This window comes from Ceratotherium simum, chromosome 2 (genome assembly GCF_057802395.1).
Source record: "Ceratotherium simum simum isolate JZ-2026a chromosome 2, ASM5780239v1, whole genome shotgun sequence".
NCBI classification, from domain to species: Eukaryota; Metazoa; Chordata; class Mammalia; order Perissodactyla; family Rhinocerotidae; genus Ceratotherium; species Ceratotherium simum.
Genome location: NC_141901.1, coordinates 74564152 through 74636240, shown reverse-complemented (window position 1 = coordinate 74636240; position 72089 = coordinate 74564152). Strand labels below are relative to the sequence as shown.

At 37.6% G+C, this 72089-nt stretch overlaps 1 protein-coding gene across 1 annotated transcript; it reads right to left on the bottom strand.

The window, feature by feature from the left end:
• Positions 1-15970: 15970 nt before the first annotated feature.
• On the bottom strand, positions 15971-46101 carry LOC101390877 (guanylate-binding protein 6-like). Its single transcript, XM_014779914.2, is given in 11 exon segments — positions 15971-19687; positions 20686-20879; positions 21235-21337; positions 22415-22627; positions 23321-23601; positions 24317-24562; positions 33661-33857; positions 34047-34156; positions 36013-36140; positions 39179-39396; positions 45342-46101. Coding segments are annotated over 10 exon segments (1884 nt in total). The 5' UTR covers positions 39369-39396; positions 45342-46101; the 3' UTR covers positions 15971-19465.
• Between the last annotated feature and the right edge of the window lie 25988 nt (positions 46102-72089).

Here is a 72089-nt window from a genome sequence, read left to right as displayed (position 1 = left end):
ACGAAAAGAGTGGACACTTGGGCGAACAAACTTCATACAGGTGGGCACAACAAAGGAGAATCCTTGTCACCCATGATGATATTGCCACTGCAGTACAACAATGTCAGTTATGCCAACAGTTAAATAAACGGGGAGTTCCACACCCCTACCAAGGTCATATCCAAAAGGGATTATTTCCCACCCATACATGGCAAATAGATTTTATCGGACCATTGCCAAATTCTTGTGGATATACTTATGCCTGCACTGCTGTTGATACATATTCTGGTTATTTATTGGCTATACAGCTAAAGTGGCCACCCAACAGAGTGCCATAAAGTTATTAGATACAATTAAGTTATATTATGGAATACCAAGGCAAATTCAGAGTGACAGCGGTTCCCACTTTACAGGTAAGTTGATTCAAACTTATACCAAGGAAAATTATATAAAATGGATTTATCATATACCTTATTACCCCCAAGCTGCAGGCCTCATAGAACGAATGATGGATTGCTTAAATAACAATTGAGAAAACTCAGTCATGGCTCATTAAAGGGGTGACACAACCATCTAAGTACTGCTCCTCTGTCAAGGTTATTACCAACAAAGATTACAGAAGTGACAACTGCCACCCATGAGTTTATGACCTTAACCTATTGGCCCCTGACTCAGTCTGCTAAACTGCCTTTTTGTGCCACAGCCGAAGTGGCTGGATTGGATTTATCTACCGTTCTTTCTATTCAATTGCCCCCCTAAGAAGCAATCTATAGTCCCTACTGGGATAGGGGTACAATTTCCCAAAAATACCTTTGGTTTGTTAAAAGGACACTCTGGACTGGCAGCAAAAGGTATTGATGTACTAGGAGGAGTCATTGATCCAGATTACCAAGGAGAAATAAAATTTATATTATATAATGGTAGTGACACAGTACTAACTGTAGAGTCTGGGGAACGAGTGGGACAATTATTGGTGCTTCCCCTCCTGACTCCAAATGTGTCACAAGGACAACCTCCAAGTGAATTAACTAAAAGAGGAATGCAAGGATTTGGGTCTACAGATTGATGGAAACCTGGAGCAAAAGTGTGGGTGACACATCCGCCCAATGCGGCTCCCCATGCCACAAAAGTAGTGGTCCAAGGGCCCACTACAACACTCATAGTTATGTATCCAGGAAATGAACAATTATATCATGTTCCTAAAAATTCTGTTTCTTTGCATGAATAGATATTCCTGCTGTGCTCGTTATCCTATGCTACACTTCCATGTCTGCTGCGGACCTCCACACCAACTAATGTCTCCGTAGGACAACATTTGACCCTACACTGCTGGACCAACTGCTCTACACCAGGGGGACCTATAACCTGGACTATGAATGGCCAAGAAATTTGGTCTCAAAAACATCAAGCAACTTCTCAATATAAGATAATTTCTCTATTACCCTGCCTTCTGCTACCCTCGTGATGGGGGCTGGTCTGGACTTCTACAAGCTAGATTGTTAGGCCTAAGTGTTACCTTATCTAATGTTATCTTTGATGCTGTACATGATTTGCAAGATCAAGTTAATAATATTTCATATTCTAAGGGGTTATTTGATTGGTTACCTTGGCGTTTGGGTCCTTTATTGTGAGATAGTTTTATAATTATTGTAGTCATTAGATTTTGGATTCTTAGATGTGCCTTATGTACTTGTGTACGAAGTTCATTGTCTGTACATATGGTGTCTTATGGTTAATGGAGACGGCCACGGCCAAATATGTCTTGACATGAGTACAGCCATGTTTGGCCGCTCCATTGACCTACAGCCACCAGCACAAAAAGAAATATAAAAGCTGCTTTCTACGTGGTGGGAACTGGCCCTTCTCCCGCGGAGCGAGTTACAAGTTGTAACATTTCAAGGCTCTTAGAGCATCGTAGCACGGGATGGACTGGCCATCTGTGCCAAGCTAAGACGATAACCAAAGAGAACAATGCACGTACACAATTACTGGGCTGGGACGTTAGCCAAGGGGCTCAGTGCACTTACGCCACTGATAACCATTTGTACATGGGAACACTAGATGCTTGCTCTGCAAACTCTGTAACTGTTTATATAAACTGCTAGAGACTGAGACCCGGTGAGAGTTCCACCTGTGGAAGGGACGCCTTGCCCAGGATGTGTGATCCTTGCCCAGCCGTGTCAATTGACAGGACTCTCCCGGCAGTGGGGCGTGGGTGTTGTGAGTAATTGATTTACTGTGAAGTAATTGATCTGATGTGTTCTCTTTTCGGTCAACCTGGTGTTTCTCTTTCCAGTTGATTTGTGTCATTTCCCTTCAGTCGATCTGGTGTTTCCCTTTCTGATCGATCTGATGTTTTTCCCTCTTATTATATGACCTATTTGGATCTGCTGCTATCTCAGCCGATGTGGATGTTTTCCCTTTCCAGTCGAGCTGGTGTTTTTTCCCTCTTATTATTTGACTTGTTCGGATCTGTTTGCGGACTATCACCTTTACTATCCTCTATATAATAGAATATACCTTCAGTCCATTTGTTTGGAGTAGAAAGTTTCTTTTACGTCTCCGATCGAATCCCCGAACCTCTCATAACAAGGTGGGAGGGGGAAAAATGCCCAGTTGGCTGAACCCCTGATAAAGAGCATGAAACAGAGGGAACATCAGGGCCTCTCAGGGAGTGGACAAGAGACGCTTTTGTCTTTTATTAAGTTCACAAATATAAAATGCTAGCATCCAGTGTCCAGTTCTTAGAGGAAGATTTTTTCTTTCTTCAAGTATTTAAAAATATTCCTAAAAATATTGAATCCTTCTTTATTCTCATTTCTGTTCTGCTCCCCAAGGCCTAGGCACAGTAACTGCTGAACTGTGGGCAGATTTTCTTTCTAGTCACTGTCAGTAGCAATTCCTTATTCCTTTTTTCTCCAGGCCCAGCAATACTCAAAGTGTTGATTCTATTGTTTTCAGTTTAATGTCACAGTGGCTACTGTCCCTTTCTCCTGTTCATGAATTCTGAGCCTGTAAATCTTGACTCTCAAAAACAATTCTTCCTTTATCCCCAGATTTGCTTCAACTGAGGAATTTCACTAACAATATTCCTGACCTGAAGCTGCTTAAAGCCTGTGGTTCCAGGAACCCCATGCAGATCTGGATACCATCAAGTTTGTGCTCGTTCTCCTTATGTTGCATGATTCCCATCTGGGAATGTCCACCAAGTCCCCAAAGCTGAGAACACTAGGTGCCAAATAACAACTTATTTCCAAGGAAGGTGCTCAATCAGCTTTTCCAGAGTTGGAAATGCATTAAATTCATGGAGCACGAAAGAACATTATTCCAATTCAATCAAGCTTGTTACTTATTATCCTCTCTCAGTTTAGGAAAACCTTCTGATTGCAATTCTTCTCTTACCAATATACCAATGCACTTCTTTGTAATTAGACTTACTGAATATTATATTTAAAAATACGCTTCTTGTAGCAATTACAAATTATGGGAGCAGAAAAATACCTCCTAATTTATTTTTCTCTTTCATTATTTTATTTTAATAATCAAATGTTTACATCCTCATGATCAAATAGGATTTTCTGATCAGAGGAGTGTTCTAATTACTCTGTCTTGATAACGAGTTCATCCCTCCTCCAAAATCAATATCTGTTGCAGTGAAGCCTGGGGACACTGTGATTGTTCTAGCTTGAGATTATCCACCACTTGGATCATCACCACGGCCAATGGAAGCAAGGTCTAGGTAGAAATTGGCAACTCCTATTCTGAACATAGGCTTACTGAGAGAGGAGGTTAGTTTCTGAATTGAATGAAGGGCAGAGTGAGAACACACGTGGCCAATAAAAACCTCGGTGAGCTGATCAGCCATTCCAATTTGCACTCATTTTTACTCTTGCTAATAGCATAAAAAAATTATTAATGACTCTGTGCCTAGTACTTTAAAGATGTTAACTCACTAATTCTCAAGTCAAGACTACAAGATTGGTCCTAGTATCATTACCATTTTATAGATGAGAAAACCAAGATGGAAAGAAGTTAGGTAAACTACTCAAGGTCACAAAAGCACAGAACGTGGAAATGCGATTTGAAAACATGCATCTTGGTTCCAAACCTATGCTATTGTGAACCATACTGCATTATTTCTCTATAGTCAACACATTCTACTGAATATTCTAATGTCCTATGATTCTATTTTAAAAGGTGTAGCAGACTCTGGTTGCCTTCCCTGTTTAAAAAAGTCTGTTCTGCCCTTTTTTTTTTTAGCACAGGGCCACGCACCTAGAGACTATAATTTCTCTTTGTACCCAACTATGTCCAGGTGTTTAAACTTTCACAAATAAAATATGACCTCGTGTGGATTATGCCATATTCCAGTCTGGGCCATAAAACATTGAATAAGTATTCTGACACTCTCTCTTTTCCCATCGCATGTTCTGGAGTCCAGATACATGCCTCAGAAGCCTAGAAAATTTGGACTATAACACGAAATACTCTTTTTTATTTTTAAACATTGTATTTTGGAGTCCTATTTTAAAACAGTATAGATGTTATTTTCATTAGTATAAAAGACAAACAAAATGAATAGGAATCTTTAAATTTCCTTTAGAAAATCTCGAAAGAGTGAAAGATCGAGAGAGAAAAAGAGAAAGGAAATTCTGAACTGACATTTTAAACGCACAAGGAACAATTCCTTTATTTCGGGGAAGGAATAAAAAGTGGCGATTTACTAAAAAGTTATAATAGGATCTAAGATTTCATGACTATCATTTCTAGCAATAATGCTCTTTTTTACTCACTCAAACTGTGTAGACTCGTGAGGAGGAGCTCTATGTATGTCAACAGAAATGGCATTTGATATCTGATGTGGATTCAGCCATATGGGCCTGCCTTTCTCTTCAAGGCTAACTCTGAAGGAAATTTTGGTTTATTTCCACAATTTCTACAATTTAGATGGAGATAGGATTTGTTTACCACTGGACTTACATGTAAGAGGTAAAAAAAAAATTAAGAACAAAACTTTCATCTTCTTTAAGCCATAGTTTGCTAGATCTATTCTGTTCACCAGATTGGGCACAATATCTGATCATATATTATAAAGATAGTAAGTAGGGCCGGATGTCACAAAATGTGAGAACTGACTTCTCTAATGGGGCACTAAAAAATACAGATTTGTCTGGAAACAATTTAGTAGTTGTGGGATGAATGGCAGACACTGCAGAAATAACAGCCCCTGCTCAGTTCATGCTGAGGTACTGTAACGCTGCTATGTGATAATCACTGTAGAACACCCATACTTCATTTATCAAGAGCTTACAGGCTAAAAAAATTTTTGATAAGAAAGCTGATTTCAAGTAAGGTTTTGCATTAGGAAGTCTAGCGAGAGACAAAGAAACCAGTGTTAACTTTTGTATTCCGCACTTCACTGTATAATCTTTGGCAAACCTGTCAACCTTAATCTGCTACATTTGTTTTATCTACAAAGGAGGAATAAAATCTTTAACCTTTGGGGTTCTTGTAAAGGGCTATAAGATCATGTAATTAAAGCATCTGAACCAGGGCTGGACGCGGTTAGGGATTCAATAAATGGTAAACAGCGCTAGAATGTTATTACAGAAGTAAATATTTGGAGACTGTAATACACAATGGGTCATCCCTAGCAATTAGGTGCATGTGAAGAAAGAGCTGTGCCATCTGCCAATGCTAGTCTTCTTATTGAGAAAACACAGGGTATCCCATCCCCACTAGGTCAACCTGCAGGATGACCCTATCTCCGGTGATGACTTATAGTCTAATGGTCTCTTGGGAGACTTTTGTGTTTGCTGGAGTCTGGACCCTTCATATTTGCTCCCACGTGTCTGATGAAAACAAAAATCAGCAGTTGTGAGTGAATTAGGAAAAGAATCTCTACAAGATTCTCAGCCCAGGGTGATGGTAGTCGGTGTACGGATGACACAGGAAAATCCAGCCTGATGAACCACCTAGCATAACAGAACAATCGTGGTGAACCAGCAGTTAACACATGAAAGGGCGAACCAACTCATTCCGACAAAGAAAATTTCTGTTTCCATATTCCTCCTCTCTCTCCCTCTCTCTCCTTCTCCCTCCCTCGAGCTCTTTTGCTACAAGGAAGGATTATTTATGTTTCAATCAAATAAAAATCTACCCCTTTAATCCTCTGTCACCTTCTCAGGAGCTCAGCTCCTGAAATTATTGCATTTATTATTCCTGTATGATCATTTTTACCCTCCTTATATCATTCTCATCAGCATACATTTGATGTCAATGTCTGGTAGACAGCATATTTTGGGTCATATTTTTTTTATTCACTCAGCTCATCTCTGTCTTTAATTGATGTGTTTAGAGAATTTAGATGTAATGCAATTATTGATATATTAGGGCTTAAGTCTGTCATTTTATTTGTTGTTTTCTGTTTATCTGTTTTTTGTTTCTCTGTTTTCTTTTTTCCTATCTTACTGTGGATTACTTGAACTCTTTTTTCTATTTCTGTTATTCTTTTAAATTTACTCTTTTTGTTATTCTTTCCGCCTTCCTGAAGTTCCAAGTTTCCTTCATTTACCATTTTCTTTCTCTTTTGACAAATTCCTTTAGCCGTTCTTTTTATAGGTCTGCTAGCAACAAATTCTCTTACTTTTCCCTTCTATTAGAATGTTTTGATTTCCCTTTCATCCATTAGGATACTTCTCTTGACAGAGAATTCTGGGTTGAAGTTCTTTTCTTTCAGCACTTGAAAAATATTGTACCATTTCTTTCTGACCTTCATGGTTTCTGAGGAGAATTTTTTTGTCCTCTTTCAAAGCAATATTTTGCTAACTTACAACCCCTTCTCCCTGCTTTTTTTTTTTCCAAAACTTGAGATGACACAGAAAAGTGCATAAACTATATAATGTACAATATGCAATATAATCGATAATTATAAAATGAACACCTAAATCACTGTCCAGGTACAGAACAAAACTTGTCAGTAACCTGAAGGTGCTTATTACAGTCCTGATAAAACTTTTAGAACCAATCATTATTACACCTTTGACAATTCTTTCCCAGGATTTTATCAATTATATGTGCCTCCTTAAATAATATAATTTTGTTTGGCCTGTTTTCAAACTTTATATAAATGAAATTATATTGTATGTATTTTCTTGTGTTTTGCTTCTTTTGTTCAATAACATGTTGATAAGATTCATCCATTTTGATTGCAGTTTCAAGCTTATCTGTTCTACTTTATGAAGATATAATACTATTTATTCTACTCTTGATACATGTCTGGGTTTTCAGTTTTTATCTATTATGAAAAATGTTATCAAGAATTTTTTGAACATATAAACTTGGGCACATGTACATAAGATCCCCTTGTGCAGTGGACCAAGAAGCCGAATTCCTGAGTCAAAGCGTCTTCAGTCTTTCTAGAAAAGGTTAAGCGGCATTTCCAAGGTGCTGTAGCAGTTTACACATAAATCTGCCTGGAACATATTCATCTGCCTGGAACTCACTTCTCTCATTTCTTTCCTAATTGAGCTCTTATTGTAAATTCATCTTACTCTTGTTTCCTCAGGGGAGGGTGACTGACTGATTAATCTACATTGGGTCTCCTTTCCACACTTACTCTTGGCACCCCATACTATTCTTTTTCAATGCTTATCAAAAATTCAACTACTACATTTTTTGTATGACAATTTGCTTAATGTCTTATTTTTGAATGAAAAATGCATCAGCATGAAATCCTCGATGCCTTCTGTACTGTCTAGGAAATGTTCAGTGGTCAATACATATTTATCGAATGGCTAAATGCAGTCATGTTTAAAAGTGCTTGCTTTGGTATTACTCAGGACTACAGGAGTTTGGTTCACAGCATCCTGGCTTTTAACCTGATAAGTCAAACCAGGGAAATTCCATCCCACCACACTCATAAATCACTTCATGAATGTGAGTTTGTTACTAATCTCTTTGTGCTGACATCATTGTCATCCATATCGTTGTCATCATCATCATCTTATCATGTGATCTTTGGCTTTCATGAATTATCAATCCAAAGAAACTCCCATCTTTATGAAATAAATATGTTGTACAAGAGGTAGTAATTTTAGAGGTTTTACTTAGATTTGTATTTCTAGTGAAAGTTTTGGATTTCATTCTGAGTTCAGTTACTTAATATTATCCTGAATAAAAAAATAAAAATGAGAATTACAGGAAACTTCTAGATTTGGAAATATTTTGAACCTTAAAATAGTCAAAATATCTCATCTTGAAATAAATAAAAAATTTAATAAAATTGGGTAAACACTATTACCCATTAATAAAGCAACAAAAAGCAGAGACCAGGGGGATTTACAGCCTGAGCTAGTGGATTGGATCACATTACTTTTACCTTCTCCACAGAGAGTCAGGCAATTTAAACATATTTTGAGGCAAAGAAGACACCTTCCTTAGACATTAAGTGACCCCTCCTTCCATGCTTTCCTTCAGCCCTTGTGGCTACTTAGACCCTGGAACACCCATTTTGAGACTGGGATGTGATTAAATAGAGATGGTTTTAATTATTCCACCTCAGTAGTTCTCAACAGTGATTATTTTGCCCCCAAATGACATTTGATTGGCTTTATTAAAATGGTTTTCTATAATATCACTATATTTTTATAAGAATATGTAAACAGAGCATTATATTCCACAGTCAAATTTAAATTTTATAATTTATGTTAAATATTTATGGTTCAAAATTTTCCAGCTCTATAATTGACTACTTACGTGACCTGAGCAAGGGAATAATCTCGCTAAATCACAATTTTCTCATGATAAGTATGTAGTACTATGGGTAAATTAATAGATCCTCTTTGGTAGGTTGTTCTGAGAAGTAAATGAGATATTACCAGTGTTTATTTTAGCTGAATGTGCAGCACAAAAGAGGCTTTCAGTAAATGTCTGTTGAATTGGATGAAGATTAATCTATAATAAACACAATGAGCAAATTGTGTAATGTAAATTAGGTAATGTATTTAAATGCGCGTTTTAAACTTTAAATTACAAAGATAGAAGGTACACAAATAAATGTTTTCTTAGAACAAAACAGTAATATGCTGAAAACACTGCTGTATTTAACCTCTTTTTGTTAGATTCTGCAGACTTTGGAAAATAATGTATATAGAAGTAAAATATGAGCCCCAAATAGCCAAATTATAATCACTGGATTTGTGGAGTCTCCACTTCAGAGCTGGAATTAAAGAAAGCTGGGGGAAGTGTGAATTTTAATGCATTTTTAAAATTAAAAACCATCCCTGTGGTGTCTCAACTCTGAATGAACTATGGGACTTTTAATTTCAAATAAACAACGTAGTGCAGTTCAAGCCTGATCAGAAATAGTTCTCGAAATTTTATGTTTCACACTCACCTGGGTGATTGATAAAAACCCAGATTCTTACCGTCCAGAATCTATATGTATAACAAGTACCACTGGTGACTCTGATGTTTCTGTGAGAAACATGGCTACAAACAAAACTTAGTTTTGACTGAGATGTAATCTTTAACTGTTAAAGTTCAATTATGTAAGGATTCACTTTATTTCTACATAGAGACATACAGAGAGCTCACTTCAAGGCTCATTAAGTATAACTAATAGAAAGATAAACGAGAAACAGTCTCTTCTGATGATAATTTTCTGTAAACTCCTAGATGAAGACTATCCACAAACCACCATCTGTTGAGGGGAATAGTACTTGGTCAAGGAGGCCCTTGCAGAGAACTGAACTCCCTTTTTGAAAATCAGTTTGAAAATGGGCATGGAAGCACTTTTTAAAATTTTGCTTGAGAACTGTGAGTGTAAACTTACCCCACACATCATCATTCCAGCATATGTGTCTAAACGATGTGTTTAGAAGTCAGTGCATCTTAACAACCTGAGTTGAGTCATATAGGCCTTTGCATTGGAGAGAACATTGGGAGTTAGCCCTTCTAGACTTGTCTAGTGTTTCCTATAACTGGCTGAACATTATGTTCACCTGGTGGGAGAGTGGATTGTTTAAAAATACTGATGCCTGGGAATCCTTTCAGATCAATTAAATCAGAGGGCAGAACAAGGGGGAATTATCAGTACTTCTTAGGCCACCAGATTGAAAATGAGTGGTCTATCATAACACACATTATTGTCAGATAACTTGAGGTCACAGATGAAAACCGTCTCTCTCTCTTGTTTAAAGAGCCAGGAGAAGACCTCCTATCTCTCCATGCAGTGTTCATTCCACTCCACTTGCTGCTGCCCTGGGTTATGTGATGTGACATGAGGCTATCAACTCACAGTGGCCTCTGGGCCATGTGGAGAAGTTGAACTTCTTTCTCCTGAACTAAAGCCAGGGACTGACCTCTGAAGGCTAGACTATCATGCAACCTTCTCCCTTATCTCTCCATTCTTCAATTGCTGTTTTGAATTAGAAATTGGGAACTTTAAGCTCAAGAGTAAGTTGCACGTAAAAGAAAGTTGATGAATGAGCATTTCTGCTCCACAGGACTGCAGGGCAGTGAGTTCAAGAACAAGCTCTCAGTTTTCTTGCTCACCCTTGCCCCACTCCTCTCCACTCACTTTCTGTTTCCCTTGTGGAAGCTGAAAAAAACTGAGGATGTCATCGTTACCACGAAGAAAATGGAGCAGAAGATGAAATCTGAAAACAAAAGCAATCTATGGTATTTTTTAATATTTAGGAGAAGCATGTCAGAATCAGCTGACTAGAATATGGGTATGGCTGTGTAGTGCAGAGGGGAAGTTAAGAGAATCCAGAGAGTAAATACACTTCTACCAGCTTTCTTTTTTCCTCCCCAGGAGCTGCTTTTCAAAGCAATTAGTTCTCTGCTGCAGAAGGCACAGCTTTACTCTAAAATCCTAAGGAATATGCCAATACTCCTGTTAGAGTTTGACAGATACTTCTGGAAACATCAGCTATGTTGGAGATATGACACAGGCAGAAAGGCAGCTGTCACTGCAGTTATGTTGTCTTAGAGTGCTCATTTGTTCTGGGTTCCACTCACATAGGAAGCTTTCCAAATCAACTAATAAATGAATTGGAGCAGAACTTCCCAAATACATTATAAGCTGCTTCCAGAAGAAGAGGCCCAGCAAACACTGGTAGGGGTATTGGAAGCAACAACTTGTCCATTACCTTAGAGAATATGTCCTGGACCGCCCTAGAACATTAGCCTCTGAATCTTCATGAGGTTTGTCTTCTACCCTCTGACATGTGTGTGTCTTACTTGGGCATTTAGAGTACTTGACACTTCACCAGGTACAATTAGTATGCTAACATCAACACAGTGGGCTAACAGGATGTTCTGTAGAATATCCAAATGATCAAAGTCCCGGTGCACTACATTGTGTCAGAGAGCAAGAGAGTTAACAAAGTCCTGAACAAGAGGTTGAATGTCATTTTGATACCAGCTCAAGACAAAGTTGACATAAAGGAAGCCATGTTGTAGAAAAGAAACCCTGTTGTAACCTTGAATGACCTCTGACAAACTAACCCAGCTGGATATACACCCTCTCGGAGATCTAATTTTCTGCAGATTTTAAGACTCCTGCTTGTGCATGTACCTCCCCACTGCGGTAAGATGATAACTTTGCTCTTTTGAGTTCCTCAGGAACGTGATGACCCCTGAACAGAGAGTCTATGCTAATAGCCATCATCAACGAACACAGAAAGATCTGGTGTGGCACTGCCAGTCTGTAACACCTAACCCCTGCCCCTATACCCTGCCAGCCTGTATAATTGCTGTAAGATTTTGTGCCCCTTAACATGGTTCTTTGAGACATTAGTCAGCCATCTTCCCCTTTGCTAGCCAGCTGTAATAAACTGCCCTTTCTTTTCCATCATCTTGCCTCCTGACAATTGGCTTTTGTCTCACAGCGAGGAGATCCTACACTTTGTGTGGTAACAATTTCACTTGACACAAACTGCTTTAATCAACTTTGCTGATGGGAATTGTGAAGAATACATCCACCATATCAATCATAGTGTAAAAGTTCCAAAGATAGTGTTTCAGTAAAGATATCACAACTGGCATCTGGTGAATTGTACTACCATTTGCTTAAGATTTGTATAGACCACCATTATCCACCACAACCCATCTGGGTTTTGCAGGGATCAAATAGGTGAATTAAATGGGGATATGATGGGGCCAAACACTCCTTCATCCTTTATAACTTTATGGATAAAGAAAATGTGTTATATGTATACAATGGAAATCTTTTTAGCCATAAAAAAGAAAGAATTCTTGTCATTTGTGACAACATGGATAAACCTTGAGGGCATTATGCCAAGCGAAATAAGTCACACAGTGAAAGACAAATACTGTATGATCTTACTTATATGTGGAATCTGAAAACACCAAACCCATAGAAACAGAGAACAGATTGGTGGTTGCCAGAGACAGTGAGTAGGGAGTGGAAAATGAATGAAGTTTGTCAAAGGGTACACACTTCCAGTTATAAAATGAAGAAGTTCTGGGTGTGTAACATCCAGCATGCTGACTGTACTTAACAATCATGTATTGTATTTTTGAAAGTTGCTAAGAAAGTGGATCTTAAAAGTTCACCACATACACACAAAATTATAAGTGTTTGAGGTGCTGGATGTGTTTACTAACCTTACTGTGGTAATCATTTGCAATATTTCTATTGAAATATTAATATTAAAATAAAGGTGAGAGAAGATTTCTAATCAGAAACAATGTAAACTAGAAGACCGTGGAGCTTTATCTTTAAAGTAATGAGAGAAAAAACTATCAACTCTATTTCCCTACCCAGTGAAAATAATTTTCAAATATAAAGGTAAAATAAGGACTTTTTCAAATATACAAAACCTGAAGTGCATCAGCTGTAAACCGACACCACAGAAATGTTGAAGGAAGACCTTCAAGCAGAAGGAAAATAACATTAGATGGAAATCTGGATCTTCACAAAGAATATAGAGCACCTGAAACGGTAACTACAAGGATAATTGCAAAGACACGTCTTCCTTTTATTAACATCATTTGAAAGTATAAGTGACTTTTTAAAGCAAAGTAATAAGCACAGATTAAATGGTTTATAACATATGTAGTACTAATATGTATGACAACAATAGTACAAATCCAGGAGGGGAAAAAGAAAGTAATTGTAAGGTATTTGTACTACACATGAAATGTTATAATATCACTTAAGAAGGGACAGTGGTAACTTAATGATGTATACTACAAATCCTACCTCAAACACTAAAATAAAAAAAAAAAAAAGACGATAGCTAATAAGCCAAAGAGAAAAAATAGAATCATATAAAATACTCAATGAATGCAACAGAAGCCAGAAAGAGAGGGAAAGGAGAACAAAAATCCTGTGGGACAGGGGGCCAGCCCGGTCACATCTTCCTGTAATGTTCCTCAAAAAAAGAAAAAAAAATCATGTGGCGCAAGTAGAAAACACATAGCAAGATGGTAAATTAGAAATCAACTAATTGAAAAAAAAAACAAAAAAACAACAAGACCTAACTCTGTTGGCCTCCTGTTGTGACTGTAACAAATTACCACAAAGTTAGTGGCTTAAAGCAACCACAATAGGGGCCTGCCCGGTGGTGTAGTGGTTAAGTTCTCATGCTCCGCTTCAGAGGCCCGGGGTTTGCAAGTTCAGATCCCAGGCGTGGATGTATGCACTGCTCATCAAACCATGCTGTGGCGTCATCCCACATACAAAATAGAGGAAGATGGGCACAGATGTTAACTCAGAGCCAGTCTTCCTCAGCAAAAAGAGGAGGATTGGCAATGACATTAGCTCAGTCTTCCTCACCAAAAAAAACCAAAAAACTAACCACAATATAGTCTCTTTTAGTTCTGGAGGTCAGAGTCTAAAACAGATTCACAGGGTTGCCTTCCTTTTTGAAGCTCTAGGGGAGAATCCATTTCTTTGCCTTTTCTCACTCCTTGAGACTTTCTTCATTTTTTGGCTCATGTTTCTATCCTCCATCTCCAAAGCCGGCAGTGTAGCATTTATGAATCTTATTTTCTGTGCTTCCATTGTCACATTGCCTTTTCCGACCCTGACCCTTCTGTCTCCCTCTTATTAACCCCCCATGTGATTACATTGGGCCCACCCAGAGAATCTACAATAATCTCCCCATCTTAAGATGCTTAACTTAATCACATTTGCAAAGTCCCTTTTGTCATATGAGGTCACATATTCACAGATTCTGGGGATTAGGATGCTGCTTACAGGAAACCCTTTTTAACTGCAAAGACAGATAGAGGTTAAAAGTAAACGAATGGAAAAAGCATGTACCATGCTAGCACCAAGGAAAAGAAAGTCAGAGAGCTCAAAGTAAATTTCAGAGCACTGAATATCACTAGGAAAGGGAAGTTCACTTCACAAGGAAAAGGCATCAGTTCTTCAGGAGGACATAAAAATGAACATAGAGGCAAAAATTCTTAATGGAACATTTGCAAATTGAATACAACAATATATACCGAGGATATTATATCATGACCTACTGGGGCTTATACCAGGTAAACAAGATGGATTTTTCATTCAAAAATCAATAAATACAATTCACAAAATTAAGAGATTAAAGGAGAAAAATCATATGATCTTCATTGATGCAGAAAAAAAAATTGACAAAGGTCAACATACATTCTTCACTAAGAAAGAAAGAAAACCTGTCAGCAAAATTAGAAAAGAAAATACTGTGGATAATTGATCCAATTTAGATAAATGATATCAACGAAAACCTAAAATGAACACTCTACACCACAGTGAACTATTGAACATTTTCCATTTTAGATCAGGAGAAAAAAATGGATTCTTCTCTCACCAATGTGATTAAACCTGACACTAGAGAGCCTCAGGCAGTATTAGAGGTCCTACTTAGTGTAATAAAGCAAATGGGGGAAAAGGCATAAAGATTATGAGAAAGAAGCAAAACTGTCTTTCTTTACAAAAGAAATGATTGTTTTGCCTCAAAATAGCCTTCTCAACTTTGTCAAAAACATAGCCATTGACAGTCTCTGTATTTTATATATTCACGCAGACAACAGGAACAGAGAGAGGTTGGGGCCTTTCCTAGTCCAAATATATCAGGAAAGGGATTCATTAATTCATGTTTGATCAGGGACTTTTACCTGGACCAGTCAACTGGGTCAAGAGTGGACACCATATTCAGTCCAGCATGGAACAAGAGGGCACAAAATCATGTGCTGGAGATAGGATGGCATCGTCTTAAGTAAGAAGAATTCCATTGAAAGAAGAATTTTGAAGTCTGACTTTCAAGAAAGAGATACTGGAAAGAACATTCCAGAGTTGATAAATCAGTCACGTACAGTCATGAAAACAGAAATCACTTTTATTTGTTGAAATAGAATCCATTTGTATAGTTAATAGAAGAGCCGAGACCAAAAGTGGGGGCTTGTGAAACAACTTGCATGAAGAAGCAATAATCTAAAGCTGGAGAGACAAGTGTCGAGGTGTTGATACTGAAGCTCAGAGACCTGGGCTTCACAGCAGAAAGTGACAACACACAGGGCCTATCTTGTGGGAGTTGGAGTAATGGAGGAGATAAGCCTGCTCCCAGACACCGTCTGAAGCATACAAGAAGTGAGGGAAACCCCAAATTGTCCTTTCCTCCCCACTCACAATTTTCATCCAGTGCCTCATACATTGGCTGAACCCAGCAGGAAGCCAACAGAAAGGAGAAATGGGATATCATGCTGTAGATGCAATTTCCACTGCAATAGAGAGCAGGAAGAAAGGAGCAGGAGAGATCTCAGAGCAAACAGGCAAAGACCAGCAATGGTGTCAACTCCAGATACTGGTATTAGAGAAACAGAAAAAAGTTCCTATAAGAAAAAGGGCTGAGAAAAACTCATGAGCTCATTGTTAACAAGTTTATTTACTTCTAATAATCGCTCAGACCTTAAATGGAAAACCACTTTGACTATTTACTTAAGGTCAGAAAACTTTTGCACTGGCCTCACTCTGGGACTCGGCTTCAGAGCTATAAAACCCAAACTCTGCTCTGTGACAGAGCCTGCACATTGGACTTGCCTCCTCCAATCCAGCTATGGAGAGCCTTACTGCAGGCCATTCATGTAATCTTTCTACTTGGAATCGTCTGTGTTTTGGTTCTTTCAGATCCAAGAACACAACATTCTCAGCACAAGTCTTTAGTGTTTTGATTATGAGTTACAACAAAGATATTTATTACCACTTGAAATGATAAACAAATAATACACTTGTTCATTCATCCAGTCATTCATCTATTTATTCATTCTTTCAATCACCACCCACCCTGGGCTTTCTTATGCTTTAATGTTAATATGTTGGATCCTTAGGACTCAAAAATGAACATCTCCTGAAGAAGCATGGAATTTTATTTCCAAGAAATACAAATTAGATTGAAGCTAAACTTAAGGAAAGACTGCTCACTTATTATTGCCTACATAATATTATTTATTTAAGGTCCCTATATAGTGGAAGCTCCATGAAGAAAAGAGTTTTATCTGTCTTGTTCCATTCTTTCTTCTTAGAGCCCAGCAACTGATAGGTACAGAATGAGAATTGAGCAGAAATTCCAAATAAATTAATCTGATAGTTAGTGCATATGAAAAATAGATGCATAAAAATTATTAATTAAATGAAAAGCATGTTTTTTTTTTTGTTCTTTAATTCATGGTGTATTAATTTCCTGTTGGTGCTATCACAAATTACCATAAACTTAGTTGTTTAAAATAACACAAATTTATTCTTTTACCATTCTGGAAATCAGAAGTCAAAACTGGGTTGACAGGGTTGCTTTCCTTCCAGAGGCTCTTAGGGAGAATCTTTCCTCACCTTTCTAGCTTCTGAAGATATTTTTATTCTTTGGCTCATCTTGCATTTTCAAAGACAACAGTGTAGTATCTTCCAGTCTCTCTTTCTTTCTGTAGTCACCTCACTTTTTTTCTGACTTTTAGCCCTCTACCTCCCTCTTATAATGACCCTTGAGATTACAAGGGCCCACCTGAATGATGTACCCATGTCAAGATCCCTAACTTAATCACATCTGCAAAGACCTTTTACCATGTAAGGGAACATATTCGCAGGTTCTGGCAATTATATATGGACATCTTTGGGGAGCCATTATTGAGCCTACCACATAGTGTCTCTAGTTTAAGAGATTGGAAAGTCTGTTTAATTCAAGTCTCAATGGGAAGAGATATTTCTATAGAGTAGCTTGCTTTTCCGTTAAACTCTCCAATTTACTGGCCACATATTAATTACAGTGAGGTTTCTCTTTTAAAAAGGTAAAGCCACTCTTCCTTCTGAACACTTGAAGTCACAGCTGGACAGAGCAGTTTAAAATCTCTAGTGCAGATGTGTTAACATCTTCACAGAGGCACAGATGCTGTGACATCCAATTTCATGGAGGAGACTGCCAGGAAAGTTTCTTTTGTTCCACTGGCCTTTAAATCACCCTAGAGACCTTAATCTGGTGTCTAAAATGCAAACTACTTATTACCTCAACTGAGGTAATAATTTGAAGAGTTCGTGTAATTCTTGCAATTGAAAAACCATCATGTTTGCATCATCCTTTTGTCTTTACAGCAAAAGTATATGCAGCACATTCTATGTCTAAAAATACTCTGAGGGGATGCACAGAAACATGGTCCCTGTCCTCAGATGAACTTTACTATCTAATTGCAAACAAATACTAGACCCCAGTTAGTTGTACCTGGGCAAGGGCTCTAGTTATTACCTGGACCTGTGTGCTTCTACTTTAATAGGGGTCTGTGAGTCCATCCAGTATCTGAGTATCAATGCCAAGTTGGATCCTGAATCAGGAGTCCTTGAATGTTTGGGTATTCCCATTTCCCCAGGGCCTATGTACTCAAGAAATGGTCAGTGGTCTACTAGAGGGAGGGCAGGAGAAATCATTTTCATTATTCTTTCCTGGAGTTCCAGGGTCATTCTTCTTGAGGACCTGGCGTCTCCTCCAGGTGAGGGGTTCGAGGTCTGAAATTGGCTCAGATCAAGGCTAAGAATTGTAATCCTTTTTATTGGGGCTAAAAATCAATAGCCTCCTCATAAACCATCCTTAACTTCATTGATTCTTTTCTCCCTATCCCTCTTGACCATGTTCTGTTGATCATCTTCTGAATTCTCTATGGTCAGGTTAGGCTGTCACTCTAACCTTGCTGTTCAACTATCACTGCATCCACTTGGATTCTGATGTTTAAATGCCAACACCTGGCCTCCATGTGTCAGAGTTGCTCATCCCCACCACTGTCAGGAGTCCAGTTCTGCAATGGCACGTTGTCCCACCCACCCTGACATACAGCAGGGAGGCTGCCACCGAATGTTAAGGATGACAGGATCCCTCTTACCAGTGCATGTTCTTGTTTTTCAGTAATTCTAACACCTTAAAGCTATAATTCAAAGATAGACCAATGTTACTGCAATAAACAAAAAATTAAAAAAAAAAAAAAAGAAAATAGAGGCCTCTCTAGCTAAGATTTTAAAGGATTGCCCGAAACTTTACGGCTTAGTTTTGATGTGAATATAAGGATTAAAAAAACAAGTCCAAAATGAAAACAAGATTAGAATGCAAATTTTGTGTTTTCCAGCACTCTGATTCTTAGCCTTAAATCCCTCATTAAACTAGCTGATGTAATAACATCAGCAATGAGTAATTTACCATCTAGTGGTCAGTTTCACATCTCTATTAGTATTTATTAGTAGTACTATGCTTCACATTTTCCTTTTTATTTATAAATAGATAATACCAGCTTTCTTTACAAATTTCAAAAGATAGAATATATGATGAAAACTATGTGTCCCTCCCACTCATGATCCCACCCAGGTCTCCTCAGAAGGAACCAACGTTACTAGTTTTCATGAATTCTTTTTTTCCACAGATACCACACTATACACACTGTTTTGCACCTCATATTTTTCACCTTAAAATATATCTTGAAGAATATTATATATAAGTTTATGTAACTTCTATTGTCGAATTATTTAATAGCTATCTAGAATTCTACAACAGGTATGTACAAAACTTTATATTATCAATCTTTACATTAAAAGAAGTACCTCAATGAATCTCATTTATGTGTGTGTGTGTTTTTTTCCTAAAAGTGAACATGTATTTTTCCATGTATTTTCCTAAAAGTGAATATGTTAAATCAAGGCATAAATACATTAAAATGTAAGAAATATTAGGACAACTTCTAAATAGAAATTGTACACTTTACATTCCCATATAAGACTATTTTTCCATACCTTTCTAACACAATTTGGTATCAAATTTATTAATCCTTGTCAATCTGAAAAGTGAAAGATTATATCTGGTGGGTTTAGTTTTATTTCTCTAATTATGAGTGAGGTTGAATATCTTTTATTCAATTTAATCCTATTTAAGCTAAAACACATCAAAAATAGCGTGGAGCATATATGCACATTGTATAATTTCCTTAAAAGAAAGAGAAGCTAATCCTATTTAATCAGTGAGCTCAGGCCCTTCAGCCCCCAGCCAACTACTTTAGCAGGAATAGACAGGATTGCAGATGCTTCAGTGGCAAGGGTGTTCAGGGCCCGTGCAATCCAGGGAGTTTTATCCTTTTCTGTAGTCTCAATCAGATTTCTCAGACGATTTATCTCTGCATTCATCTCCTCAGATTTCTTCCTAAATCCTTCATTAAGCAGCTCCTCTTGGTTCTAAGACAAAAGGTGTGGGAGGAAGAAAAGGTAAACCTTTGAAAATCTCCATTTTCTCAAGAGTCAGATATTATATTTAAGAACTTTGTTAAACTCTCTTTTACACAGAAAAGTACTGTTTCTTATTAGATCTTCAGAGGATAACATTTGAAGCAGATAATATCTGCCGAATTGGACCAGGACAATGAGAGGAAGGACAGTTTACAACTTTACTAATATTCATGCTCAACTAGGAGTTTGCTAGGGTGCTAAGCCAAGCATGAGGACAAATGCAATAACATGTTTCCACCAAAAATGTGGGTTAGGAGGGAGCCGTTAGTTCACTTTCACAAATTTTCAGTCCCACTTGGGATGGCATGGTCACCCATATGGTAGAAATAATGGAAACTTATAAGCTGATCAAGAAATCTGATATAAACACTTCTAGATGGGAAAAGAAAGAATTCCCACAATGCTATGTGGTGATTTAGGCAAGCTATCCACACCTAGAGACAACCGCAGCAAATTTAGAAGGCGTAGGCTCGCTATACTTCTAAGTCTGGACATATCTGATAGTTTTAGGTCAGCATAGATCCAAATTAGAACCTTTGGTGCTAGTCGAGTTCCTGATAATTGACAGTGATCTTGGTGATGCACCTGGTTGCTGCTTATATTAAAAACACCTGGTTGAAATATCTACTTGATAATCCATGAAACCCTGTTTAATTTGGGCTCCAGGAGATCTTCCTAGAATCCTACCAGTATAGCAACTCAAATCTTGGAGAGTTTATTTATATTCTCCAACAACTTGGAGGGGCCACGGTCATCCTGGACTCTCCAGTGTCTCAGTGTGGAGCAAAATTCAAAGGCCTCTCAAAAAGCCAGGATGCAGTATGGTGAATCTGATGCAGTAAATGGCAGTAGTGCTTCTCTCTGATTTTGCTTTAACTTTCGCCCATTCCTTCCTGATGTACCAGGGCCATGACTGTCAGGAACTACTGAGGCCATGTCATACTTACCATCAGCATGTGCTCCAGTATCCTCCTCTGCTCTCTCAGATCATTCTCTCTTTCCCACTCCAGCTTCCTTCTCAGTTGGGCTAGATTTTCCTTCAGGCTTCTCTCTTGAGCCTCCATCTGCTGCTGCTGTTCCCACAGTTGCTGCCTTAGCCATGCCTGTTCCTCCTCTGCTGCCTCCTTCCTGGCTCGCTCCACTGCCCCATGAAGGTTTTAGAAAGAGAAGAAAGTAACAGATCAGGCCTGAGCTCTACCACCTTGAGAACAGAGACCAAATTAAATTTGAAAGAGAGGGTGAGATATCTCAGAATTCCCTCCCATGGCCACACCATCAAGAGCAGATTTGAGAATGTGATGGAAAAGGCCTTGACTGTCTGGCTGATGTTCAGCCACAACTCTGCTTGTTATTTTCAGATTCAGTAGAATGTGCATTTCACAGAAGGACAGGAAGCTCAGGGTTTTGGAAAGATCTTCATTTGATCTTTGCTGGGCACTGCAGAGGGCACTGCAGGAATCTACCTTCCCCACTGAGAGTTGAGCCCTGCCCCGTACCTGCTGTGGCCTTCTCTCTTTCAGTGAGGGCTCTGTCTGCCTACAGGATGGAGTTCTCTATTGCCGCCTGCGACTGCAGGAAGCTCTGCAGGACCTCATTCGCCTGAGGAATCAAGGAGGAGCAAAGAAGTTAGATTTCCAGAGGAAATTTGTTCTGTACAAACAAGTCCATCCACATCATTTTTACTTTCTTCTTAAAATGCTCCAGAATCCCAACAAAGTGTCCAAGCTCCTTAGTGTGAACAGAGACCCTCCTGATCTCCCTCAAGTCCCTCTCCCAGTGCAACTTCCCCCTCCTCGCTCTAGATTTCAGCAAATCAGAATTATGTGCAGCTGCACAAACCCACAATCTCCGATGCTTTCATATATTTGCATGTTTACCTGCGGCTCTTCCCTTTGGACAACATCTCAGCCCGGACAACATGTACAAATACTTCAAAACTTACATCCCCCTTCTCTTCTGGCAAGTTTTCCTAGACTACATGCCTATTGTGAAATGCAGAGTCTACTATATGCTGATGTTCTTCCCTGCCACTTGCTAGATGTGTTACTTTAGGCAAGTTATTTAACCTTCCTATGCCTCCTCATTCACATCTATAAAATGTGGACAATCAGAGTAGATGCTTCATAACATTTTTGGAGGATTAAACTAAAATGTCTAGAGAAAGAGCTGAACAATATGCATATAAGCAATAGCAGCTCAGTAGATGTTAATTGTATTATTATTGTTACATTTATTACCACCACCAATGCAGCCCAGGATCATAGATTCATGAGTGTTAACGCTCTGTATGCAATTGTCTATGTATTTGACTTCGTTCTCATTTTTGATCTGCCTTGAATGCAAAGACTCTGCCTTTAACCTGTAAATCATCAGCACTCGGCAATTAAATGTAATGTTGTTGGATGAAGAAATGAATAATTTCTGTTCTGTCTCTCGTGGATTTCAGAAATCCATACTCATTTTTGGAAAATGGACATTTTTACTCTCCTCAGGAATAAATAGCAAACATTTCTACTCTCCTCAGATCTGAATAGCAAATAGTGGACCTTAAAAGCTAAAGCTGTCACAATATCCCCATGCTCTCTTATTACCCACAACTGGTGCTGTGCTCTCAGATTGTCAGGAGACACCCTTGGCTCTATTCTGTAGGCTTCCCATGCTCTGCTTCTTCCTCACCTTCACTCCTTTCCTGGGCACTTGCTGATAGTCCCATTCAATCCTTTCTTTTGCTTTCCTGTAGAGCTTGTATCCTCCAGGAACAGAGAAAGTTCCTGCTAAAATACATTCCATTAAGGCCTTTGAAAGTTGATCAAGTTTAGCCTGGCAGTATTTAACAGATGCCTCTTCATTTTGCAGCAAGAAACCCTCCTTCTTATTCTTTATGATTTCCTGCAAGAGAAATGTAGAGGGATGTCACCAGAAGAAAGGAACAGAGGAGATAAAATTCCAAAGAATCTTAGATATGTGGTCTAACTGTGGCCCTTGTAAGAAAAGCATTCTAGAGGAGCAGCACAAGCAATGTAGCAAGAATTAAGAGATTTACTCCCAACTCTGAAAACTCTCTCCAAGACCCTGCTAAAGCTTCATAACCTTCCTGGGCCTCAGGTTCTTCATCTGTGAAATGTTGAGGTTGCATTGCATATACTCTATAGTTCCTAGTAGCTGTAACATCCTGTGATTCTATCTTCAAGAATACAATGACACAATTAAAAAGAAAATAAATATAAATCATGAACTTTTAAGAGAGTCTTTCCAGGGAAATCAAGTCTCCAGGAATAGGAGTGAGTACACCTAGAGAGCAACCAGCTCAGAAACGACTTAGAAGAGCTTTGGAACCACGCCACAACTCACTAGGAGAGGAGAAATCAATGCTGATTTTGCTTGAAAGATCAGACAGATCCTGGATAAATTTTCCAAGCTTTGAGGAAAAAGAAGGAAATAGAGTCCTTTAGAATTCTTTCTCATGAGAATCCAGACTATTTTACCCTGTATAGGAGATGAGCTATGGGATGAATATGTAGAACTCCAGGCATCATTCCACAAGGGCAAGTATCAAGAAGGGCAAATGCTAAGACAAAGTACCATGAGCTTCTTCTGGAACTCCTGCTGGTCATCCTTGAAGGAGTGCTCCATAAAGACTGCAATAGCTTCCTTCTCACAGGCTGTGTGCACACCTAGCAGCTCCTGGAGCGTGTCTGTGGGGAATCTTATTCTCTGGGCCATCTGCTCACTGTAGTGGTCAGCTGCCTTCTGCATGGCCACTGAGTTTTCACACTGGGCCAGAGTTGTCACTGCATTCTCCAAACAAGGAACCCCTCCACTGTTGATAGTATCCACATAGGTCACAACCAGAGTCCCCAGTCCTGAGTAAAGCAGGAAACAGAGATAAATGTCAATTTCTCACTCAATGAGATTACGATTCTAAAACCATACACACACTCTGCCACACGCCTACTTACTTCTACTATTATCACCTTCATTTGCACATTTACTCCTCTTCTATTTCCTCCAGGCCATCACTTTTGAAAAATGTTAAGTACCTACCTTCACCTAACATAATCAGAGGTGTCTGGAAAAAAGCATTTCACATTAACAAAAAATAAGAGAAAAATAGACCACACAGGAAGGTAAATTAGGCAAGATAATTCAGATAATATTTATTCTGAATTCTTAAGTTTCCAGTGGACTTTCAGGGACTCAGAAAATACTATTTATTTGGATTGGTTTAAACTCCCAAGAAGTCTCCTTGAGAAAAGCGCTTATTATATAGGACTTCCTTGAGAAGATAATGTACTCTATTTTTATACCCAGTTAGTGATTTTATCATCAATGGTGGGGTTCTTCTTAAATGTGGGAACCCCAGTTATCAGTGACAATGTTTGGGGTTCTGAAAAGGGATTTGTTAATCCCATGACGAGAGATAATTACTGAAACACATACACATTTCTCTCTAGGGTGTAAATAGTTATTTATACACTTTTATACAAAATGAAACAAAACTACTGAAAACATATTATAATTAAATAGTCAACATATATTATGCCACTCAGGAATATGATTTTGAAAAAGGAAACTCACGATTCCCAGTGACTTTGACTCCTTCCCTGAGGGTCTTTGTCCTTGCCTTGGTGAAGATATAAGAACAGAAATTATTTGATTGTTCCTTGAATTTAGGATCTAATTGGTTTTCCAAAATATCCTCAATACAGGCTAGGAGCTCCTTTTCATGTGTTGGCCGGTCAAAGACAAAACACTTCCGTTTTGGAAAAAAATGCTTGATATACTCTCTGGTTGTGTTGGAATTTTTAGCTTTGGAATTTGCATCTGAGGAAGAGAGAAAACGGAGTTATAGTAAGCACAGTCTTGGAACAAGACAGCTAAATATTTTTATAACTGAGGATTTTCGATTGTTGGAGACTTCTGTGCTTATAGAACTCCTTTAACATATTCATACAATTGCAAATCAAACTCATATGAATGACATATCACTGGAGAGAAATTTTAGGACATCTGCCCCAGGTAAAAAAACTTATGGCTGGTATCCACAGAGCCAAACACGGTGCCTGATTTGTTAGATGTTTATCAAATGAATGATATAATGAATGATGGTCAAATATTATTCTGGCCTACTCCAACCCATGTTGGAAGTAAACTGTAGGAACAAAATGAAGAGGAGTAACAAACAAAGATAATGGAGTAATGATTAACATAGGACATATGATACCTTATTCAGCGAAGGAAAACTTCATTGATTGATGCTAATAAGAATTCACATACTACAAATAAGACTATTTTTTAGTAGAAACTCTGAAGACTAAACACGGCCTACATGTAATTTAAAGAACTCACCACTACTCCATAAACATGTTGGTTTTGTCAAGTATTCACTCACATAAATGCAATTCATTAAAAGATTTTATTAACTTAAAATGAGATAAGTGAATAAATATATTAGAATTAAAAGGATGACATGATGAGGAAAGTAAAAGGAAGGATCTGGCTATTATCAGAAATAATAAAAAAGTTGTTCTGGTTCAAGATGCGATGCAGGAAGATCCTGAACTCACCACCTCCCACAAACACACCAAATCTACAAATATATATGGAAGAATTTCCTCTGAAAAAAACCTAAAAAAGTGTTGGAGCAACCCCTTCACATTGGGCTGAGAGGGAAACCACATTGAAGTGGGTGAAAAAGGCTGAGACAAAATCTCGCCATAAACCCCACACCTGGTGCTGTGACCCACAATCAGGAAGGAACTCAAAACCCTGAGCTTTTCCCTGAGGTCATCTCAGACTTTAAGACCAGCTCCTGAGAGACAAGCCTCCAAAATATCTGGCTTTGAAGACCAGTGGGGCTCATGCCCACAAGACCAATGGGGCTGTGGTGAACTGAGAAATGGCTCTTAAAGGGCTCACATGCAGACTCACCTGCCCCAGAGCCCAGTGCAGAAACAGCCCTTTGAAAAGTGCCCAGACTTTATGTGAAAGGCTCATTTGCTAATTTTAAAGCATTGGTCTGAGGGGCCTGCTGGGATATTCTCTGGAAACAGAGGCTAGTGGGTGCCATCTTCCTGCTCCCAGTCTGCCTTGCTAAAGCGAACAGGTGCCATCTTGTTAAAAAAACATTTATTTCTTTTCTTTTCTGTTTGCTTTTTCTTTTTTTTCCTTTTCATTTTCTTTTCCTTTTTTTTTTTTCTCCTTTTGGTGAATGCCATCTTGGCACTACCTTTCTGCCTCACTTCAGCCAGTGTCTACCGTATTTCCACTCTTTCTCTGCCATGCTCCAGAGTGCCGGTATCTCCAGGGAGGGAGCTTCTACACACATCCAGTGCCCCAGTTTTTACATCTGGTTACTTTGTTTTTGTGGCTGCCACCCAGGGAATGTCCCTTGATTGTCTGGCTCTGGAGGCTACAGGGGCTTGCATTACTGGGTCCCAGGGGACTGAAATAATTTAAAAGATAGTTTTTGGTAGACTACCATCCCTAGGCATTGCACAGACAGCAGACTAAAACACCTCCAGCTTTTTTGTGAAAGAGGCTTTTTTGTTTGTCCTTGAGCTTCAGCCTTAGGGACAGGCTTCAGGTTTGGCACACAGGCAGGGGCTGCAAAGATGTGCTCAGAGAACATAGGATGGGGACGTCATCCTTGCCCTCTCTCTCTCTCTGCCTCACTATAGCTCACCAGTATCTCTTAGAAAGGAGCATATACACTCATTTGGTGCCCTGTTGTTTGTGACTGCTGTCCAGGAGACACTTCCAGATCACTTGGCTCTGGTAACCAGTGGGGCTTATGCTTGTGGTCCCACAGAACTGTATGTATTTGCATTTTTAAAGCTGCTGTCTGAGAGTCTGGCTTCCAATCAGCCTGAATCTAGGTACTAACTCAGATCCTCCCCTTTGGGACACTGACTGGTCTTGGCACACCCTCAACTACTAGGAGATATTAAAAACAAAATAGGCTACTTGGACAATCACAAAGGTTTGAGACACAACCAGGAGCCAGCGCAGGGTTAAACTATGAGGTTCATCTCCTACATAAGGCCAACCCTTCAAGACTGAGAGAGGTGGCTGTTTCATCTAATGCATAGAAACCTATACAGAGAGTCGAACAAAATGAAGAAACAAACAAATATGTTCCAAACAAAAGAACAAGATAAGACCTCAGAAAGAAAAAAACCCTAATGAAATGGAGAAATGTAATTTACCTGATAAAGAGTTCAAAGTAATAATCATAAAGATCCTCACCGAACTCAGGAGAAGAATGCAGGAACACAGTGAGAACTTCAACAAAGAGATAGAAAATATAAGAAAGTACCAAACAGAAGTCACAGAGTTGAAAAAAACAATAACTGAACTGCAAAATACACTGGGGAGTTCAACAGCAGACCAGATAAAGCAGAAGAAAGGGTCAGTGAACTTGAAGACAGAGTAGAGGAACTCATCCAGTCATAGCAACAAAAAGAAAAAAGAATAAAAAAAAGAGAATATAGCTTAAAGTAATTATGGAACAGCATCAAGCAGACTAATATTCATATTACAGAAGCCCCAGAAGGAGAAAAGAGGGAAAGAAAAGGGCATAAAAATTATTTGAAGAAATACGGGCTGAAAATTTCCCTAACCAGAGGAAGGAAACAGACTTCCAGATCCAGGAATCCCAGAGGGTTCCAAATAAAAGGAACCCAAGGAGACCCACAGGAAGACATATTATAATTAAAATGTCAAAAGTTAAAGACAAGCAGAGAATTTTAAAAGCAGCAAGAGAAAGGCAACTTTTTGTGTACAATAAATCCCCAAAAGACTATCAGCAGATTTTTCTGCAGAAATTTTGCAGGCCAGAAGGAAGTGGTATGATATATTTAAAGTGCTGAAAGAGAAAAACTTCCTACCAAGAATATTCTACCCAGCGAAGTTATCATTCATAATTGAAGGAGAAATAAAGAGTTTTCAAGACAGGCAAAACCTAAAGGAGTTCTTCAGCACGAAACTGGCCTTATAAGAAATGTTGAAGAGAATTCTTTCATCTGAAAAGAAAGAGTGCAAATTAGTAACAAGAAAACATATGAAAGTATAAATCTCACGGGTAAAGGTACATATATAGTAAAGGTAGTGGATTAATCACTTACAAAGTTAGTATGAAGTTTAAAAGACAAAAGTATCAAAAGTAAATGTAACTACAATAATTAGTTAAAGGATACACAAAATAAAAAGATGTAAAATGTGACATAAAAAACATGAGACATGGTGGGATGTAGTAATAATGTAGAGCTTTAGAATGCATTGAAACTTAAGTTGTTATCAACTTAAAATAGATTGTTGTAAATATAGGTTGTTATATGTAAGCCTTGTGGTAATCACAAAGGGAAAACATATAGTAGATATACAAAGAAAGTCATCAAACCACAAAGGAAGAAAGCAAGAGAAGAAGAAAGAAACAGAGGAACTATAAAACAAACATGAAACAATTAACAAAACGGCAATAAGTACATACCTGTCAATAATTACTTTAGATGTAAATGGACTAAATTCTCCAACGAAAAGACATCGAGTGGCTGATTGGATAAAAAATAAGACCTACCTATATGCTGCCTACAAGAGACTCACTTCAGAAATAAGGACACACACAGAATGAAAGTGAAGGGATGGAAAATATATTCCTTGTAAATGGAAACCAAAAGAAAGCCGGAGTAGTTTTACTTATAGCAGACAAAACAGACTTTAAAACAAAAACTGTACTAAGACAAAGAAGGTCATTACATAATGATAAAGTGGTGAATCCAACAGAAGGAAATAAAATTTGAAAATATTTAGGAGTACAAATACCGTAAATATTTAGGAATGCAAATATTGTAAGTATTTGTAAATATAACATTTGTAAATATTATAAAAATATAATATTAGGATATAGTATTTATAAATATTTATATATTTAGGGGCTCTCGATATAGCAGCCCCTAAATATACTAAGTATATATTAACAGATCTAAAGGGAGAAATAGCAATACAATAATAGAAGGGGACTTTAGCAGCCCACTTACATCAATGGATAAATGATTGAGACAGGAAATCAATAGGGAAGTGTTGGCCTTAAACGACATGTTAGACCAGATGGACTTAGATATATACAAAACATGCCATCCAGAAGCAACGGAATACACATTCTTCTCAAGTGCACATGGAATTTTCTCCAGGAGAGATCACATCTTGGGTCACAAATCAAATCTTAACAAATTTAAGAAGATTGAAATCATATCAAGCATCTTTTCTGACCACAGTGGTATGAAACTAGAAATCACTTATAAGAAGAAAACTGGAAAAAACACAAACACATGGAGTCTAAACAACATGCTACTAAACAACCAATGGGTCTTTGAAAAAAATCAAAGAAGGAATCAAAAAATACCTTGAGACAAATGAAAATGAAAATACAACGTTCCAAAATCTACAGGATGCAACAAAAGAAGTTCTAAGAGGGAAATTTATAGTGGTACTGGCCTACCTCGGGAAGCAACAAAAATCTCAAACAATCTAACCTTATGCCTGAAGGAACTAGAAAAAGAAGAATAAACAAAACCCAAAGTTAGTAGAAGGAAGGAAATAATAAAGATCAGAGTGGAAATAAAGGAAATAGAGACTAAAAAGACAATAGAAAAGATTAATGAAACTGAGGTGATTCTTTGAAAAGATAAATAAAATTGACAAACTTTTAGCTATATTCACCAAGAAAAAAGAGAGAGGACTCAAATAAAATCAGAATGAAAGAGGAGACATTACAACTGATACCACAGAAATACAAAGAATCATGAGAGGTTACTATGAAACATTATACACCAACAAATGGAACAACCTAGAAGAAATGGATAAATTCCTAGACATATACAACCTTCCAAGACTGAATCATGAAGAAAAAAAATTTGAACAGACCAATTACTAGTAAGGACATTGAATCAGTAATCAAAAACCTCCCAACAAACAAAAATCCAGGACCAGGCTGCCACATTGGTGAATTCTACCCAGCACTCAAAGAAGAATTAACACATATCCTTATCAAACTCTTCTAAAAATTAGAAGAGGAGAGAACACTTCTAAACTCTTTTTATGAGGCCAGCTTACTCTAATACCAAAACTAGATAAGGACACCACAAGAAAAGAAAATTACAGGCCAATGTCCCTGATGAATACAGATGCACAAATCCTCAACAAATTTAGCAAACCCAAAATGACAATATATTAAAAGAGTCATTTGCCATGATCAAGTGGGATTTACTCCAGGGATGCCATCCAGGCATCCCACTTGATCATGGCAAATAGGCACAAATCAATCACTGTGATACACCACATTAACAAAATGAGGAATAAAAAACCAAATGATCATCTCAATTGATGCAGAAAAATCATTTGACAAAATTCAACGCCTACTTATGATAAAATCTCTCAACAAAGTGGGTATGGAGGGAATGTACCTCAACATAATAAAGGCCATATATGACAAGCCCACAGCAAACATCATACTAAATGGTGAAAAACTGAAAGCTTTTCCTCTAAAATCGGGAACAAGACAAGAATGCCCACCGTTTCCACTTTTATTCAACATGTATTGGAAGTCTTAGCCAGAGCAATTAGGCAAGGAAAAGGAAAAAAAGTCATCCAAATTGGAAAGGAAGTCAAATTGTCATTATTTGCAGATGACATAATATTATATGTAGAAAACCCTAAAAACTCCACCAAAAAACTGTTAGAGCTAATCAATGAATTCAGTAAAATTGCAGGATACAAATCAATATATAGAACTCTGTTGCATTTCTATACTAATAATGACCTACCAGAAAGACAAATTAGGAAAACAGCCCCATTTATGACTGTGTCAAAACAATAAAATACCTAGGAATAAATTTAACCAACTAAGTGAAAGACCTGTACACTGAAAACTGTAGGACATTGATGAAAAAAAAATTGAAGACAAAAATGAATGAAAAAATATCCAGTGTGCACAGACTGGAAGAATTAATATTGGTAAAATGTGGATACTATTCAAAGCAATCTATGGATGCAAAGCAATCCCTATCAAAATTCCAATGCCATTTTTCACATAACTAGAATAAACAATTCTAAAATTTGCATGGAACCACAAAAGACCCCAAATAGTCAAAATAATCTTGAGAAAAAAGAACAAAGCAAGAGATATCACACTCCATGACTTCAACCTACACCACAGAGCTATGGTAAGCAAAATAGTTTGCTATTGGCATAACAACAGACACATAGATCAATAGAACAGAATAGGGAGCCCAGATATAAACCCATGCATATATGGTCAATTAATTTGCAACAAAGGAGCCAAGATTATACAATGGGGAAAGGACAATCTCTTCAATAAACGGTGCTGAGAAAACTGGACAGTCACATTCAAAAGAATGAAACTGGACCACCATCTTATACCATATACAAAAATTAACTCAAAATGTATTAGACTTGAATGTAAGACCTGAAACCGTAAAACTCCTAGAAGTTTTACATAGGTAATAAGCTCCTTGACATCAGTCTTAGTGATAATTTTTTGGATTTAACACCAAAAGCAAAGGCAACAAAAGCAAAAATAAACTACATCAAACTAAAAAGCCTCTGCACAGCAAAGGAAACCATCAACAAAATGAAAAGGCAACCTATAGAATGGGAGAAAATATTTGCAAAACATGTATCTGATAAAGGGCTCATATCCAAAATATATAAAGAACTCATACAGCTCAATAGAAAAAAAGCAAACAACCCAATTAAAAGATGGGCAGCGGATCTGAATAGAAATTTTTCTAAAGAAGACACACAGCTATCCAACAGGTATCTGAAAACACGCTCCATGTCACTAATCATCAGGGAAATGCAAACCAAAGTCACAATGATATATCACCTCACACCTGTTAGAATGGCTATTCTCAAAAAAACAAGAAATAACAAGTGTTGGCAAGGATGTGGTGAAAAGGGAACGCTTGTGCACTATTGGTGGCAATGTAAATTGGTATAGCCACTCTGTAGAAGAGTATGGAGATTCTTCAAAACATTAAAAATAGATCCATATGATCCAGCATATGATCTACTATATTGTCCAGCAATTCCACTTCTGGGTATTTATCTAAAGAAAATGAAAACATGAACTTGATAAGATATCAAGTTCATTGCAGCATTTTTTCCAAGGGCCAAGATACGGAAGCAAATCCAGTGTCCATCAATGGATGAATGGATAAAGAAAATGTTACAGGGGCCGGCCCCGTGGCTTAGCAGTTAAGTGCGCGCACTCTGCTACTGGCGGCCCGGGGTTCGGATCCCGGGCACGCACCGATGCACCGCTTCTCCGGCCCTGCTGAGGCCGCGTCCCACATACAGCAACTAGAAGGATCTGCAGCTATGACATACAACTATCTACTAGGGCTTTGGGGAAAAAAAGGAGGAGGATTGACAATAGATGTTAGCTCAGAGCCGGTCTTCCTCAGCAAAAAGAGGAGGATTAGCATGGATGTTAGCTCAGGGCTGATCTTCCTCACAAAAAAAAAAAGAAAAGAAAAAGAAAATGTTGCATATATTATGTTATACATATTATATATATATATATATATCATACATAATATATATATCTTACATATTATATATATAAATGTTATAAAATATTTTCAATCATAAAAAGGAATAAAACTTTGCCATTTGAGACAATATGGATGGACCTTGAGAGCATTATGCTTAGTGAAATAAGTCAGACAGAGAAAGACAAATACTGTATGATCTCACTTACACGTGGAATCTAAACAAAAGAAAAATCCAGCTCCTAGATACAGAGAACAGATTGGTGGTTGCCAGAGGTGAAGGGGTGGGCGAAATGAGTAAAGGTGATCAAAAGGTACAAACTTTCAGTTACAAAATAAATGTCATGGAAATGTAACATACAGCATGGTGATTATAGTTAATAATACTGTATTGCATTTTTGAAAGTTGCTAAGACAGTAGATCTTAAAAGTTTTTATCATAAGAAAAAATTCTGTAATGATGTATGGTTATGGATATTAACTAGATTGTGGTGATCATTTGGCAATAGATAAAATATTGAATCATTATGTTGTACGCCAGAAACTTATGTAATGTTGTATGTCAATTATACCTCAATTTATTTATTTTTTTTTATTTATTTTTTTTTTTCAATATACCTCAATTTAAAAAAAAGAAATAATGGGGCCAGCCCACTGGCACAGTGGTTAATTTCACGCACTCCGTTTCGGCAGCCTGGGGTTCGCAGGTTCGGGTCCTGGGTGTGGACACATGCACTGCTTATCAAGCCATGCTGCGGCAGCGTCCCATATAAAGTAGAGGAAGATGGGCATGATGTTAGCCCACAGCCAATCTTCCTCACCAAAAAAAAAAGAAAGAAAGAAAAGAAAAAGAAATAATTAAAAAATATAGACCAAAAGTAGATTGTCAGATCTATTCAGGGTGTAAAGTCACTTTTTGTAGAAGATACAACTATCCAAGCACTAGACATTTATAACCCTGCTTGAGAGGAGCAAGAACTGAGGGAAATATATTCTTCATTGTGATTTTACGCCTAACAAGTCATTGTTTTCAAGACAAAAAGGGGAAAAGCGCAATAAGGAACACAAGTGTCTGGTCTTTGAAAAGTTTTAGCGTCCATTGTCTTTGGGTGTTAGGGTACAAATTATCTTAGTTTTCAATATGTGCTCTGCATGAAGCCCTGCTCTTCGTGGGTGAGCTTAACTGTAGTCACTAGAACTCCTCAAGAAATAACAACCTAGGTCCCAGACACCATTGCTATGGGCCTGGACCCACTCTCAAATACAAATGCAATCCCAGAGATGATGGACAGTGTTTAGTAGCTCCCACCCTCTACTGGACCATCCACTGCCCAGGCCATGCTCTGATACCTGGAATCAGCTTCAAGGCATTCTCCAGGTACTCATCTTCTGTGATAGGGTGACCGTGTAACTTTAGCTCCAGGGTAAAATCCCGCACAGTCCAGATAAAGTCTGGAAAGAAGCTCACGAATTCTGTGGCACCTTTTACTCCATCTGGTTTGGGGGAAGACTTTGCCCTGATGAGTTCTGTGAGCTCTGTCACATAACTAGGACTTGGCTAAGGAAAAGGAACTTTCTAGCCACAATTCCCACATTTCCCTCATAAAATATTACTATAAACACTCTCTTTTGCCTTGGGTCTCCTCTGCTCCACCAAAGGTAACTCAGCCAAGGGGAAGAAGAATCCCATTTGTTCTCTATTCTCATCAATTTTTCAATAAAACTGGGAAGGATACTGCAGTTTCTCCAAGGCATCGTTGTTGATGGTGCTTATGCTGTTGTAGACCAAAGTGCTGCTCAGAAGCACAGCCAGGGCAAAGATCCACGAGTCATTCTTAGAGTCGCCCTAGAAAATGTATTAGAGAAAGCACTTACTAATCTTCCCTTCAGAAACCCACTCAGTTATTTGTTCAATCATTTTTCATTTGTTATTTTCAGATAGGACAGTGTTGCTACAAAGAAAACATCTTGAAAACAGAATTAAAGGCAAATCTCAGCTTTGGCAATTATATTGACATCGCTTGTGACCTCAGTTTCCCCATCTATAAAAGAATTCTAATACTTTCTTCAAAATGTCCTTTTTTTCTGAATGGGATGAAATAAGATAATATGTATTAAAAAAAAAAGTAGAGTGTCTTTTGAGCAATTAGCTGCTTAGTAATAAGTGACACCACATGTTCATTTAACAAAAAGTGAGCTACAAAATACGTACTGTGCTAGTCACAATGGGTCACTCAAAATAAAGCCAATTAAATTAAATATTTATGGACTACTACTAAATGTTACACATGTTTCTTAGTTGTAGGGAAGCAAAGATAAATACAATAATTGTTGCATTCAAGATGACTATCTCATAGTATTTACAAACATTTGAAAAATGAATGCAACAAGGATAATATATTCAAAAGGTTACACACTAGTTGTGAATCTAAGCAGTGAAACCGGTAGCCATTATATTGGATAAAAATAATGAATCTGTCAAAGGGGAACAGAAGATGTTAGAATTAGAGAAAGAGTGTGTGTGTGATATTAAACCTCCCTAGAAATTTCTTGCTGGATGTTAAAGGATTTGTAAAATGTAGACTTGAAGAAATGAAAGAAGCATGCAAGTAGAAAGATCTACAGAAGCAAAATGAGAGTCAGAATGCAATAAGCATAGAATTATGTGGTCTGACTGGCACAGAGCAGAGGATGGGTGCCGAAGATAAGGCTCAAAAGCAAGCTCCTGTGCAGGACGATGCAGAGACTTGAAGATGGGCAGAACTGTTTTCGTGTTGCCTAAATTGTTGTGGAAGCCAGCGTTTGGTTGTAGTATAAACAGTGTGTAAGATCTGGCCTGTTCTTGGAAACCCTTGAGGAAATGCAAGTGCTGAAATCTAAATCTAGGAATGGGGAATTGTAAAAGAAATATTATTGATATACCCCATTTCTCAAATTCTAATTATTTTGAGTAAATGACTAAGAACAGAAGAAGCTGGACTTAGGGAAGACAATAACAGTTTAGACACCAAGATTCTATCTTTGTTTGATATGTCACCTTATAAGGAAGGACAGAATTTCTGCCTCCTTTTAGGCAGAAATGAAGACCTAGAGAAATATGGCCATTGCTTCCAATTTAAAGAAGAAAGGAGGCAGATAAGGAAGGGCAAAGAGAGAGAGACAGAAATAGCAGAGAGAGAGAGAGAGGAGATCATTCATTTTACCCATAATATGAAGACAAACAAACTAAAATCCATATAAATAAACTTCCTGCCTGTCAGTGTCTATCTTTGAGTCTGCTTTCCAGGAAACCTACCTTGCCTACCCACAACAAAGCACTGATTACTTGGTATTATATTGGACTGCATACACATTGTCTCCTCAACTGGGCAGAAGGCTCTTTGAGGGCAGGGCCTACACTTTGTTCAGTAATATCTATAATACTCAGCCCAAGACCCTTTAACTCAGCTTCTCAATAAAGGTTTATTAAAATGGATGAAATTATGCACTTCAGTGCTCAGAAATAAAAGATCTTACCAAATATACCACATTATCTGTTCTTAACTAGAATTGACTTTCAAAGAGACCAAAGTATGCCTCCTTCGATATAGTTGGATTTCAATATTTCAGGAATAGTTCACAACAGTTAAATTACAAAGGATCATGAAGAGATAAGGAGAAAATCCAGTATGAAAAGGATCCATCTGTGACTCTCTATCTTACTTTTTCCACATCACCCAGGCCCTCGGTGTCCAAAAGGACCAGGGTATGGTTCTGCTTAGAGGGGTGAGGCACACACCACATCCAGATGCCCTTGGTTTCAGACTGCACTGTAGAGCCTAGAGGGAAACCTGAAGGGAACAAGAGAAAGCAAGATACGGTGACATGACAGCAGATAGGCCAAGAAGCCCATGGGCTACAAAATTAGAGTTACAGGACTGTAAGCGCGCTCGGATAGCGCATGGTGCTTTTCCCCATTTCAAGGATGTCCAATGTTGTGTGTCATCTAACTACTCATACCTTTAGCGGTCAGACTCTTTCACATAAGTTTGATTTATACAAAATGCTAAATTCTATTTCCCAGTGTAAGAAAATTTCTATTCATGTCTATGTGGCCTACCAATGAACTAGATGAGAGAAAGGGCATGCTACACACAAGAAAGCTTTGATTTTTAAGTGTTCAACAATCATGACTCCCTAAAGAAGTTGTTACTTGAATGTATTATAATTAGATCAAGACATTTCAATAGTCTGAGGAATAAACAAGATAATTTATTGAATACTTATTAAGTACCTATTATGTTCTAGGCATTGGGGACATGTTCAAGACTCAGGAGATACAGCAGTGACGGAAATAAACAGAAATACCTGCCCTTTGGAGTTTTATAGCCAATGAGTGCTAAGAGTCTGCTAATTTATAGCCAGCATATGGGCCAGCCAAATGAAATCTGGTCTTAATGGACCAGGGAGAAAGGAATGGGTGGAAAAAAAAAAAAAAGCACACTTTTATAAGCCCTCATAAAAAGTCATGGCTGTATCTCACTTCTTACTTGTTTTGAAGATGCTGTTAATCACAACTAATTCAAGGGATCATAGCAACAGTTAAAACATTCTCTAAGAGGAATATTAACATCGCATCATGTTCATGCTGATTTTTTCCATATTGAGGGAAAACAGATCTTCTGAGAGCCCTGCATAAAACCAGGATAGAAGTGTTGATGGGTAGTTGATGCGGATTCTATATTCTCATTTGCTGCCCATGAAACTCAGAAAGTTGTCCTCTACTTTTCTTATGACTTCTTTTATACGCGAAATGCTCTTTACGTTAAACCATACTCACGGACTGTAGGATTTGGATATGCTAGTCTATAAGATATTCAGCAACACCTAGGTATTGTGCTCTGATCAGAAATTTTATAAAGGCTAGTTAAAGCCATATAAAGATAACAGTGAGCTAAAAGATAAACATTCTGATTTATTTTTCTTTTATTCAAGTAAAAAAGCATTTACTGTGTACCCACTACATTCTACACACTGTTATGGTTGCCGGAAATTTATCAGCAAAGAGTCCAGGTAAAGTTTCTTGCTCTACAGATTTTAATTTTAATATAAGAGAAAAAACACTCAACAAGTAAAGATGTAAATAAACTATGTTCATATTGTGTTAAATTTAAGTAGAAGAGCAACACGAGACAGGATGGTCGGGGAAGACCTCTTTGAGAACTGACGTTTGTGCAGAGCCGTGAATAAAAGGAGCTAGCTGGGGAAGAAGCAGCGAGCATTGCAGGCAGAGTGAACTACACGTGCGTAGGCCTGGAGCTAGAAAACGGCTTGCGATTTGCAAGAATAAAAAGGAGGCTAGTGCGTCTGTAGCATAACCAGTGGTGAAGAAAACACATCAAATGTGTTTGGAGGAATAGGAAAGACTTCATCATAGTGGGTCTCCGAGGAGTATTTATTTTATATACGTATAACGCCAGCTTAAGCAGAGTATTAAAAGCAACTAGATTAAAGATCACTCTGATTTCTTTGAAGAGAATTTATTAGAGAGGGCCAAAGTGGAAGCAAGGAGGACACTTTGGAAAAAAAGACAAATATTGCAGGCAAAAGTTGAGGGTGACTTAGTCTAGGATGGTAACATAAAAATGGAGAAAAAGAGACAGATTTGATATACCCTTAGTAAGAATAACAAGAAGTCTGATGCATGGATTGGATGTGGGAGACAAACCAAGCGAGGGATGTGATTTGGGACTTAAGACTGAAAGGCTACAGGTACACTAGAGAAGAAGATGAATGAGAAAGCAGAAAGTGTGTTTTATTTTGCTTTGTTTTGATTCGTTTCATCTGGGTTTAGAAGCGGGAATTGATCAAGATTTTTATTGTGAACATGATAACTTTAAGTGGACAACTTTCAAAAAGAAAAAAATCAGGTGGTTATTTGATTAATGAGTCTGAAAGTCAGAAGAGATATTAAGGCAAGAAATATCAATTAGAGAGGTATCAGAATAAACATGACATTTAAAGTCCGTAGATTGGATGAGATCACTTGGACAGGGTATAAATAGAGGAGAGAAAAGATCCCAGGGCCAAGTCCTGGAGGGACCTATGATTCACACAGCTGGAAGAAAAGTTGGAGGCTGATAAAGTTGGAGACTGAAAAGAGAAAAGTTGGAGACTGAAGAACACTAAACACAGAGATAGGAAGAAACCCAGAAGAGTGTGGTGCCTCAGAAGCCAAGGAAAGAAAGTATTTCAAAGAGCAGGGAGAAGTCAACTGTGAGATATGATGTCGAGCAAGGGACTAAGATGGATACAAAGAAACATCCATTGAATCAGACCAAACAGGGGTCATTGGTGAATATAACAAGAGCATTCAGCGGACTTTTGGGCTTAAAACCAGAAAGAAGTCAACTGAAGAAGAGGTGGGAAGAGGAGAAGTGAGAAAAGGAAATTGAGATGATATATTTTTGCTCAAAGAGAAGTAAAAAGAAAAAGTGGAGTGGTAGTCATAATGAGATGTGGGGTCCAGGGAGAATTTCTAAGATGATAGATATCCAAGCATGTTGGTTAGTCAATAAGAATACTCTAGTAAAGAAAGGAAAATGTGATGTGGGAGACATCACTGCAAGAGCTCAGTGCCTGGCATGTTAGAAGAGATGGCTTTGAGAGCACTAGCACAAGAGATTTTCGTTATATAGGAAGCAGAAACAGCAGGAGTAAGAATTGGAAAGACAAAAACGTCAGGTTGCCATTTTTCTGGTGAAAATTAGAATTAGATGTGTTTAATAAGAAATTTGGAATCTCCCTTCATGTTACCCTGGAGGAGTGGTGAGAAGCTGAGATTCAGCTGGGGTCAAGCAAATAGCCTCTGTCACAGGACTTCACTCACCAGTCTTTTCTCTTGCAAGACAGTTCATCAAGTAGGATTTTCCTGTACGATACAGCCCAACGATGGCCACGACCACCACGGGTTGAGAAATCTTGTTAAGAATCCTTACAGCTTTCTGGTTCACGGACAGATGTTCATTCTTGTTTTCCACCAAACATATGGGAACCAACATGATAGGTCCAGATGCCATGGCAACCTGCAAACCCAAAAGAGTCTTTCTGTAGAAATAAGATCACAAAAATCCATTCTCCATTAAAATCCATTCTCTGCCTCAGCATTAATCAAAGCATCTGTATATCAGCAAAGGGCTGGTGGAACCTCTGTTCTTGACTATGGCTCAAAATGTAGGATAGCATTAGGAGACCACAAGAGGGCTTCCTCCATCATCATCTCTGATGGTGGTAGTGATGAAATAGCAGGTAGTACCAGCCTCCAAAGTTTACTTTCATAGAAAACCAAAATTCAAGCAATGCTTATCATGCATTGAGAGTCTACATTGTGCTGAGCTCTGTGACACGTGCATTACATACCTGACCTCGCTGGTATTTATAAGAACCTTGCAAGTTTGGGCTTATTATACCTATTTTGCATACGTAGTAAAGTTCAGAAAGACTGAGGGATTTGCTCAAATTTACATATGAATAAGTGGTAGATCCAGGATTTGAAACCAGGGAAATCTGTGTCACTATGACATGCTTTGCAACCACTTACCTGGCAGAATAATCTTTCTCGACAACATTGATTACCCCATATACTCCTCAATCAGTAATGTACAGGGGCTTTCTATTGACTCTCCTATAACAACAACGTGTTCTCTAATGTATTAGTGTGATGACATGGGTTCCTCTTATTTCTGTAGAGTCAGGCCCTCATTCCAGAAAACACTCAGCAGTTTCTCGACCAGGCTCTTTCCTTGCATGATCAGTGTTTCATTGAGGGCTCCAGGTGACCTAATATTTTCTGAATGGTATGCTTTCATGTTTTCATTCTTTGATACCCAGTGTTATCAATACCATCTTTAATTTATTTAAATGCTTTGGATGAGCATCTATTATATACCTGAAACTGTGGTTGTTTCCTGGGATAAAACTATTTATAAGCTATAGCCCCTGCCCTCAAAGTAATACTAGAATAACTGTATCCGTTAGGATTAGGTTTAGCTGTGAGAAACAGAAAAAAAAAAGCTCATGAACAATTTAAATATACTACTGTCTTACATAAATTCCAGGATTAGTAGTCCCACATGGGTAGGAGAAATTTGTTTCATACAAGATTGGGGCCCAGGACCCTTCTGTCATATGCTCAGCCAACTATAAGGGGCAGCCCAAGGTCCAAGAGGGTGTGCTATCATATTTATAGTAAGAGCAGATTGGAGAAGGAAAATGACAAGTCCCTCTTTTAAGAACTCATCACTTCTACTAAAAAACAATAGACCTTAAGTTAACCCACTACCGTGTCCAGCTGCAGAGGAAGCTGGAATTACTATGAGTATTTTGGGAAAACATGTACACAGCAAACAAGCAGGTATTCTATTAGTATAGGAGGAGGGACGAAACGATATAAGGGGACAGCTACCGTTAACCATCTCAAACTAGGAAGGTTGTAGACAATACAACATGGATTACAGTTCATGGTTCATCGCACTTATAATTAGGGGGACAGGTGCCATGTCTGTCTTGTTCCCAGCTTAGACCCCAGGCTAGACACATAGAATGCACTCAGTCAACATTTGTTAAATTGTAATCATCATGAGGAAAGAGGTCTATGTGAGTGATATGCACAATTGAATCATGTGTTGAGATGACTTAATTCAGCTTAAGAATACAAAAGAATAAAAGCCTTGGGGAAATCTAAGGGGTGATGGTCCTGAGAGAGCATGGAGTTTCAGAGGCAAGGTAGACAGAGTGAGCATCCAGAAGAGAGGACAGGTCAGCGATGTTAAATGCCCAGAGAGTTCACTGCAATTGTCGGCAGGGAGGCCAAGGATGACCTAACGGAGCACAGATTTACTAGAGTGATGGAACAGGAGCCAGAGCTGGAGGAAGGAGTGGCCGTGTGGAAACGAGGGAGGTCCAAGGAAGGCAGCTACCTTTCAAGAGGGAAGAATAGGGTCTTAAGAGATATGTGCTCAAGTATTTAGTGGTAAAGGGTCATGGTCTCTGCTTCTTACTCCCCAAAATAATAATCAGAATAAGAATGTAAATAGAAGAAAGTACACATCTATTTAAAAAGAATGCAAATGTCACAAAATGTCACCAGGAGTAAATCCAAGTAAAATGTATGTGATATTTCATTGTAATCTTAAAATTTCACTATAATTCAGAATTATTTTTCCAAAATAAAAGTTTAGTTTGAAACAAGTATTAAAAGTACTACTATCGCAAATTTTTGATTATTTTTATGTTAAAATTGTTCTCTGTGATATCTTTAATTTTTTTGTCTTTCTTTTTTTGTTTTGGTTAGGAAGATTAGCCCTGAGCTAACATCTGTTGCCAATATTCCTCTATTTTGATAATTATATTTATTTATTTATTTTTCCCCCAAAGCCCCAGTAGATAGTTGTATGTCATAGCTGCACATCCTTCTAGTTGCTGTATGTGGGACGCGGCCTCAGCATGGCCGGAGAGGCGGTGTGTTGGTGCGCGCCCGGGATCCGAACCCGGGCCGCCAGCAGCGGAGCACGTGCACTTAACCGCTAAGCCACGGGGCTGGCCCAATCTTCCTCTATTTTGTATGTGGGATGCTACCACAGCATGGTTTGAGGAGCGGTGTGTAGGTCCATGCCCAGGATCCAAACCTGCCAATCCTGGGCTGCCGAAGCAGAGTGCATGTACTTAACCACTACAACACCAGGCTGGCTCTTAAATTTCTTACTATAAGAATATGTAAAAGCATTTAGTTGAAATGCCTCAAATATTTTTATATTTTATTTGTTAAATATTCAAAACATCTATTATTTTCAAAATTTTCCAGCTCCACGGTTGACTACTTATGTGACCTTAGCAAGAAGCTTAACCTGGCTAAGTCACATTTTAAATAATTATATGAGAGTTATAGGTGAAATAACTAGTCGCACCCCAAGGCTTGGTTTGAAGTTTAAATGAGATGCTATAAACATTCATCTTAGCAGAGTGTCCAGCACAAAATAAACTTTCAGTAACTGCTTGTTGAATTAGATGAAAATTAATCTACAAAAACCACAATGACAAATTGGTCCATTAATGTGTTTCAGTGCATTCTATAAACTGTAAGTTACAGAGACATAAGGTGTGAAAATAAATTTTTCATCAGGACAAAACAATAATCAGCTGAAAACACGCCATTCCTGTTCACCCTTCCTTTCTTGGATCCTTCAGGCTCTGAGGAATAAGTGACATGGACGTAAAACATGAGCCCCTAATAGCCACATTATAATCACTAGATGTGCATACCCTCTCAGGGACAAGATTGAGGGAAACCGCAAAAAGATGTGAATTTTACCTCAAAATCTATTTTAAAAATAGAAGAACTTGTGAAAGAACTACAGCTGGGAAAGTACTACAAATTTTAGCTTCACATTAAGAAAGTAGTGTTGTTCACTCCTGTTCAGAATTGGTTTTCAATTTTGATGTATATAAGAGTCATCTGGAATGATTGTAAAACCCAGATTCCCAAGCCCAAGAGTTTATATGTATAACAAAAGCCACCAATGATTCTGATGTTTCTAAGGGACACATGTCTATGACAAAACTCAGTTTTGATTAGAATTATTTTTATCTGATAAGGGTCTGTGATGTAGGGACAAAATTCATTCCCACATGAAGATTTTTAAAGCCCTTATTCCAGTGCTCTATAACTAAGACACTATCTCTTCCACTAATAATGATAACGATGATGATCTCCTAGACGAAAACTATCTTTACTCTCTGTATCTATAATCCATCATTTCTGTGAGAGGATGGTATTTGATTGGGGAGGTCTGTAAAGAAAAATGAACCTCCTCTTTTGAAAATCGGTTAGAAAATGCGTACAGAAGCCCTTTTTCAATTTTTTAATTGTGGTAAAATACATATAGCATAGTATTCACCATCTTAACCATTTAAGTATTATCGTTCAGCAGTATTAAGTACATTCATGTTGTGTGCAATCATCACTGGAATCGATGTCCAGAACAGTTTTCATCTTATAAAACTGAAACTCTATACTCATTAAACGATAACTCCGCCTGCCCCATTTCCCCAGCCCCTGGTCACCATCATTGTTTTTTCTTCTCTATGATTTTTACTACTCCAAGTAACTCATATAAATGGAATCATACAGTATCTGTGTTTTTGTGACTGGCTTACTTTTCCTAGCATAATATCCTCAAGTTTCATTCATGTTGTAGTACATGTCAGAGTTTCCTTCATTTTTAAGACTAAATAATATTCTATCATATGTATCTATCACATTTTGATTTTCCATTCCTCTATCCAGGGACACTTGGGTGGCTTCCACATTTTACCTATTGTGAATAATGCTGCTATGAACATGCGTGTACAAATACCTCTTTGAGAACTTGCTTTCAATTCTTTTGGGTACATACTCAAAAGTGGAATTGATAGATCATATAGTAATTCTATTTTTCATTTTGGGAGAACCACCATACTGTTTTCCACAGTGCTGGTACCTTTTACATTGCCATCAACAGCACACAAGGGTTCCAATCTCTCCACATCCTCACTAACATTTTTATTTTCTGTTGTTTGATAGTAAGCCATCCTAATGGGTATGAGGTAGTTTCTCGTTTTAGTTTTGATTTGTATTTCCCTGATGATTAGTGATGTCAAACATCTTTTCATATGTGTATTAGCTATTAGTATATCTTATTTTGGGAAAGGTCTATTTAAGCCTAGGAGGTGAATCTAATGTGGAGCCAGGGTCAAGAACCAGTGATGAGTCTATCCTCATGCATATTATAATGAGAAAAATTAAGGTCATGGATGAAGAAAATGTCTTCTCCCCCCAGAAAAGAGCCAGGAAGAGACCCTAATCTCCCATCTCTCCAAGCAGGGTTCTTTCTACTCCACTTGCTGCTGTCCTGGTTATGTGACACGGCACAAGACTGTCATCTTGCCACTACCACTGGCCCAAATCAGGAAACGAGCTTTCTCTGAACCAAGCCAGCAACTGAACCCTGCAGTCTAAACTATCAGGCTACATTCTCCCTGACCCCTCCACTCCTCGGATACCATTTTGAATCAGAAACTGAGAGTTTTAATCTCAAAATTAAGGTGCATGCAAAAGAAAGTTGATGAATTAGCATTTCCGCTCCACAGTTCAGGTTAGTGTGCTCAAGATAAAGCTCCCAGTTGTTTCTCCCTCTTCCTTGCTCCCTTGTGTCCTCCGACTCTTCTGTTGCTATTTTATAGAAGTTGAAAACAAACTGAGGAATTTTTTGCATTCTCACAAAGGAAACAGAGCAAAAAACTGAACCTGAAAATAAAAGTAATTTATGTAATTTTTTTTTTGTAGGGACCACAGATTTGGAAACAGTGCAGCCAAAATACAGGCTTAGACTTCAGAGTTATTTTTAACAGTTGATTAGCCAGAGTGAGAATGAATTATTTCATATTAATACAGTTGTGTAGAATCTTTGGAATATTAAATACGGTTAATACAAGAAAGAATTTTCTAATATTTCAATTGTATGTTGAGGATCATCTTTTCTCTCTGTTTCTCCAGTGTCCAGCAAGGACCAGTCAAGAAACATCCCAGGAAGGGAGAAGGGAAAAGGGAGCGAGCGACTCCACCCAGTGCCTCTGCCAGGGGCATGGGGTTTGGACCCTCAGTCCAAGAAAGGACTTCAGCCCCCTTTCCGCAAATGAGGTAGGACGCACTCCTCCTCCTCCCATCCAGGACTCTGCTGCAGCCCTGAGTAGATGCCCAAGGAGGAACAGCGCATCCCGGGACACAGTGCGCGCGCTGTTGCCTCGCAGCCGCCTGGGCTTCAAACGGAGACGCTGAGCTGCCCGGACAAGGAGCCTTCCGGGCCACACACTGTCGGACCCCTGCGCCGCCCGCTGCCTTCCCGCCTGCCGGAGTGGGGTCTGCGCCTGCCAGTGCGGAACGTGCGCTTGGGAGTTTATTGTTGTTTGTTAACGGGGAATTATGCATGGAAGACCAAGTTCAGGAGCGAACTCACCTTGCTTGGGCGCTGCAGCCAGGGGACAAGTTCTCAGCCGCCCTCGAAAGCCCCTTGCGCTCCTCCTGCGTCTGGCTCCTCCGGATAGCGACTGTTCTCTTTAGAAGCTGAAAATCAGCCACTTATTACAGCCAAGCGGTTATGGGTCAGGTTGAGGAGAAGTGAAATCAAAAGGATGCGCGTTTCCTGTGGTTTTAACTGTTAGAGGTGTTCATCTTTTTTAACCGAGGCTAGAGGCTCGAGTGTGTGGACACTCCTCCACACCCCGCTTCAAACACCCAGACCTGTCCCTCTTTCACGGTTGGCTTAGGATTCCTTGACCCCATAATGAATATAGGGCACCAGCCTTGCCGATGAGCAAAGGAACACTAGGCTGAGACAGTTCAACAGCCTGGCTCTCAGGGCAACTTGTTCGGGAGGCAAAAGGAGGCTTTTTTGTTTTAATTTTCTTCTTAGAATCTCTTTTCATTTCTCTCTCGCTGTTTTTAAGTACTCTTGTTATTAATATAAGTACTTGTTCATTAACAATAAATGTGTGTGTGGAAAACTCCTAATTTTGCAGTCCAGAAATAGTCACTATTATTTGTAGCACATTCGTCCACATTTTTTAGTGTGTGGTGAATCTATGGGGGATTATGGGGGTCTGGAGTTTATACATTTTGAGTGTTTCCTTTAAATAAAATAATACATAAATACAAATTCAAAAGTGAATATTTATTGAAAATGAGCAAAGAAATCATAACCATCAACAAATTTTTAAAAGCTGACAAATGTCACAAATATTTTCTCTCAGTTTTCTGCTTGTATCTTCTATTAAGGTTCTTCCCTTCATATTTGAGTTTTAGTATGAGCAATAATTCAGAAAAAATAAAGATATAAATTTAAGGGATTCCACTGTATTAGACTATAGAACAAAAATTGTGTAATCAAATTAATCTTTTGCTATATCTGTTGCCTTTTGGATGGATACAGGTAGGAGCTGTGTTAACGGGACAATTTTGGATTAATTTCAATTAATTTTTCTCTGCCTAGAATATTCTGAGTTGGTTTAAAAGACATTGAAAGTGTTAATTTTGCTTTCGCCAATGTGTTTGTGTGAAACTGGCTCTTTGACAACATGGTAAAAACTAAGAACCCACTGCTAGATGTTAGAGATTCATTTTTAAGCACTATCAAAAATAGATTACTGAAATGACAAACTTTTTCCAAGAAAGCTGTTACATTGAGTACAATATCAGAAAATAAATTGAAAATTGGAAAATTCAAATCTCTTCATCTCCTTTAGCATGTGATGTAACACCATCAGTCATATTTTTATTGGAATGTTTGTCTTTTAATATGAGTTTATATCCTAGATTTCCTAATTTTCAGAATTAACATGTACTCTTATTTTGTGGTGTTAGTTTGTTAATTTTTATAAATTGTCTTTACTTGGTATTTTTTAAATTAAGCAATGCTATTTTTTTCCTGCAACACTTTGTGGTACAGTTTACCAGTACATGTAATACTCTTGTGAGGTCCATTCCTATTGCATATTTAGAGATGAACAAAGCAAGTCTCTCACCTTCAGCCAATCTGTATCTTGAAGGAGGCAAATATTATTAAAAAAAAAAAAAGCAAGAAGTGATGGGTGTTTTTTTTTTAATTTTTATTGAGGTAACATTGGTTTACATTACATAAATTTCAGGTGTACATCATCATATTTCGAATCCTGTGTAGACTACCTTATGTTCACCACCCAAAAACTAATTATCACCCATCACTGTACACACGTACCCTATCATCCCTTTCACCCTCCCTCCTTCCCATCTGGTAACCACCAATCTAATCTCTGTATCTATGTGTTTGTTGTTGTTGTTTTTATCTTCTACTTATGAGTGAAATCATATGGTGTTTGACTTTCTCCATCAGACTTATTTCACTTAGCATAATACCCTCAAGGTCTAACCATGTTGTCCCAAATGGCAAGACTTTCTCTTCTTTATAGCTGAGTAGTATTCCATTGCATATGTATACCACATCTTCTTTATCCATTCATTCATTGACGGCAACTTAGCTTGTTTCCAAGTCTTGGCTATTGTGAATAATGCTGCAGTGAACATAGGAATGTGTGTATCTTTACACATTCATGTTTTCAAGTTCTTCAGATAAATACCCAGAAGTGGAATAGCTGGATCATATGGTAGTTCTATGCTTAATTTTTTGAGGAATCTCCATACTGTTTTCCATAGTGGCTGCACCACTGTACATTCCCACAGTGTATGAGAGTTCCCTTTTCTGCACATCCTCTCCAACACTTGTTATTTCTTGTCTTGTTAATTATAGCCATTCTGACGTGAGATTATATCTCATTGTAGTTTTGATTTGCATTTCCCTAATAATTAGTGATGTTGAACATCTTTTCATGTGCCTGTTGGCCGTCTGTGTATCTTCTTTGGAAAAGTCTGTTCAGATCTTTTGCCCATTTTTAAGTGGGTTGTTAGTTTTTTTGTTGTTGAGATGAATGAGTTCTTTATATATTTTGGAAATTAACCCCAATCAGATATACGGTTTGCCAATATCTTCTCCCAATTGTTAGGTTGTCTTTTCATTTTATAGGTACTTCCTTTGCCATGCAGAAGGTTTTTAGTTTGATATAGTCCAGTTTACTTACTTTTTCTTTTGTTTCCCTTGCCTGGTAAGACATGGTATTTGAAAAGATTCTGCTAAGACCAATGTTGAAGATCATACCGCCTATGTTTTCTTCTAGAAGTTTTATGGTTTCAGGTCTTACATTTAAGTCTTTAATCTATTTTGAGTTAATTTTTGTGTATGGGGTAAGATAATGGTCTACTTTTATTCTTTGCATGTGGTTGTCTGGTTTTCCCAACACCGTTTATTGAAGAGACTTTCCTTTCACAGCTGTATGTTCTTGGCTCCCTTGTCAAAAATTAGCTGTCCATAGATGTGTGGGTTTATTTCTGGGTTCTCAATTTTGTTTCATTGATCTGCATGTCTATTTTTCTGCCAGTACCATACTCTTTTGATCACTATAGCTTCGTAGTATATTTTGAAATCAGGGAGTCTGATACCTCCAGCTTTGTTGTTTTTTCTGTAGATCGTTTTGGCTACTGAGGGTCTTGTGTTGTTCCATATAAATTTAATGATTCTTTGTTTTATTTCTGTAAAAATTAGCATTGGGACTTTGATAGGGATTGCACTGAATCTGTTGTTTGCTTTAGGAAATGTGGACATTTTAACTATGTTAATTCTTACAATCCACGAGCGTGGAATACTTTTCCATTTCTTTGTGTCTTCTTCAGTTTCTTTCAACAATGTTTTATAGTTTTCAGTGTACAGTTGTTTCACCTCTTTGGTTAAATTTATTCCTAGGTATTTTATTCTTTTTTCATGATTGTAAATGGGATTGTATTCTTGAGCTCTCTTTCTTTTATTTTGTTGTTAGTGTATAGAAACACAACTGATTTTTGTATGTTGATTTTGTATCCTGCAACTTAGCTGTAGTTGTTTATCATTTCTAATAGTTTTTTGGTAGCTTCTTTAGGGTTTTCTATATATAAAATCATGTCATCTGATGCCTACCCAGACTAGGGAAACTAAAGAAAAAATAAACAAGTGGGACTTTATCAGATTAAAGAGCTTCTATAAGACAAACGAAACCAGAATCAAGATGAACAGACAACCCACCAGCTGAGAGAGAATATTTGCAAAACATACATCTGACAAGGGGTTGATCTCCATAATATATAAAGAACTCACACAACTGAACAACAAAAAAAACAAACAACCCAATCAAAAAATGGGCAGAGGAAATGAACAGACACTTCTCCAAAGAAGATATACAGATGGCCAATAGGCACATGAAAAGATGTTCAACATCACTAATCATCAGGGAAATGCAAATCAAAACAACACTAAGATACCACCTCACGCCCGTTAGAATGGCTATAATCACCAAGACAAAAAACAAGTGTTGGAGAGGATGTGGAGAAACAGGAACCCTCATACACAGCTGGTGGGAATGCAAACTGGTGCAGTCTTTATGGAAAACGGTATGGAGATTCCTCAAAGACTTAAAAATAGAGGTGCCCTATGACCCAGCCATCCCATTACTGGGAATCTATCCAACGAACCTGAAATCAACAATCCAAAGAGGCTTATGCACCCCTATGTTCATTGCAGCATTATTACCATAGCCAAGAAGTGGAAGCAACCTAAGTGTCCCTCGACTGACGATTGGATTAAGAAAATGTGGTTATATATTACAATGGAATACTACTCAGCCATAAAAAAAGACAAAATCGTCCCATTTGCAACAACATGGATGGGCCTGGAGCGTATTATGTTAAGTGAAATAAGCCAGAAAGAAAAAGACAAACACTGTATGATCTCACTCATATGTGGAATATAAACCAACACATGGACAGAGAAAACTGGACTGTGGTTACCAGGGGCAGTGGGGGTGGGGAGTGGAGGGTGGGCACAAGGGGTGAAGGGAGTCGTATATATGGTGATGGACAAACAAAAATGCACAACCCAAAATTTCACAATGTTAAAAATCATTAAAACATCAATTAAAAAAAAATCATGTCATCTGCAAATAGTGAGTTTTACTTCTTCCTTTCTAATTTGGATCTGTTTTATTTCTTTTTCTTGCCTGATTGCTCTGGCTAAGCCTTCCAATGCTATGTTAAATAGGAGTGGTGAAAGTGGCCATCCTTGTCTGGTTCTTGTTCTTAAAGGGATAGCTTTCAGTTCTTCGCCATTGACTATGATATTAGCTGTGGGTTTGTCATATACAGCCTTTATTATGTTGAGGTACTTTCCTTCTATACACCTTTTTTTCTGAGTTTTTACTATAAATGGATGTTATATCTTCTCAAATACTTTCTCTACATCTATTAGATGATCATGTGATTGTTATTCTTCATTTTGTTAATGTGGTATATCATGTTGATTGATTTGCAGATGTTGAACCATTCCTGTATCCCCTCAAATAAATCCCACTTGATCATAGTGTACGATCCCTTTAATGTACTATTGTATTCAGTTTGCAACTATTTTGTGAAGATTTTTGCATCGATGTTCATCAGTGATATTGGCCTGTAATTTTCTTTTTTGTGTTGTTCTTGTCTGGTTTTGGTGTCAGGGTAATTTTGGCCTCATAGAATGAATTAGGAAGGTTCCCCGCCTCTTCAATTTTTTAGAAGAGGTTGAGAAGGATAGGTATTAAATCTTCTCTGAAAGTTTGATAAAATTCACTGGGGAAGCCATCTGGTGCTGGACATTTGTGTTTTGGGAGATTTTTGATTGCTGTTTCAATCTCCTTACTGGTGATTGGTCTATTCAACTTCTCTGTTTCTTCTTGATTCATTTTTATAGGTTTGTATGATTCTAAGAATTTATCCATTTCTTCTAGATTATCCAATTTGCTGGGATATAGCTTTTTCTAGTATTCTTTTATAATCTTTTGTGTTTCTGAGGTGTCCATTGTAATTTCTCCTCTTTTATTTCTGATTTTATTTATTCGAGCCTTCTCTCTTTTTTTCTTGGTGAGTTTAGCTAAAGATTTGTCAATTTTGTTTATCTTTTGAAAGAACCAGCTCTTAGTTTCATTAACGTTTTCTATTAATTTTTAGACTCTATTTCATTTATTTCCACTCTGATTTTTATTATTTCCTTTCTTCTATTGACTTTAGACTTTGTTTATTCTTTCTCTATTTCGTTTAGGTGCACTATTAGATTGTTTATTTGAGATTTTTCTTGTTTCTTCAGGAAGGCCTGTTTTGCTATAAACTTCCCTCTTAGTACCACTGTTGTTGTATCCCATAAGTTTTGGAATGTTGTAGTTTCATTTTAATTTGTCTCCAGGTATTTTTTGTTTTCTCCTTTGATTCCTTCATTGACCCAACAGTTGTTCCATAGCATTTTCTTTAATCTCCACACATTTGTGGCTTTTCCAGTTTTTTTCCCGTAGTTGATTTCTAGTTTCATAGCATTATGGTCAGAAAAGATGCTTGGTATTATTTCAGTCTTCATAAATTTATTGATAGTTGTTTTGTGGCCTAATATATGATTCATCCTTGAAAATATTCCATGTGCATCTGAAAAGAATGTGTATTCTGTTGTTTTTGAATGGAATATTCTGTATATACATATATATTAAGGCCATCTGGTCTAGTATTTCATTCAAGTCCACTGTTTCCTTGTTGACATTCTGTTTGGATGACCTATCCATTGATGTAAGTGGAATGTTGAAGTCCTCTACTATTATTGTGTTACTGTCTGTTTCTCTTTTTATGTCTGTTAATAATTGCTTTATATATTTAGGTGCTTCTATGTTGGGTGTATAGATATTTAAAATTGTTATGTCCTCTCGGTGGGTTGTTCCCTTTATCATTATGTACTGCCCTTCTTTGTCTCTTGTTACAGTTTTTGTTTTAAAGTCTATTTTTTCTGATATAAGTATTGCTACCCCAGCTTCCTTTTCATTGCCATTTGCATGGAGTATCTTTGTCCATCCCCTCACTTTCAGTTTGTGAGTGTCTTTAGGTCTGAAGTGTGTCTCTTGTATGCAGCATATATACGGGTCTTGGTTTTTTATCCATTCAGCCACCCTATGTTGTTTGATTGGAGCATTTAGTCTAATGACATTTAAAATATCTATTTATAAGTATGTACTTGTTGCCATTTTGTTACTTTTTTTCTGAGTGTTTTAGTAGTTCTTCTCTGTTCCTTTCTTCTTCTCTTGCTCTCGTCCCTTGAGATTTGATGGCTTCCTTTAGTATAATGTTTGGGTTCTTATCTCTTAATTTTTTATGTATTTATTACTGGTTTCTGGTTTGTGATTACCATGAGGTTCATATATAATAACCCATGTAAAGAGCAATCTATATTAATTTGATCGTCTCTTAAGTTTGACCTCTTACAAAAAGCCATACTCTTTTACTCCCCTCCACCCACATTTTATGTTTTTGATATCATATTTAACCTCTTTTTTGTGAGTCTATATTCCTTAAACTCTTATCATTAAAATAGATAATTTTAGTCATTTTGTCTTTTGACCTTCGTATTAGCTTTAAAGGTGGTTGATCTGATATCTTTACTGCATATTTGCCTTTACCAGTGATTTTTTTTTCTTTGATAATTTTCTTATGCCTTTTTGTGGTCTTTCCTTCTCCACTTAAAAAAGTCCCTTCAACATTTCTTATAAGGCTGGTTTCTTCATGATAAACTCCTTTAGTTTTTGCTTATCTGGAAAACTCTTTATCTCTCCTTCCATTCTGAACGATAACTTTGCCGGGTAGAGTATTCTTGGCTGCAGGTTTTTTCCTGTTATCCCTTTGAATTTATCATGCCACTCCCTTGTAACCAGCAAGGTTTCTGCTGAGAAGTCACCTGATAGCTTTATGGGATTTCCTTTGTTTGTAACTTGTTGCCTTTCTTTTTCAGCTTTTTGGATTCTCACTTTATCTTTAATTCTTGACATTTTAATTATTATGTGTCTTGGTGTGGGCCTTTTTGGGTTCATGTTGCTTGGTTCTCTCTGTGCTTTGTGTACCCAGATTTCTGTTTCCTTCCTTAAGTTAGCAAAGTTTTCAGCTATTACTTCTTCAAATAGATTCTCTGCCCCTTTGTCTCTCTCTTCTCCTTTTGGGACACCTATATTATGGATGTTAGAATGCTTGATGTTGTTCCATAGGTCCCTTAGACTGCCCTCTTTCTTCTTAATTCTTTTTTCTGTTCAGCTTGGATGATTTCCTCTACTCTTTCATCTAGCTCGCCATCTGTTCTTTTTCATCTACTCTGCTGTTGATTCCCTCTAGTGAATTTTTTATTTCCATTATTGTATTCTTCATTTCTGATTTGTTCTTTTTTATATTTTCCAGTTCTTTGTTGAAGTTCTCACTGTGTTCATCTATTCTTCTCTCAAGATCAGTGAGCATCCTTATGGCTAGTAGTTTGTACTTTTTATCAGGTAGCTTGTTTATCTCTGTTTCATTCAGTTCTTTTTCTGAGGATTTGTCCTGCTCCCTTATTTGGAGTATATTCCTTTGTCACCTCATTTTTCCTACTTCTCTGGTTTATATCTATGTATTGGGTAGACCAGCTATGTTTCCCTATCTTGGAGATGTGGCCTTATGTAAGAGATGCCTTATGAGGTGAAACAATTTGCTTCCCTCTTGTCACCAGTTCTAAGTGTTCTAGGAGTGTCCCCTGTGTCGCCTACTTGTGCCCTTCTGTTGTGGTGGGGTTGCTCTTGCTGTGTGTGTACAAGTAGGCTAGGCTGGCTCCCAGCTAGCTTGTTGTAAGACTCAGCTGTATGCAGCTGCTACAGTCACTTTAGTCTCTTTATTGTGTGGGTTGAGCCCCAGCACTGCTGGCTGCAAGGTCTGATAGCACACACCTGCTGCTGTTTTGCTGTTAACTGAGTCAGGCCCCTTGCACGGCTGGTTCCTAGGCTCAGAGTTCACAATTGCTGCAGGCCTCTGGCCTGTGAGGATGTTGTCGGCTCTCTCAGGAGTGCAGCTGGGTGAGGCTGGCCCCAGTTGGGTGTGGCAGCACACAGTCATTTCAGGCATTGGAAGGTGGGACAGATCCCTTGTTTGGCTATTTGAGAAGGCCAGTGGCACAAGTTAACTGAAGCTGACAAACCTCACCACCTGAGGGCCCACACCCCCACCAACACACTCCTGCGCAGTGTGCACACCCCACCCCACCAAGGCAGACTCGCTCACCTGCTGCAGAGGTCCCACACACCCCACCTATGAAGGCCCACACGTTCCTCAAGGGCTTGCTGGTGGGCAGGGCCAGTCACTAGGGTGGGCTGCCTGCCCTGGCTGAACTGGATTAAATCAGTGCTCTAGTGGGCAGGGCAAACCCCTGCGCTAACAGGCTAGGGGAAGAAATCCAATGACGTCTGCCAGCATCTGTGTCAGCATGACTGTACTAGGTCACGGTAATGACTGCCACCAATGTCTCAGTGCCTGGGGAGGTGGTCCCAGATGCCTCCTGCCTCTTTGAATTGCACTCAGAGCCTCTCAAGTGAGTCTCTTTCACCAAAGGACTGTGCACCTCTCTTTCTGATGATTTTGTGTTGGTTTCTGGAATGGGTGAATCAGTGCTTCGTCCCTTTAAGTGCAGGCTCTTCTTTTTGGTTGTTATTTTTTTGTGAAGAAGATTGGCCCTGCCCTAACATCTCTTGCCAATCTTCCTCTGTTTGCTTGAGGAAGAGTGGCCCTGAGATAACACCTGCGACAATCTTCCCCTATTTTGTTCCAAAGTAAAGCACACCAAACTTAACCACTATGACACCAGGCCCGCCACAGGGCAGGCTTTTCTTTCTTTTATGTTCAACAGCTTTTCTGGGGGTATTCCTGGTTGGTTTTATAGCCTGCAAGACCAGGTCCTATGACACTCATCTCATTCGTGCTGAATTCAAAAGTTGTTTATTGTGGCATAGCTCTCCCACTCAGATCCCCTCCTCCTCCAGGAAAAGCTTCGTACCTTAAGATTGTTCCTGGGCATGAAGCGCTGTGGCTAGAATGTGTTTTTTCTCTCAGCAGAGGGGTGTTTCTGCCTCTCTCATCTCTGTCAGTGTTGTCCCTTGTTGTAGGAGTTCTTTTTATCCAGTTTCCAGTTCTCTCTCAGAGGTAATTGTTCCACAGGTAGTTGTAAATTTGTGGTGTCCCTGAGAGGAGGTGAGTTCAGAGTCCTCCTACACCGCCATTTTCCCAGCAATATCTGTGATGGGTGGTGTTAAAATGATTTTACAAATAAAATGATTAGTCTCTACAAAAGCAACAGTTACTTTCATTTGGAAGAGTTATAGGTGGCTCCACAAAGGAGGTGCCGTTTCTGTTGGATCTTAAAGAATGACTCAGATTTGAACAGAGTGATTGGAGAAAATATATTTTAAAGCAAAGGAAGGGAATGAACACATATACACAAGTAGGGGCTAAGTGCTAAGAATCAGCAAGGTTCAATATAGCCAGTGTAACAGGCTCATTGAAGATAAAGTTGAAAAATCAATTGGGACCTGGATCATGGAGACTGAAGGTTACTAGACATGCTCAGAGCTGTGTTTTGAGTTCCATCTCTCTGATGGCAGGAGAGAGAGAAAGAAGTGAGGACACTGGACATAGAGATTATGTATGTGCTACAGCTTAGAATATATATTATATCCCCACCACTCTAGGCTCCACAGGGTCTTTCAAGGATTCAGTTTCCTTCCATTCTGTTGTTCTGTACCTACTAAGGCATTGTACACATCTGCAAGGTTAAAGGTTGACTGCTGCCACATCTAATATCCAGACAGTAATATGGAAAAAGAGTGGCTGGTGGAGAAGAAGCTCAAGGGTCTCTGGCCCAGACTCACGGGTAACATACACACACTTCCGCTTATATTCCATGTACACACGGCCACACCTAGATGCAAGAGCAGCTAGAAAAATATGATCTCTACCTGGATTGCCATGAGCTCATCTTGTAAAATAAAATTATACAATATTTAAAGCTGAAAATTCTGACATAGCTCTAAAAGTATATGCAACAATATCTGAGACAACTTTTTTAAAAGACCTGAAATTAAACTCAACAATTTCTAGAGTTGAAGCAAAGCTGGGTTAAATATAGTGACCCTTCACTCACTGAGACACACAGATTGATACAGGATGAGAGTCGGGCACTGACACAAGCCCAGAGAAAGAAAGTCCTTCCTCACCAACCGGATCAAAAAGGCTGCCCTCTCCTTCTCTCTCTCTTTCTCCCATTTTTGTTTTATGTTTTGTTCCATGAGGCTATAATATAAAAATGTGACTCTAGAGATAAAGAATATAAAGCTAGTTAGTTCTTTTAGCTTTTGTCATTACTATTGTTTTTAAAAATAATTATTGTTATTTTTATTTATAATATCATGTTTACTACAAACTTATTTTTAATAATATTTTATCATTTTTAATTTATTGTTATTTTTGAAGAAAAATACATTTGGAGTCTTTCTCTCAGCTTCCAGGTTGGGAAATTTTTGCAGGAAAAGATATCTTTTAAAAATATACTCTGTCAGTTTTCAGTCACAAAAGCATAATGTTGGTGAAGATTTATTAAAATGATTTCCTAAACTGATGGAAGTTAATGAGATTTGATTGAACTGAAATGAAGTTTTATTCATGTTCTGTTAATTTAACTCCAGAAAAGGTGATCTAACATCTTGTTTTAGAAAGTGTGTTTATTTCTCACCAAGGGTGCTCAATTTCGGGGCCTAGTGAAAATTCTCAGACAAGAAGAGTTGTATTTTAACATCCTGTACACAAAGTTTGGTGGAGGAACACAAAGCTGCAGATTTTGTGCACTTCTAGAGAAGCACAAACTTGAAGCTGTTTCAGTTCAGCATTCTGTTGAGTGCAATTCTTCAACTGAGAAAAATATAAGTACAAAGGAATTATGGCCCTTGAGGGACAAGACTCACAGGCTTGGAGAATTCTAGAGACAGAGAGAGTAGCTCACTGTGACAAAACAGTAAAATCAAAGCAAAACTAAAAACACCTTAGATATTGCTGGGCATAGAAATAGACAATAAAAGACTAGGCTTTTGGAATCACACAAAATATAGGACAATGGAACCTGCTTGGTAAGGTTGGCTGTGTAAATATATCACTTTGTTCACAAGATGGAGAAGATTACATCACTAGAAGGAGAGTACACCTCCAGTTTGTTCTTCCTGTACGTGGAATGCAGAACTTAAAAGGCAAACTGAAATGACAGAGATTTTTAATTTGTAGATGAATATTTAGGGGAAGACAGAATCTCTGGTTATACTTCCTGGACACTTGAATGCTAGGATTACATATGAATTTGTAGAAATGTAGTTTTTCTCATGCCACTTTCTGAGAGGCTGTGACAGATCGTCTCTGCTCCTTCTCCACTCACATTCAACCCATAGTGCCTCTCTCCACTCGTCCACCTTACATGAGGTAAGACTTAGCCTTGTGCCACATCACTGATGGTGACCACAAGCACTCCCGGGGGTACAGCCCCAGACTCTTGATCATTCTTTCTTCAGAGGACCCTTCATAAACACTGCTCTGATTCCCCTAGAGAACAGCTCAGTGACTTGTACATGGGCCTGATGTGAAAAAGCATCTCATCCTTGTCCCAGAGACCCAATCTGGAAAGCACCTTCACAAAAATTAGCTGGTGGGGCCCCATCCATGGTCCACTGAATCTGTTTTAGTGTCAAAACATGTAAAGGCACAGCTGTTGGGCCACACCTCAAGAAGTACTTCCTTTACATATTTGCAACGCTTGCCAGGGGTGGTCCATTTAAGTTATACATAGATTTTTTAGAAGAAATTTTAAATTTTTGACTTAGGCTTCAAGTCTCACTGTTAAACAGACAATACTCACTCTAAAGCCTCTTCAAGTCCCATTTATAAAGGGAAAAACATTATTCCTGGCTTAATATATCCTTTTTACCATTTCTTGGGTATCAAAGAGTTCACATAATCAAAGTTGAGAGACTTTAAAATTTGGAAAGGTGTGTGTGGGAGGGGTGGGTTGTCTTTTAGAGCTACTCCGAAAGATATCCCACAGAACAATATCAAAATATTTAATATGCATGTAATCTGAATAGTAAAAACAGGAGAAGGAAATAAAAGGGACATATAATTCTTCCCAAATTAATGAAAGACAAGAAACCACATATCCTGTAGTTTAGAGATCCCTATGCAAGATAAATAACAAAGAAACACATACCTATGTGCACCATAGCCAAATTCATGAAATCCACATATTAAGAGAAAATCTTAAAGAAAGCTAGAGAAAAAAGAAGCATTATCTACAGAAGACCAAAAATAGGAATGTCAGAAGACTTCTTCCTAGAAACTATGCAAATTAGAAGAAAGTGAAATAACATATCTAAAGTACTGGATGAAAAATAACGTCAAACCAGAATTCTGTCAAATCAGAATTACTGATTAAAAATATTTCCAAGAAGAATACAAAACAAAGACTTCATCAAAGTAAAGCTGACTGAATATATTGTAAACAGAATTTCATGAAAGATTGTTAAAGGAGGTTGCTCAAGCAGAAGGGAAATATCAAAGGGTAATTTATATCTACAAAAAGGAATAAGAAATACCTGAAGAGGTAAAAGTGTCAGTAAATATAAATAAAATAGAATGCATAAATAAATCTATATCAGGAAGAAAAAAGGAGGCAATTTATTATTATAAACCATGAAAATAGTAAAAATAGAAGAAGGTATGAACAATTTTAGGTAAATAATTTAAAAGTTGAGTAAAATAAATTCTGAGAAATGTAAATTACCACAACTGACTCAAGGAAGAAATAAACACCTGGAAATTTTAATAATTATTATCAAAATGGAATTAGTGAGAACTCTTTCTACAAAGAAATCTCAAGACCTGGATGTTTCTATTGAGATTTCTACAAATATTCAAGCAAAAATATTATCAATTTTAAACAAATTCTTACAGAGCACAAAAAAATAAGATACAATATCCAACTCATTACTTGAGAATCAGAGATCCTTAATACCAAAATATGACTAAATGGTATACAAAAATTAAAAATATTATGTCACTTATGAATATAGAAGTAAAAAGTCTAAGCCAGGTAATAATAAACAAAATTCAGCAGTATATAGCAAGGATAAAACATCATGATCTAGTTTGGTTTATTCTCAGAAGGCTGCTTTGGTTAAACTTTTAAGTAATCACTAACATTAAATGATACGATTAAAGGGAAGTAAATTAGATGGTCATCTTAATAGATGCAAAATAAAAGTGTAATAAATCTTAACATCCAATTGTACTATGAAATTCCATCAAACTGGGGATAAAAGGAAGCTTCAAAAATTACAAAAATACCTACAAAAATTACAGCAAATGTATTCAGAGGTTAAATCATTCATTTGTAACTGAGAAGAAGACAGGGATGTCATCTTTTGTTAATTCTGTTCTTCATAGTATGAGATGGTCTGTCCATTGCAGTATGCAAGTAAAATGAGGAAAAAGGCATAAAAATTGGAAAAAATGAAATAAAACTGTCATTATTCATAAATTATTATAGGACTTTTCTCTCATGCAAGGTCATGGTGCTATTTATCTATGTTTTTTTCTAAAATATTTATCATTTTTCCTTTCGTTTTAGATCTATAATCCACTGAGAATTGATTTTTTCATGTGGTGTGAAATACAAGTCCAAAGTATGTTTTCAGAGATAGGTACCAACTTTCACAATACAATTTAATCACAGGGAGGGGGAAAAAAACTATATAACATATGTAAATAATGCCATGACCTTGCATGAGAAAAGTAATTCTTACAGAACACACACACACACACACACACACACACACAGAGACACCACCACTGCTACCTCCATAAAGTAAAAATTTGTTGAGTTTTACTACATCAAAACTAAACACGGCTTTCACGTAAAAGACCATTAAAAGTGTTGAGGCAATCACAGAATAGACGACATTTGTGAATCATCTAACCGAAAAAAACTCATCCCAAATACATATTAAAAAACTCATACAGGGGCCAGCCCGGGAGTGTAGTGGTTAAGTTCACGCGCACCACTTTGGCTACCCAGGGTTTTGTAGGTCCAGGTCCGGGCACAGACCTACATACCACTCATCAAACCATGCTATGGCGGCATCCCACATACAAAGAAGAGGATTGGCAACAGATGTTAGCTCACGGCCAATCTTCCTCACCAAAAACAAAAACAAAAACCTCATACAAGTCAAGATTTAAAAGACAGACAACCCGAGAGAAAAAAAAGACATCTACAGTGAATTCACAGGAAAACAAAACAGCAAGCACACATATGAAAAGGTGCTGGATCTCATTTGTAGTGAAGAAAATGCAAATTAATGTCTCGATGAGATATCATCACACAGCCACCAGATTTTATAAGTTAAAAATTCAGATGTGGAGAACAATCATAATATACTGCTTAATGTGTAAACTGCTACAGCAACTTTGAAATGACATTTAACCTCATCTAGAAAGACTGAAGATGCACATCCGCTATGACTCAGGAATTCCACTTCTCGGTTCATTGCACAAGGCGATCTTATGCACATGTGCCCAAGTATATATGTTCAAAAAATTCTCCATGACATTTTTCATAATAGATAAAAACTGAAAAGCCACAGATGTATCAAAACTAGAATGAGTGTTATATCTTCATAAAATAGAATAGGTAAGCTTACAAATACAAACAAAATGGATGAATCTTATCAGCATCTTATTGAACAAAAGAAGCAAGACACAAAAAAATACATAAAATATAATTCCATTTACATAAAGTTTTAAAACAGGCCAAACTAAATTATATTATTTAGAGATACACACATAATTGGTAAAATCCTGGAAAAGAATTGTCAAAGTTGTAATAATGATTGGTTCTAAAAGGTTTGTCAGGGCTGTCATAAGCACTTTCAGGTTACTGACAAGTTTTGTTCTGTACCTGGACAGTGATTTAGGTGTTCATTTTATAATTATCAATTATATTACATATTGTACATTTTATAGTTTAGGTACTTTTCTGTGACATCTCACAATTTAAAAAAAAAACAGAGAGAAGGGGATGTAAGTTAGCAAAATACTGCTTTGAAAGAGGACAAAAAAATTCTCATCAGAAACCATGAAGGTCAGAAAGAAGTGGTACAATATTTTTCAAGTGCTGAAAGAAAAGAATTCTCAACCCTGAATTCTCTGTCCGTGAAAGGATCCTAATGAACGAAAGGGAAATCAAGACATTCTAATAGAAAGGAAAAGTAAGAATTTGTTGCTAGCAGACCTACTCTAAAAGAAGGGCTAAAGGAAGTTGTCAAAAGAGAAAGAAAATGGTAAATGAAGGAATCTTGGAATGTCAGGAAGGCAAAAAGAGTAATGAAAAGAGTAAAAAATATGAGAATAACAGAAATAGAAAAAAAAAGTTCAAGTAATTCACAGTAACATAGGAAAAAAGAAAACAGAGAAACAAAAAAAGGACATAAATAGAAAACAACAAATAAAATGACAGACTTATGCCCTAATATATCAATAATTGCATTAAATATAAATTTTCTAAACACACCAATTAAAGACAGAGATGAGCTGAGTGAATTAAAGAAGTATGACCCAAAACATGCTGTCTATTGGAAACTGACATCACATGTATGCTGATGAGAATGATATAAGGAGGGTAAAAATGATCATACAGGAAAAAATATAGGGAATAATATCAGGAGCTGAGCTCCTGAGAATGTGACAGAGGACTAAAGGGGTGGATTTTTATTGGATTGAAACAGAAATAATTCTTCCTTGTAGCTGAAGAGTTGGAGGGAGGAAGAGCGAGAGAGAAGGAGAGGGAAGGAGAGAGAGAGAATGAATCTGGAAAGAGAAATTTTCTTTATCAGAACGAACTGATGTGTTCTTTCATGAATTAACTACTGGTTCACCAGGGCACATTCACAATTGTTCTGTTGTGCCAGCTGGTTCTTCAGGCTGGATTTTCCTGTGCCATCTCTACAATGACTACCACCACCCTGGGCTGAGAATCTTGTAGAGATTCTTTAATGCTTCCTAATTCACTCAAGCTGCTGAATTTTGTTTTCATCAGACACAAGGGAGCCAACACGAGGGGTCCAGATGCCAATAAACACAAGAGTCTCTCAAGAGACTATTAGACTACAAGTCATCCCCTGACATAGGTTCATCCTGCACGTTGACCTAGTGGGGATGGGATACCCTATGTTTTCTCAATTAGAAGACTAGAGCTGGCAGATGGCACAGCTCTTTATTCATCATGCCCCTAACTGCTAGCGATGACCCATTGTGTATTACCAGTCTCCAAAGATTTACTTCTGTAATAACATTCTAGTGTTGTTTACCATTTATTGAATCCCTAACTGCGTCTAGCCCTGGTTCAGATGCTTTAATTACATGATCTTATAGACCCTTACAAGAACCCCAAAAGTTAAAGATATTTATTCCTCCTTTGTAGATGAAATAAACGTAGTAGATTAAGGCTGACAGATTTGCCAAAGATTATATAGTGAAATATGGAATACAGAGGTAAACACTGGTCTGTTTGTCTCTCACTACACTTCCTAATGTAAAAACTTACTTGAAATTAACTTTCTTATTAAAAATTTTTTTATCCTGTAAGCCCTTTATAAACGAAGTATTGGTGTTCTACAGTGATTATCACATAGCAGCGTTGTAGTACATTAGTATGAACTGAGAAGGGGCTGTTATTTCTGCAGCATCTGCCATTCATCCCACAACCACCAAATTGTTTCCAGACGAATCTGTATTTTTAAGGGTCTCATTAGAGAATTCAGTTCCTCTCACATTTTGTGACATCCAGCCCTACTTATCTTTATTCTATTGCTCATCAGATATTTGATGAGCACCTATTGTGATCAGATATTGTGCTCAATTCTGGTGAATAGAAAGATCCAGCAAACTATGGTTTAAACAAAATGAAAGTTTTGTGCTTAAATTTTTTACCTCTTACATGTAAGTTCAGTAGTAAACAAATCCTTTCTCTCTCTAAATTTGAGACATTGTGGGAAAAAACCAAAATTGCTTTCAGAGTTAGCTGAAAGAAAGGAAGACCCATATGGTTGAATCCACATCAGATATCACATGTCATTACTGTTGACATACGTAGTCTGTCACGAGTCTACGCAGAGTCTGAGTGAGTAAAAAAGAGAATTGTTGCTAGAAATGGTAGTCATGAAATCTTAGATCATTACTATAACTTTTTATTCCCTCTCTGAAATAAAAGAATCGTTCCTTGTGCATTTAAAATGTCTGTTCAGAGTTTCCATTCTCTTTTTCTCTCTCAATCTTTCCCTCTTTTGAGATTTCCTAAAGGAAATTTAAAGATTCCTATTCAGTTTGTCTGTCTTTTATACTAATGAAAATAACATCTATACTGCTTTAAAACGGGACTCCAAAATACAATGTTTAAAAATAAAAAAGAGTATTTTGTGTTATAGTTCAAATTTTCTAGGCTTCTGAGGCATGTATCTGGACTCCAGAACATGAGATGGGAAAAGAGAGAATGTCAGAATACTTATTCAATATTTTATGGCCCAGACTGGAATATGGCATAATCCACATGTGTTCATATCTTATTTGTGAAAATTTAAACAGCTGGACATAGCTGGATGAAATACAGGAATTATAGCCTCTAGGTGCATGGCCCTGTACTAAAAAAAAGGGCAGAACAGATTTCTTTTAAATAGGGAAGGCAACCAGAGTCTGCTACACCTTTTAAAATAGAATCATGGAACATTAGAATATTCAGTAAGATGTGTTGACCATAGAGAAATAGTGCAGTATGGTTCACAACAGCATAGGTTTGGAACCAAGATGCATGTTTTCAAATCGCATTTCCACGTTCTGTGATTTTGTGACCTTGAGTAGTTTACCTAACTTCTTTCCATCTTGGTTTTCTCATCTATAAAATGGCAATAATAGTAGGAACAATCTTGTAGGTTGTCATAAGAATTAGTGAGTTAACACCTTTAAAGTACTGGGCACAAGGTCATTAATAATTTTTTTGCTATTAGCAAGAGTAAAAATGAGTGCAAATTGGAATGGCTGATCAGCTCACAAAAGTTTTTACTGATCGTGTGTGTTCTCACTCTGCCCTTCATTCAATTCAGAAACTAACCTCCTCTCTCAGTAAGCCTATGTTCTGAATGGGAGCTGCCCACTTCTACCTTGATGTTGCTTGCATTGGCTGTGGTGATGATCCAAGGGGTGGATAATCTCAAGCCAGAATAATCACAGTGTCCTCAGCCTTCCCTGGAACAGATACTGATTTTGGAGGAGGGATGAACTCATTATCAAGACAGAGTAATGAGAGCACTCCTCTGATCAGAAAATCCTCTTTGATCATGAGGATGTAAACATTTGAATAGTGAAATAAAATAATGAAAGGAAAAAATAAATTAGGAGATATTTTTCAGCACCCATAATTTGCAATTGCTACAAGAAGCGTATTTTTAAATATAATATTCAGTAAGTCTAATTACAGAGAAGAGCATTGGTATATTTATAAGAGTACATTGGAAAGAGAAGAATTGTAATCAGAAGGTTTTCCTAAACTGATAGAGGATAGTAAGTGACAAACTTGATTGAATTGGAACAACATTCTTTCGTGCTCCATAAATTTAATGCATTTCCAACTCTGGAAAAGCTGATTGAGCACCTTGCTTAGGAATAAGTTGTTATTTGGCACCTAGTGTTCTCAGCTTTGGGGACTTGGTGGACATTCCCAGATGGGAATCATGCAACATAAGGAGAACGAGCACAAACTTGATGGTATCCAGATCTGCATGGGGTTCCTGGAACCACAGGCTTTAAGCAGTTTCAGGTCAGGAATATTGTTAGTGAAATTCCTCAGTTGAAGCAAATCTGGAGATAAAGGAAGAATTGTTTTTGAGAGTCAAGACTTATAGGCTCAGAATTTGTGAACAGGACAAAGAGACAGTAGCCACTGTGACATAAGGCTGAAAACAATAGCATGGACACTTGGAGTATTGCTGGGCTTGGAGAAATATAGAAAAAGGAAGAGGGAATTGCTACTGAGAGTGACTGGAGAGAAAGTCTGCCCGGAGTTCAGCAGTTACTGTGCCTAGGCCTTGGGGAGCAGAACAGAAATGAGAATTAAGAAGGATTTAATAGTTTTAGGAATATTTTAAAATACTCGACAAAAGAAAAAAGCTTCCTCTAAGAACTGTATACTGGATGCTAGCATTTTATATTTGTGAACTTCATAAAAGACAAAGGGTCTCTTATCCACTCCCTGAGAGGCCCTGATGTTCCCTCTGTTTCAAGCTCTTTATCATGGGTTCAGCCAACTGGGCCTTTTGCCCCCTCCCACCTCTAAAATAGTATATTTGTTTTAGGCCACATCATTGATGGTGACCACAGATATCTATAGTACAGCCAAAATCTTGGGCATTCCTCATCATGCCCTGACCTCATTCCCAGGGAAGAGATTTGGGGCATTGCAAGTGTGACCAACTGAAAAGAGTATCTTCACCCCTGGTGCCAAGAGCCAATCTGTGAAAATAAAATGACAGCTAGTTGGGTCTCCCTCCAGTGCCTGCAACATCTGGTTAGTGATGGTGAATATTTATGTGAGCAGATGTTGTTAATCTCCACTGCTGAAAATGCTCCCTTAATACATGTGTTCAAAACTTTTCCAGGATAGTTCATTTTAGGCTAAAGAATTTTCCGATTTGTGACTTTGATATCAGGTCAATTAGACACTGCTGGCAAAAGCTACCTATTTACATTTTTTCTACTTGTCGTTATTATACCTCCAAGGCCTTCAAAACCAGCATTTGTGTTGATGAAAAGGACTTACTAGAATTAGCATGGTCTAAGAAAGGGGCTCACACCAGGAAGTGTACAGGACTCTGAATTCCCCAATCTAGGCTCCTCGTGAGTGCTGTCTGAAGGGTCCAAAGGCCCAGAACATCATGGATTTGGGTTCTAGATGGGCTTCTTCCCTGTAAACTTGAGGTACTCCAGCCCAAACCCGAATGCCAAAGTCAGGTCATGAGTGGCCCAGCCACCCAGGAAGTATCTTTCTCAAACTGTTGGAGGAATGACCAAGCCTGAAGAAGGACATAGAGTCCTTGTAACTGAGGAGAGCTGTTATTTTTACCGTGGTGCCCAATTTTTGCTGAGTTTGTATGTCCAGTGTGTTTCACCAAAGTTTGGCTGAGTAAGCATCCTTGGCTCCTTTTTACGCATCTCTTTTCCTTCCTCTGTGTTGTTCTCTTCCTCTTCTCTCCTCTCCTGCCATCTTGCTCCTCCTGCTTCTTGCGATATTACACAGAGCCTGTTGAACCAGAAATTTCTACTTACAACAAAGTTCATCCCACACAGAGTTTTGCTAGTTGTCACAGGTAGATCCTTTCCAAACAAATGTAAACTATATTTGTTGTCTGCTACTATGAAGAGGTAGAATAGTTAAATACACATAAATTATTTCAGACTTGTAATACTCCTCCAGAAAAGCTATTTCTCTTTTAGAAACCGTTATAAGATTCAAGATGATTTAAAGTAGACTCACGAAACTGTTTGGAATCATCTGCTTAAGTTGGCAATAAATTCCCCATGACCTGGCCATTTCACCCCTAAGTATATGTCTAGCAGAAACATGGATACATGTGCATAACAAACATATATAGAATAACCATAGCAGCAATCTGTATAATAGCTCCAAGCTGAATATAACCCAAATGTCCATCCACAGTGAATAGCTAAATTCTATTTGTACAATAGAATGTCTTATACTAATGGATATAATCAAACTACAGTTAAACCCAACAACATGAATTAATCTCACAGTCATAATGTTGAGTAAAACAGGACACAACAGAATCCATACTGTTTGGTTGCATTTATATGAATTCACAAAGAGGCAAACTTAGTATCTGCTGGGAAAAGTAAGGAGAGTGGCTATCTGTGAGCAGGATGGAGGGGTTATTGAGTGGAAGGGGCACAAGAAAGTTTCTGGGATACTGGGAGTGCTCCCTTTTTTTAAACCAAGGTAATAATTACAGAGATAGATTCATCTAAAGTGTTTTCCTTACTGTATACTTTTAAGTTGAGCACTATTCTGTTTTTTATGTTATATTTTAAGTTAAAAGTTTAAAAATTATGGTAAAGGTCCTTATGGTAATAAAAATAATAGTTACAATATTTTATTATAAATGCTCTGCCTCAAAAACAAGGCAAAAAAAGAAAAGAACAAGTGTTGCTTCTTTTACTCACAGTTAGCAAATAGAATTTGGAGACTTGTGGAAATTCGGGACAATTTAAAGCCTGATCTAAAATTCAGATTCTTATCCAAGCTGTCAGGAATACAGGCTCAGATGCGAAAATGACCATTATGTCAATAGAGTCTGGGGCTCTAACAACTCTGACCTGAGAGAAACTGGGAAAGCATCCACCAATTCTACCTGTCTCTCCTCTCACCTTCCCTACTTTCTCTCTGCCTGATTAGTGTTTTACAAACAGTCAGGTCTAAAGTTTATCCTCACCTTCTTGCAAATGTAAAATTCTGGTGTCAATTTCAGGAGAAAATTTAATACCTTATTTTCTATTAACAAAATGAGAATGAACGTAAAAGTAGAGCAGGGCAACTTCTAAATCAGACTAATGCTCAGAAATCAGCTGCTTTTCTTCTGACCACTAAAGTCTTTGTTTATGTTGGGGAAGCAAAAAGAGTTCCAGGGACAATTGAATGTTTTTGTAAACTTTGTGAACTGAATTTCCTACCTATCCTCCAAACCCCTTTCCAGTAAACCAAAGTTATTTATTGCACGCACGTAACCTTGGAAATGTTTGTTAGAATAATTTCATTTGTGGTATGTAGAGTATGAGTCTATTTTTTTTAAAAACCTTATAAATCAACAAGGTGCAGATAAAACCCTAATAGAATATGTAGGCTAAAATTAACAGTATTTCTAAGTCATTGAAGGGATTAAAGTTTATTTTGTTATTTTTATAATTTCATGTGCTTTATGCAATTATTTTCAATGAATGTGAATTAATTTTTAATCACAGAAGTACACATACATCATGATAAAATATTTTCCATTTTGAAAAAATATTTATTTCAAGCAATATTTTCTGGGAAATTTCTCTGTGTCAGGTATTGCAATTCAATGGTCATTTATTCTACAAATATTTAATAAGCACTGACTACGTCTATAACGCTGTCTCATTAGGACTCAACCGGGCACACGTCAGTCCCTTATGCTGTTAGGGCAGATAGGAAGGGCTGCCTGGAGGGAGAGATTGTAGTGGCCTCCAGGGTTTAGACAGAACCTGGGCATTTGATATAATTGCAGAGACCAGTTAAAGGTATTTTATGCTGGTGAGCAAATAAGGAGGCAGAGCTTCATGACAAAACATGTTGGAACTGCGGTAAAGTATTATTTTGTCCATGTGATAATTTAAATTATATAGTTTTTGCATCTTTATGATGAATTGGAGATTTTCTCATATGAGTTAAAAGAGTGTTTCCCTTTTCTTTTAGTGACTGTAGAGTCTTCCTTCATACACGTGTCCCACGATTTACATTACCAGTAGCTGATACACGGACTTTAGGGTTGTTCCCATCTTTTGTCATTACAACAATGCTGCAACAAATATCCTAGTGTGTATGTCATTTTATATCATGAAGAAATGATCTCTTGTCTAATATAAACTGCAAATGTTTTCCTCATCTTGACATTTGTCTTTTTGCTTTTTTTACATGTTTTTAATTAAAAAATTTATCATTTTTATGTAGGTGAATTTATTAATCTTTCATGTCTTTCTTTCATGTCACTCAAAAAGGGTCTCTTTACTACAATATTATTCTTTAAAGCTCAGATATATTATCTAAGTTTTTTGTTAAGTTTTTCATATTTCAACTTGATCTATCTGAAATTTATTTTGGTAAAAGCTTTAAGGAAGCTTCTAACTTTATATTTTTTTCCTATAGCTTCCTATAGTCCAAATACCATTTATTTAATAGTCCATATTCTTTCATTAATGCAAAATACCAAATTCATCATATACTAAATTTCAGTATGAATTTGAGTCTATGCCTAAACTTTCAAGTCTGTTTTCCTGCAGTTTGAATATTTAAGGGTCCGTACCAGTGTGCCAGGTTTTGGTCATTTTATCATATAATTACAGCGAGTCCCCCCTCGTTTATCATGGTTTTTTTTTTTCCAGACTTGCATTGAATATTCTTGCTTTTAGGTTTTACATACCTACTTTAAAATAAGTTATTCTACTTCCAAAAACATCTTTTTGTCATATTTATTGGAATCATATTAAGTGTATACATTTACTTAAAAGATTGGCATTTTTATTTCTACCCATTTTTACAAATTTTTGTCTCTTTCAGCAACATGTTAACGTTTCTTCACATAAATATTATATACTTCTTTATAATTTTATTCTAAAGTATTTATTTGTTTTGAAGATATTGCAAACTTGGTCTCTCTTCCTTAACATCTTCTAACTTGTTTCCCATTTGGTTAAGTTAATTACTTCAATCAACATGCAATTTGTTTTCTGTATTATGGGTCCTGATATTCTTTGGAAATTGCTTTTTATTTTTAAAACTTTTATTGAATGTAAAAGGCATGACACATACTTCAAAAGTGAGCCACAGCATTGACAATTAAAGCAAAAGCAGCCTCATTTTATAATTTCCTTAACAGGAATTCTAAAACCTCTTTCATTTATGGCCTCAGAATTTTCTTCTCTATGCAAGCTATCTTAGCAGCACCACAAAGTCCCACAATGAGCAAACTGCCAGCTGTATCAAGGAACTATGAAAATCCTAAGCTTTCATTGTTTTTAGTTGTTTCGATCTCGTTTCTTTCAGTTGATTTATTTCTTTATTTACACATCAGATTTCTTTTTAAATCCTTCATTAAACAGTTCTTCTTGGACTTATAAAAAGAAAGAGTTCACTTCTGGAAATCCCTAAATATCAAGAGAAGGGATTTGATATTTAAAAACTTCAACAGCTAAGCACATGTGTCTATTTCTCTACCACCTTAGAAAATCTTAAATGAGATTGCCCAATATTTTCACATATTTGGACCTAGATACCAAGAGTATCCATGGTTTGAACAATCCTAAGATTCTCTCAGCACCATCTCATGGGAGTGAGGGGGGTCGACTCTAGGCCAGGCCTCAGAACTATCCCCAAATGTGTTCCAGTGCAAATGATGCCCTTTGAGAGGTAACATAGATTTGATGCTAATTAATTCTCAATTCCAAATGAGGTACATCCCACATCTGAAAAATAATGGAATGCTGACCCTGCATGGAAAACTCATTATCAAGCTCCATGTTGGGCCAAAGAGAGAATTTTCTTCTGTGCTTTGTAGGGTGACTCAGGCAGATCTGGAAATAAATGCAGCAAATTTGAGAGCTTTCAGCACGCCGCATTTCTTATCAGGTCAAATCTGATAGTTTCAAGATTGGAGGGATCTATTTCAGATCTCTTTGATGATTGTGGCAAGAATCACATTCAAAGGTTATCTAAGGATTATAGGTCAAGAAAAGGAAGGCCATATTCAATTGGGCCACAATGAGACCATCTTATAATCACAACCACTCATTCTTCCCATTCCCAAACCGTGCTTTTGCCATGTTTCAGTGAGTCAGGGTCATTCTGGATAATCCCATTTTGAGGAACAATCCGACTAAAGAGTTCCCAAGACCACTCCTCAGGTCACTGATTCACTAGAAGGATACAGAGTACTCAGAAAACTTTTATGCTCAAAGTTACAGTTCATTATAGTGAAAGGCTATGAAATAAAACCAGCAAAAGCAAAAGATACGTAGACGGGAGCCCAGGAAAAAACAGTCACAGACTTCCAATTGTCCTCTCCCAGTGGAGCTGTATAGACAGCATCTAATTCTCCCAGAAACAATGTGTGGCGATATATATAAAGTACTGCCAACCAGGGAAGCTTACTCACGCTTTGGTGTCCAGATTTTCTGTCGTTGGGGGAAAGGTCATGTAGGCATGGAGGTGTCACCTGGCTGATCTTAGTTACTCAAATTCTAGCCCCTTCAGAGGTCAAACTGATATAACGTAGCCCAAGAGCCTCACAATAGATCACATAGTCAGCATAAACTGTCTGGTGGTTTATCTGGAAGGCCTCCACATATACAAAACATTGCTATCAGGCAAGATATTTCAACGGCTTAGAGGTTTCTTCCAGGAGCCAATCAACGGCCAGACTTTTCTTTGGAATGTGAAGGAACTCCAGACCTACTGACTTAACCTTTTTTAGACAGGCTACAAGAATGAAGATAATGTCATGAGAAAGGTAAAATAAAGTATTTGATTATTTTACTGGAAGGATATGTCAATGTTTTATTCTCGATCTTCTAAAATGTGAATATTATTCTCTCTCTGAAATACATAACTATCTAGCATTAGTAAAATATGCTGTGTGATATACGATTTTAAAATTAGGTCATTTATTTCATTGTGATGTTATATTTATTAACTTCCAATCTGATTAGCTATTTTTCTTGACATAACACAAGATGAGCATTTGATAAGGAAGACAAATATGTGAACGTTGGAAAGTTATAGCACTAATTGTAAATTTGACATTTTTTTCATGGTACAAATTGATCTAAAATCATTTGGTCTAACATTGGGTCTAAATTTCCTTAGTGAGCTTAAACGCTAGCCATTGGAGTTTTTCAGGTAATAATAACCTATGAAAATGAATTACTCATCAGATTTCAACATTGCCATTAGCCTTGGCCTCAATCCAGTCGCTAATAAAAATTGACATCAAGAGCTGGCATCACGCTCCCTGATTTCAAACTATATTACAAAGATATAGTGGTGAAAACAGTGATTTTTTTTTTAGTGATTTCAAAGCTACAGTAATCAAAACCATATGGTTTGGCATAAAAACAGACACATATGTGGCTGACCTGGTGGTGTAGTGGTTAAATTTGTGCACTCTGCTTTGGCAGCCCAGGGTTCGCAGGTTCGGAATCCAGCACAGACCTACGCACCACTTATCAAGCCATGCTGTGGCAGGTGTCCCATATATTAAAAAAAAAAAGTAGAGGAAGATGGGCATGGATATTAGCCCAGGGCCAATCTTCCTCAGCAAAAAGAAGAGGCTTGGCAACGGATGTTAGCTCA